The following is a 72,089-nucleotide window of genomic DNA, read 5'->3' as shown; positions in this document are numbered from 1 at the left end:
CCACTGGACAAGGATGGCACCGATTCCCACGTTGCTGGCATCTGTACGAATTTCCGTATCGGCGGCATCATCGAAGTGAGCTAAAACTGGTGCAGCTTGAAGGCGGCTACACAGCGTGTCAAATGTCTCCTACTGCTCTTTCCCCCAGAGAAATAGAACGTCATCTTTTGTAAGCCGCGTGAGGGGTCCCGCAATTCTCCAGAAGCCTTCCACAAAGCGCCTGTAGTAGGCACTAAGTTCCAAGAAGCGTCACACGGCCTTCTTATCGGTAGGTTGAGGAAAAGAATCGACGGCAGTCGTCTTCTCGGGGTCCGGTCGAACGCCGGCCGCACTTACAACATGGCCGAGAAATTTAGGCTCCTGGAAGCCCAGGTGACACTTCTCAGGCTTGATTGTTAACTCTGCAGAGCGGATGGCCTCTAGAACACGTCTCAGCCGTGACAGATGTTCTTGAAACGAGCTAGAGAAGACAACGACGTCGTCGAGATATACCAGACACGTCTGCCACTTTAGCGCAGCGAGAACGGTATCCATCATGCGCTGGAACGTAGCCGGCGCAGAGCATTGGCCGAAAGGAAGCACCTTGAATTCGTAGAGGCCGTCCGGTTTCACGAATGCCGTCTTCTCACGGTCGGGTTCATCAACTTCAATTTGCCAATATCCAGATTTCAGGTCCAGGGAAGAGAAAAATTTGGCGTCGCGCAGGCGGTCTAGTGTGTCATCAATTCTTGGGAGTGGATACACGTCGCGCTTTGTCACGCTGTTCAATCTGTGTTAATCGACACAGAAATGGAGCGTTTTGTACTTTTTCCGGACGAGCACGACGGGTGAGGCCCATGCACTTTTAGACGGCTGAATAATGTCATCATTCAGCATCTCCTTCACTTGTTTTTGAATTGCTTCACGCTCCGTCGGGGACACCTTGTATGGATGCTGATGAACAGGCCGGGCGGATTCGTCCGTTATGATGCGGTGTTTCGCCACGCGAGTCTGGCGAACCTTAGACGTCGTGGCGAAGCAATCAGAAAAATCGCGCACGAGACTCATCAAAGCATTCTTTTGAGTGGCTGAGAGGTTTGGGTTAATTTCGCCCGGTAGCATGACGTCAGCTGTCACTGAATCCGGTGGCGCCGTTCCCAGTGTAGCTAGATACGTGACGTCGGCGGCATCTTCGATGAACGCGACAGTGGTGTTCTTCGCGAGATGTTGACGCCCATTACAGAAATTAGTGAGCAAAACCAATGTGCACCCATTTTTTAGTTCGACAAGTCCCCTCGCTATGCAGATACCCTTATCCAGGAGTAACCTCATGTTTCCTTCGGCTATTCCTTCACAGTCATGGAATGCGTCATTCTTTACCTTGACGAGCACGCTTGCGCGAGCGGGAAGCGTCACACTGTCGTCAGCGATGCGTAAAGCCATGTCGCGTCGGTCTTCGATGCCACCTCCGATGGCTTGTTTTGTGGAGAAGCTGATCGTGAATTTCTCCAAGTCATTAACGGCGCCGTTTTCTTTAAAGAAGTCTATACCAAGAATTAAACTTTTTGAGCAATCGGGGAGCACGATGAAGGTGCCGATGTACTTGAATCCATGGATTGGGATTCGCGCCGTGCACCTAACCACAGGGATGATCAAATGACCTCCGGCAGTACGGATCTGCAAGCCAGCCTAAGGCGTGAGCACCTTCTTCAGCTCTGTGGCCAACGTCTGGCTCATAACGGAATGGTCCGCACCAGTGTCGGCCAACGCAGTAATGTCGCACCCGTCGATTTCTACAAATATGTCGCATGTCACATGTTCAGTGGCGCAGCTCCCGGTACGCGTTTGGCCAGCCGAATCTTGCAGTTGTCGTCGTCGTCGTCGTCGCAATGGAGGATCTTGATTCATGTCGACGCCAGCGGCCTCACCACCCGGGGATGCTGACCACAGTTTCCCCGTGTTCCAGGGCTGCGCGATGAACGGTCGGTGGAATTCGGGGCAAAGCGTGTGCTCAGGGATCGGCGTTGCATAGGAGATGGCGAATGGGACTCAGAGCGTCGTGGCGTGAAGGCTTCATGGCGTGCGGCGAGGTAGTTTTTAATCTCCGGCGGGCGCTCACCATTTCTTGGACGCGGCGCATTCGGTGCGAATCCTCGCAAACCGGCACGACGGTAGGGACGTGCGCGGAAGACATGTCCTTCTTTTCCGCAGTGGAATCAAAGTGGCCTGTGGTCGCGAATGCGCCAGAGGTCACTTTTGCGTGGGGGCATTTCCCGCGGGTACGGCAGGTTGCTACGAGGCCTGGGGTTGAATAGCGGCTTGGGCGCAATGCTGGCGACTGTCGGGGGTGCGCCGTAATAGGGTTGCCGTACAGCGGCTGCGTACGAACATCGCTGTTCTTCAGGCAGCGGTTCCTACGCCGGCTCAGGAATCCGCACCGCTTGCTTCACTTCTTCCCTTATGATCTCGGCGATGGACACTGTCGGAGGTGAAGCTTTGTTTGCACGGAGCGCCTGTAGCTCTTCTCACACGATTTTTCTCACCAGTTCGCGAAGGTAGTCGAAGTTGTTCCCCAGCCCTGTCATGCAGTTTGCGCTGGAGATGGTAGCCTCAGCTAGGTAGTACTGCCGTGACCTTAGCTGAAGTGCCCGTTCTGTTGCGGTGGCCTCCGCAATAAACTCGGAGGTAATGCGCGGAGGGTTCCTCACGAGCCCGTCGAAAATCTCCTGCTTCACACCACGCATTAGGTGCCGCACCTTCTTGTCGTCCGCCATGGATGAGTCTGCGCGTCGAAACAAGCGCGCCATGTCTTCTGCGTACATGGCGACGGACTCGTTGGGATGTTGCATCCTCGCGTGAAGCGCAGCCTCAGCTTTCTCTTTGCGGTCGACGCTAACGTAGGTCTTAAGTAGCCGCTGACGGAACTCCGGCCATGTAGACATGTCGGCTTCGTTGTTCTCGAACCACGTTCTGGCCGCTTCCTCCAGGGAGTAATAAACGTTGTACAGCTTGCGCTGTTCATTCCAGCCGTTAAACTTGGCGGTACGCTCAAACTGTTCCAGCCAGTCCTCCGCATCTTCATAGGCTTCCCCGTAGAAAGGCTTAAAGGCTTCGGTGTTCGAGGTTGCTGGAAGATGTACTGAAGAATCGCCTCATTGGGAGGCGTGAGTGTTGCGCTGGCATCCCGTCTAGTCATCTTGGCATCCCGTCTAGTCAATCTTCTGAATCTCATGTTTAGCAAACGAAAAGCACACAACAAGAACGCACTTCAGCCCTTTCCGTCAAAACTTTTGTGAGATTAAGTAACGGCTGCAGTGATAATGCATGGCGTCAAATTACGCACTTACCCTGTGTCACCGCCTACGATTGGCACTAAAGAATAAAAGCGCCCCTTGTGGGGCGTTTGAGAGGCCCATGCTATAAAGACGACCGACCCGAGCCGATCCACGCACGCGCAATGCCAAGCGATCTCCAACCCAGCCACTATCAGCAGATGTCACCAGCATGCTCGGAAGACGCGCGCTCGCTTGCCCTAGACAAGCCTGATGCGCACTGTACACATACAGTGCAAGGAGGCTCAAAGTTGCATACTATGTGATCCAGTAGCGTCGATGAGGAACACAACACTCGGGTGGAATGGTTGATTTGATTCACGAATCCATTTGGTTCAATCAAGTTTTTATAAGGATAACTGCTATCGTTCGGGGTATCAATAATAAAATCGCCACATATTACTGCTGGCCAATTGCGGGAAGATATTTACTCTAGACCAGGCTCTAGCCTATTTAGGAAACTACCAAAGTGGGAGCATGCAGGGCGCTAGATGACGCCAACAATTAGCTTGAATTCAAGCTGATTGAACAGAAAATTGTGAGAATCGCTGGCCTGGGTATTAATTTAGGCTATTCTTGAAAATTAGTCCTATTGTTTACATACACAGCAACACCTCCTTCTCGAAAACGAACTGAACGTGGCAGAGACACAATCGTGTAATTTGATATGTTAATGAACTCCTAATGCTTTAACCACATTTCGCTCAGTGAGATTACATTATATGGAAAGGAGTGTAGCAGAAGGGAATCGATATTTTTGGTTATGCTTCGCATATTGCAATGGAGTAGTTTCAAATTCAAAGTACCTTTGTATGACGCAGTCACCTCTTTGACCGAGAACATCTTGTTAAAACAATTTTGTACAATTCGCCTAAACAATAAAATTCAGATCATCACCGGAGGTCACGTGCACAATCGGAGAGTTATCCGCCTTCCTTACTAAGATTAGACCGTTCTGCAGCTTTGACAACTTCCGCGGTTTTGCTTTCCGTCGCTATGTGGTCTTACCAAGCAGAATCTTGAGCTCAGGACATAGATGTTCGTTTCCGTAATCTGGCGAGTCTTCTTAAAAATAAAGTTAGTAGTTTAAAGCACCTATTTCTATGACATTTCCAACATCTTTTCGCGTGTTTTGCGTCAGAGGAGTGTGACGACAATGTTTGACTTACTCTTATCCTTTGTAGGCACACGATGTACAGCGTCGATATCGGAGGCTGATATCGCAATCCCAAGTTTGTCTCCCAGCGTCTGTACCGTGGTCTCAAGACACTCCTTTGCAGTTACAGGCAATCCTTTTATTTCCAGATTTTTTGTGTGGCTATACAGTTTAGGTTGCGCCGTGTTCTTTTTCAACAAGATGACTTCTTGTTTCAGAATAGCGTTTTTAGTTTTAGTAGTTGATAGTTGAGTGTCCTAAGGTCTGAGCAAAAGGTATCCAACTTTGCTTTGAATTCATCAAAGAATTGGCTTATGTGAGCAGCAGATTTCTGCACTTCTCATGCAATCAATGGCGTCCAGCTTGACTGACATTTCCAGAACTATCTTAGCCAATTCTTTTATGGTAGCTGGTGCCTTATCCGCAATTTTGCACAAACCCTCGAAAATAGCAGCGAGCGACTACACACCTGCAAAACACGTGCAGGCGACTAGAAAGAGCCTTTGATGCGTGCAATCTTTTGTCGCCCGCTGCTCTGTTCCAATGTGATCCGTACGCAGCCTTTTAAAGCCGTAGTCCCAACTCGTGTTCAGGCAGCATGGTAGCCATCAGCCTTGCGTCGACGATATCCGCCGACCCGGGGAAATCACCGCCGTGAAGCGATGGTTGCCACTCCGAGAAGCTGCTGCGTTCAGCGCACAGGCTCTTCATTGCTGTTCGTCCATTCGATGATGAGACAGCATGGCTCCCCCAGGAAAATATGATCGCTGTGATCCGGGACAGTTAGGCAAGCTGAGGCGGTATCCCTGAAAAACAGTAGCAAGCGCTGAGAAGCAGACTTCAGTGCGTGCAATCCTGAGTCACCCACGGCTCTGTTGAGGGAACTTCAATTGTGACTCCGCTAATGTATTATACCTTCTAGAGTGCACTGATTGCAGGCTACAATATGTCGGCCAAACTAACGCCCTTCCATATACGGATCAATAGGAACCGCTCTCATGCAAAACGTTTCCCTTTTTTGCCCCTGTCAAGACATGTATACAGTCCCGGGAAATAATTTGAACACCTTGAAGCAACAATATTAGAATCCGTTTTCAAAAACAACCATGACTGCGAGGTTAGAGAATCTTATCTTATTTATAAGTTTGGGTCAGCGACGGTAGGTAATAATGAAAGTTACGGAAAACTAACATGCTTATCCATCGAATATAATTGGCGACTTCATAATTTTTACAGCATTGTTCATTATTCTACCCTTGAGTTTCCCATCAGAATTCGCAGAAACGCTTCAAATACAGCAGCTTTATTACCAGAATACGGCTCAACAATGCAAATTTGTTCTTGGAAACGAGGCGGCCTACCTCCCACCTCTTAGAAACCTTTAACCCTTTGTTATCTATGCACCCTACTTATTTCCTGTTCAGTTGCTAGCCCACTGTGCAGTGCTCTTTAGTGCACTATATCTATTGTTTCCATCCGCGGGGGGCACACCCAAAATACAATCTTCGTTCATGCCCGTACGAATCCACGCGAACCAGTCCCCCCATCCACTGAACAAGTTATTGTATACACATCCCATCTTTTTGAAACAGCGATTTTCCAGTCTTTCGCACTTTCTGAACTTGCAGTCCACGCCACGTACGTTGCCTTGTGGTGGTGCAACGCTGCCTTGTTAATACGACTCCTTTCTGTCTCTCTCCTTTTTGTTTTTTATATTGTTGTAGCATGGGCACAGCCCTACTGCATGCATACTCTCCGTTTCCGAAACATCTTGCGCTCCTTCTGGCAGCTTTCTTCAAAGCTATAAATAAAGGTGTCCCGAATGTTTGTGACAGCAACATCTTGTAACTGTACTCTGATGAAGGCAAGTCCCTTTGCCGCTACATGAGAAAACATTCTTTGATATCGTACTTGCTATGTATCCGACTTTTTACATATACAATTTCTGCGCGCTTTGTTAGTTTTACCTTTCTCTAGATTTATATATCTATATCTATATATAGAAATATTGCTTTGGAGAAGGTAGCACACTGTACATCTCTGGCACACTGTTTTATAGATAGAGATTGAGTTGGAGAGAAAGGGTTGAGGTTGTTTAGAGCGGGGCTGGCAGGAGGAAATCAGAGTGGGTTGAAAGGAGCGCAATAGTGAGCGAGAAACGGAGGGGTGGTTATTGTGACTGGACTCCGCAAGCGAGAACGATGGAAGAGTACGAGAGGGCCGGGGAATGGTTTAAGCTGGGCTGCTGTGGTGCCGGGGGACCTCAAGGGACGCTTCCGGGAATTCTGGGTCCAAGGGGGGGGGGGCGTCATGTGGGTGCGATTGCAAGGTTACTGGACTGCGTGTTAAAGAGAAAACTCGTAAACAACAAGAGCTCGTATGGTCAAAGGAATTCCGGGAGTGCAGGTCAGTGTTCGTAGAACAATAGATAAGGTATTCACCGGTACGGTCCATGGGGAGCTTTGCGATAGATTCAAGGGCTTCTTTTCTGTTTTCGTTTTTCTTTTGTACTTTTTGCGTGTGTGCATAAAGCAGATAGACGAAATGCTTAAGGTCGAAAGAGGCGAGTGCGCGTGCTATGTCGAAATCGCCAATGAGCAAGACAGGAGGGAAAAAAACAAAAGGAATAGTATTCAAGTAGGAGCTCTCCGGATAGGCAGGCAGGGTTGTTGTAAATCGATATGGCCACTTTTTGTAAGACAATTATTATGAGTTCTATTCAGATACCCGCAAGGTTTCTAAGCTGCCTTTCGCAGCATTGATTCGAGCCTTCTCAAGGGAATTGAATTTATGGATTAAGTACGATCTTATATATTTCCTGGCTCTTGGAGACCTAAAGCTTGATTGCAAAATATATAGAGCTTGAGATCATCGAAATTGTGGATCGGCTGGTTGGAGTGTTGCGCGAATGCTATGGAGGCACTATTATGATTGTCGGCCCGATGTCCATTTAGTCGTAAGTTGATACATTGGCTCGTTTCTCGAATGTACAACTTTTGACAGAATGAGCATTCTAGCATATACACAATGTTAGATTCACAATTACACGTGAATCTTGAATTAATCTTGTGGATGTATTGGCTACCAGTGCTATTAACAATGCAATTCGTCTGCAGATGTTTGCAGGTCTCGCACCTAGGGTGGAGGCAAGGGCTGATGACTGGTTACCTGGGAAGCGCCAATTTTGGTGCGCACTAAAACATCTTTTGGGTTCATATTTCTTTGTAAGATAACTCTTGGGGCTTCCGGGAACGTTTTGTTACGTCGGTCGTTACCGGCTAGAATGAGGCATTATTTTCGCAGGATGTCGTTTATATTAGGAAGTGCGTTTGAGAATTTGGGAATTAAGTCTGGTGGTCAGGTGCTTTCGTTTCGACGTTGTTGGTTGAGAACTTCGTCCCGTTACAGCTTAGATGCTCTTTTGTAAGCCATATCCATCGAGCTGGCCGGGTGATTCCTGCTTGCCAGGGTGAACTTCGGTTCAACAAGGTGTTTTATATAGTATGCGTTATCACTGCATACTCTTCTAAGTCTGGTAGCCTGTACAAAGACACCATGTTTGCAGTATCCCCGGTGATGACTAGTGCAGTCGAGGTACTGCTGCATGTCCGGTGGTTTCCAATAAAGCGTGGTTTGCAGTTTACCATTGTCACGAACAACACTAGTCCGTAGGAAATTCACTTGTTTATCCCAGTAATGGCATGAGAATTCGATGGTCGGGTGCGAAGAATTAAGATGCAAAATGAAACTTTCTGGAGCTGTGCGGGCATGCTCTCAAATTATGAAGATGTCATCTATGTATCGAAGGTAATCCTTGGGTTTGTGGGGGAAAGACTTTAAGAGGGAAGCTTGAAGTTGTCCCATAAAAGTTTTGGCGTAGGTCGGTGCGGGAGCAGTGTCCATGAGGGTTCCAAAAACTTGAAAGTACTAAGATAAGTCGCACTCAAAATAGTTGAGATTTAGAACTAATTTTAGTAAAGTAATGTATACGTCTAATGCACGTTGGTACCGGTTTTCTGCTAAGGCCTTTAATGTAGCTTCGTCTTTCTTTGGTGCTGGGAATGATCGTATAGAGGGTGGAGACGTCGAGCATGACCAGAAGGGCGTCATAGGGTATTTGCCCAGCATTGGTTATTGTTTTTATTTTGCGAAGGAAGCGTGGTGTGTCCTGAACAAATGAAGGAAGAGAAGTCAGAATGTCTGCCAAATGGTTATCTAGAATCTCAGACAATGCTTCCGTAGGGGTGTTGTTAGAAACTATAGGTCTGCCCGCAATGTCAGCTGCGAACAATGCTTCTGTGGGGATTTAGAAATTTTGAGGATGAGGTAGAAACATCCTGATTGCTTGTTCGCCGGTCTCTTGACGTCTAGTTCTGTTGTAATGCTATTTCTCTGGCCAGTAAATCTGTGAAAATGCGAAGGATCGTTTCGCTGTATTCATTGCTTGTATCATGATTTAAAGGCCAGTAGTGGCCGTGGTTTTTAGGCTGCCTATATGTCTCATCTTTATATTTTTCTACTGGTACAATGACAATGCCACCCAATTTCTAATGAGGTTTAATGTTATGTTTGTTGTGGCTGCTATGTTATTCAGAGTGACTCCTTTTGAGGTGATCAAGTTTCTGCATTTATTTGATTTCTTCTTTGTATAAATTATTCTTAAGATACTGATTTTTTATACAAATCTAGTTCTGGAGATTCTTCGGTATCTGGTGTCCAAGTTCGTGGTTCGTGGTCGGAGTTCGTGGTCTTTGATGTCACTGTTGTCTTGCTTATCGAAAAAAAATTCCTTTAATTCTCATTCTGCGGGAAAATTCACCAAGATTCTTGTATAACTCCTATTCCTTCACGTGGTTGTGGCAGGGCAGAAAGTAGGGCCTCGTTCTAGGATACTTTTTTTTCATTGCCGATATTGTTTGTGAAATATCTACAACGTTACGGTTGCACTTGACGTGGGAGGCGGATGCTACATTCTGTTCGGGAATAGGTGTCATGTTCTGTTACTCGTACTGGGGGAGCCAGATTATATGTTTCTTATGTAGCGAGAGGGAGAAGACCTTGAATCTACCAAAAAGCTCCCCATGGACGTACCTGCGGATAGCGCTTCTATTCTTCTACGAACCCTGGCCTCCCCTCCCGACATTTTTCTGACCATACGGGCTGTTGTTTACGAGTTTTTCTCTTATATTTAGTTCACTAACCTTGCAATTGCACCCGCAAGACACCCCCTTGGCCCCAAACTTCCCGGAGGCCTCCTTTAAGGTCGCCCGGCACCAACGCAGACCACAATTCCCCCCTGTTTACCCCGGCCCTCTCTCAGTCTCCCCTCTTTCTCGCTTGCAGGGTAGGTCGCAATAACCACACTTCCGTTTCTCTCCGTCTAGTTCTCTCCGTTCAAACGACCGTTGACCCACTCTGCTTTCCTTCTTCCAGCCTCGCTTTAAAATACCTTCAGCTTCTCTCTCCAACTCAATCTCTATCTATAAAACAGTGTGCCAGAGATGAACCCTCATGCCTTGAAAAAGACAAGTCCCCTTGTAAAAACGTTGGCACCGATCTGAGGCCGGTACCTTCTCCAAATTAATATTTCTATCTGGTGACCATCTTCAAAGCCCCCTTTTCACTCTCTCTCTCTCTCTATAAATATATATATGTATATATATACATATATATATATATACATGTGTATATATATATATATATATATATATATATATTTATATATATATATATATATATATATATATAGCGAATCAGAATAGGAAATGAGGGGCTCGTTGAAAATAACACAGAAATAAGGGTTGGCAGTCGAGAAAACCTCGGAAAGCAAAGGGGAGGATGTGGTAGATCATTGAAACAGATTAAGAATTTGGAAAGAAAGAAAGAAAGTGAAGAAATTTTCTTCACTTTCTTTCTTTCTTTCCAAATTCTTAATCTGTTTCAATGATCTACCACATCCTCCCCTTTGCTTTCCGAGGTTTTCTCGACTGCCAACCCTTATTTCTATATATATATATATATATATATATATATATATACATATATATATATATATATATATATATATATATATATATATATATATACATTGTAACAAGAAGAGTTAACGCTGCACAACAATATTAGATACGGAAGCGCCATTTGCCCTATCGGGTATGCCCCGAGGATTATCGTCAAGACGACGAAGGCCCAACTTGGACGTTCATGATCACGAGCTCATACCGGCTGGAGCTGCGCTCGGCCCGTTGCCTTATGCGACGCCTTGAATAAAGCCCCACGATCAACAACCGTCGTGACTGCTTTTCCCTTTACAAGTGGTAGATGTTCTGGGTACATTGGCTGCGGAACAATGTACGGCTGGGCGTAAGCGGGGTCGTAGTACGGAGCGTGTTGGAAGATGTTCGGAGGCGGCATGCGACGGCGGCAGGAGCGAGCTACATGTCCAGCAATTCCGCATACAAAGCATATAGGGCGATTGTCCTGCGTACGCCACGTGCGCGTAAGAGGGCTACCCACAGCCGTTGGAAGACGGCTCACCGGCACGACATTCGGAATCAGATTGATCTTAAACGGACGCAGTGGCACGCCAGGCTGGGCTGGTGGAGCAGGCGGGTGCACCACTGCAGGGTTGACCGAAGGAGCAGGCCGCAGAGGTGACCTCCCTGCAGCTTCGACGTACGTTATTGGGCCGGTGTCCGGGCCTGGTAGTGGGCAGTTGGTAGTGCCTCAGCGACCTCTTCTGGTATCACGTGCCTCAGTGCAGGAGCTGGAGGGGACGACGGTTCCGCGGTGTACGGCAGGAGGGACACCTGGCGAGCCACCTCTTTTCGAATAAAATCTTTTATCCGGGTGAACAGCGTCGGGTCGTTTGTGTAGGTCGCAGCCAAACTCGACAGGGGCTCGGCCTGAGCGCAAGCTTGCCGAGTTAGGGCCCGTTGCGTTCCAAGCTCGTCGAAGCTCTGACAGAAACGTACGACGTCGGCTATCGTTTGGGGATCCTTGGACAGCAGCATCTGGAACGCGTCACCATCCACTCCTTTAAGGACGTGCCTGGCCTTGTCCCATCCGTCATCGACGGGTCGACCCGCTTGCACAAGTCACCCACGTCCTCGATGTAACTGGTGAATGTATCGCCGGCTTGTTGGCAGCGTACACGCAACTGCTGCTCGGCATGGAGCTTTCGTACAGCTGTGCGGCCGAGTGCTGCCACAAAGCGGGTGCGGAAGGCAGACCACATAGTAATGTCTGACTCATTATTCGCGTACCACCGCCGGGCGAGCTTATCAAGGACGTAAAACACTTTATGCAGCTTAGTCGGATCATCCCATTTGTTGTAGGCACTCACACGCTCATAGGACGACAGCCAGTCTTCGACATCAGTGTCCTCCTCGCCAGTGAACATGGTAGGGTGCCGCTGTCGCATGGCGCAAGAGCAGATCCCGGGTGCCGCCGATGGCGCAGGGTGCTGGCTGGTCCCTCGGTGATTCGTCTCTGGCAGTGTCCGGTTGCGAAGCTCCAGTGTGAAAACGGGACCCTTCACCTCCACCACATGCTTTTTCGCCGTCCGACATTTTCTTCCGCCGCAGATGTCTTCCCCTACCCCTGACCCTTTTGACAATTCACAATGGCGCGAGTGCAATGATGATTATAAACCAGTCGACGACTTCGTGCGCCCTTTTACACGGCCAAACCGTCGGCTTTGTAGAGCCGGTTGATCCCTGTCTTGTTACGGAGCTTCCTGATGATGCGACCCATCTCCAAGTCGACGAGCTGAGCACTACTACGCCATGCACACGGGACGAAACATGTACCGAGATTTTCTGCCGCTCAATTGACGAAAGTTTCGACGCCACCCAACGAGCCCAGCTTACTGCACTTCTGAGCCAGTTTTCTTCGTCTTTCAATGGTGGGCAAAGTTCTCTTGGCCGCACGTCCGTTGTGAGCCACAGCATCGATGCTGGCTCGCATTCCCCGCTTCGACAACGACCGTATCGTGCGACACCGGCAGAGCGACGCACCACTGAAGACCACGTGAATGACATGGTTCAGCGTGACATTATTCGTCCCTCCATGAGTCCCTGGGCGTCACCCGTGGTTCTTACGAAAAAGAAGGATGGGTCCATTCGGTTTTGCGTAGACTACCGCCGTTTGAACACCATACCCCGCAAGGACGTGTATCGCCTCCCCCGAATCGACGACACCCTCGACTGTTTGCAAGGAGCAGAATACTTCTCGCTAGACCTTCGATCCGGGTGCTGGCAGGTCCCGATGGCGAAAGCAGATCGAAAGAAAACTGCTTTTGTTACCCCTGACGGTCTTTATGAATTTAATGTGTTACCGTTCGGGCTTTGCAACGCTCCTGCCACCTTCGAGCGAATGATGGACAGTATTTTGAGCGGACTAAAGTGGAAGACGTGTCTTTGGTATCTTGACGACGTCATTGTTTTCTCTTCGGACTTTAAAACTCACCTCGCCCGGTTTTGAAGTTTTTCTCCACACTCAAAATTTGCACCTGTTTCAATGACGATAATTGACGTACCACGTTCTCCCATTTGCTTTCTTGGCTTTTTTGTTTCTTTACTGTCTGTATCGTTATGTGGTCTGGCAACTCTGGGCAGACTGGTCGGTATAAAAAGGAGCACGCGCCAATAAACACCAGTCTTGCCGTGTCACCGACTCGTGGTCTGTCGTCAATCGAAACATGATGTGAGAAGTGGCTCGCCATCCATAAGCGAAGCGTGCGCAGTGTGCTCGTCATCCAGTTTCGCCATGACAAAGACAAGATGGAAACGCTTCCACCCCGCCCACCGACTCGTCCTCTCGGATAACGCGGCCGAAAATTGGACGACGTTCAAGCAGCCCATCCAACTCTAATTTAAGGCGATGGTCAAGGACAGTCAAGACGAGTTCGGAAAAAGCTGCTGTATTTCTTCACGTGGCGGGCCAGGAGGTTTGTACGACGCATTCCAGCTCGCCCCGGCGGAACAAGAGAACTACGACATCATCATTCGAAAATTCGAAGAGAACTGCACGCCTCAGCGGGATGAAACGTACGAAAGGTATGTGTTCCACTCCCGCCTGCAGCATCAAGATGAAATATTTGAAAAATTCCTGGGAGACGTGCAGATAGCGGCGCAGACGTGCAACTTTGGAGACCGAAGAGATTGAATGGTGCGTGCCCAAGTCGTTTGTGGGACGAAAGTCAAGCTCAGATCCCGCCTTCTAAGGGGAAAATATTTGAGCATCTTCAAAGCGATTGACTTTTGCAAAGCAGCTGAGATTGCTGCCAATCAAAACCAAGTTTAGGACAACGAACAAACAGCGAAGGCCTGCGTCATAAAGAAAGGCGCTCAAAACGAAGCTCAGAAAACGTGCCCCCAGTGATGCAGCTATTACAACAAGTGTCACCCACCCAGGAAGTGTCCAGCATGAAAAAAGGCATGCGCCATCTGGGTAACCAGAACCATTTTGCCATTTTCTGCAGAGCGAAAAAGGTGAATGAAATATACATTGAAGCACGCGAAGAATGCGATGACTGTGCGAATCGCTTCCAAATCCTGGCTGTGCAAATCAGTGCGGTGGCCAGCACTGCGGGCCGTGACTGGACAATTATTGCAGCAGTGGGCACAGAAGCTCTGACATTTAGGGTAGACACTGGTGCGCAAGCAAAACTGCTGCCTCGCTCTCTTTTCGCACTGTAAAAGTATCTGCGAAAGTTCGTCCAAGCAAGACAACGCTCACAAGCTACGAAGGAAACGTCATTAGGCATTTCGGCACCGTATCATTGCAACTACGTCTGGGCATCAAGGAGCAGCAGGTAGCCTTCATTATAGTCAAGAAGGACAAGCAAGCGTTATTCGGACATTCCAACTGCGACTGTTTTGGCCTGGTCAGACGTGCCCACGCTATTTCAAACCAGTCAAGTCTGGGAGAGCAGGTGACGGCAGAATTTCCGGAGTTGTTAAATGGGCTCGGCTGCGTGAATCATCCTTACAGGATCACCATGAAAGACTGAGCCACGCCGGTAGCAGTGCGAGCATGACGTGTGCCACACGTGAGACTGGCCCCTTTGCGCAAGGAACTGGAGCGTATGGAGCCCTAGGGAATTATAGTGAAGATGGACGAACCAGCAGAGTGGGCGAGTCCACTAGTCATTGTTGAAAAGAAAGGAGGAGGAATAAGAATTTGCCTGGATCCGCGGCACACAAACGAAAACATGAAACGAGAACGATACGAGCTTCCGAGAAGGGAAGACATGGAGGCAGAGCTAGCTGGGGCCAAGTGGTTCAGCAAGTTGACGCATATCGGGTGTTTTATCAAATACCGTTGGACGACCGATCATCAAGAATTTGCAGGTTCAGTACCCTGTACGGATGATATAGATTTCTGAGACTACCGTTTGGCTTGAGTTCCGCTTCCGAAGTATTTCAGAGAGAAATAGGTGAAGCATTGGACAGGACCCCTGGCGTGCGAGTATACATAGACGATGTGCTGGTGTGGGGAAGGACAAAAGCAGAGCATGACGAGCGCTTAAGGGCAGCACTAACAGCGTTACGTACAGCTGGTTTCGCGCTTAACGCGGACAAGCGTATATTTGGCTCGCAAGAAATCAAATTTCTTGGAGCCGTAATCTCAAGCGAAGGAATCAAGCCGGACGAGCAACTCGTGCATTGTATCGCCAACATGCCAACCCCAACGTCAAAGCAGGAAGTGAAGAGAATGCTAGGACCAGTAAAATATTTCGAAAAGTACATTCCTTCCTTGTCTAAAAAAAAATGCCGCACTGCGCAGTTTAATGCGGGAAGTGCATGTTTCGAGTGGAACAACATTCACGAGAAAGAATGGGAAGGTATTCGCACTTGGCTAACGTCAGCAACCGACCTGGCCGACCAAACAAAACCAAATCAAGATTAGCACTGATGCTTCGAGGAATGCGCTAGGAGTCGCACTGATGCAGCTTCATGATAAGGGCAGTGGCCTGTAGCCTATGTGTAGCGTGTGCTTACGGAAACCGAAAGCAGATACGCGCACATAGAAAAAGAGGTGCCTAAAATCACGTTCTGGAGCAAAACGTTCGGTGAGTTTATTATTGGTTCCAAGACTGGAGTAGAAACTGATCATCAGCCTCTGTTGGCGATAGCAAAAAAAGAACTCGGTGAAATTCCTTCTCGGCTGCAGCGATTTTTGTATCTTGTGATGTGTTTTGAAATTACCTTGCAGTTAGTTCCTGGAAAGCAACTGCTACTTGCCGATGCTGTATCCCGGAATTCATCTCAAGACAATACACAGCCAAACAAGGATGAGAACGTTAGCGTGCATGCTGCTCCAATCCTGGCAAGCCTCGTAAAAGAAAAAAAATGAAACGAAAGCTGCAGACAGCGACGCAACAAGACGAAGTGGAAAGCCATAACAAACATTGAAAAGGGCGAAATAGCGGATCAACTCACCGCAGTGAAATCCGAGTTTGAATACTAATGCAGCGGTGCCAGGTCGTTGTTCCAAGGCAACTTCGCAAGGAAACGTTGGAACGCTTGCATGAGGGCCATCTCGGGCTTAACATTTCGAAAGTGAGAACATGGGTGATAATGTACTGGCTTGGCATGCAGAGAGAGATTGAAGAGTTAAGTTGGAAGTGCAGCAGGTGGTCCCAATTAGCTTTTCTTCAACCTTCTGAGAATGTCATCACCAGCCCTCCTCCAGACTTTCCTTGAGAAACAGTTGGAATAGATATCTGTGAATTCTCAGGGGTCTCCACCTGGTTGCGTACAATGCATATTCAAACTATACAGAAGTAGAGCTCCTATCACAGACGTCGAGTGAGAGCGCCATGTAAAATGATATTTACAAGGCATGGCACTCAGCTGGAAGTACACACCCATGGGGGTCCGCAATTAACCCCCAATGCATTTCGCAACATTATGCGGCAATGCGACTTCTCACATGTGATTTCCAGTCCCAGGTTCCCACGAAGGAATGGTCTGGCAGAAAAACGAATACAGATCGTCAAACGTCTCCTGAGGAAAACTAAGCATGCCAGGGAGCCGCTCTGTGTGGCTCTGCTGAATTATCATCGGTCTCCTCTGAAGGAGGGCCAACGCCTGGCTGAACTGCTCATGGGGAGCTGGCTACGAGGAGGCCTACCGGACTTCGCTGTTGAACCTTTGGCAGAAGAAAAGAAGGATGTACATAAGCTCAAGGACACGCCTCTCTTCCAGTCTTGGCCAAGAAGACACCGTGCGCATTCTAGATGACTTCGGGTGGACGACCAAAGCCACCATTCAGGACCAAGCCGGTTCGCGTTCTTACTTACTCAGGACTGAAGATGGACACAGCCTCAGAAGAAACAGGCAGCACATCCTCAAAGCAAAGGAAACCTTCAAGCTGCGAGACATGAACGAGGAATATGAAGCCAATGCGCGGGAGGTTGCTCCGGCAGGGCATTCGCAGTCAGCACAAGAGCGTCTTCCGCCAAGCAACGTCCACCAGCCAGACTCGGCCAGAACAAGTGAGGCCGACCATGCCGAGGTGAAGGCACCTGACGACAACGCTCTGATCATCGACCGAGTGTGATGCAATCCCAAACACCCGAGCAAGATGACAACCAGGCAAACCACGAAGCAAAAACTGGGACTAGCAACGACGTGGGACACCGGATTCCGAAATCTACTAGCATCAAGTGCAGGATAACGAAGCTTTCATAAACAAATAACTTTCAACAAATTTTGCAGATTCTTTTGTCCTTATTTTATTCTCATTTCTTCTTGCAATTTCTACAGCCATTTACCGTAAGGAGGGATGATATATGATTTTGTGCTCTGGCGAATCTGGCCAGACCGGTGGGTAAAAAGGAGCACGCGATAATAAACAGCAGTCTTGCCGTATCACCCACTCGTGGTCTGTCGTCAATCAAAATATTGCCTACCCGTATAGATGCAATATTTCAACCAGCCCTTGACTTCTGTTCCTGATTCGCTACATGCAAAGCGCTGGCCACGGTTGTGGTGCTCCTGGTGCCATAGAGAGCTGAAAAGGGTTCAGCGCTGGTCGACCGCACTTTACGGGTCGTAGACGCTAGAGTCACGCCTGGGGCTTCAAACGAAGGTTTTCTTCACCACGGAGTGTCGGAGTTTGGCTGGCTACCAAGCGCCGGAAACAATTGCCTCAACATAAATGCCCGAAAAAAGGTTCAAACTCAGCTATCTCATGTGAACTCAGTCTCTAAATTTAAAGTCTTATTTTTTTGGTGTGGGTGGTAGCAATGGTGAATTAGGTGTTATGGCAAGTAAAAGAAATAGCTAAGTTCTGGCTGAGGGTGGTGGTTCAAAGCCATACACACGCTATCGCAGGGATGTTTCGACAGTTTGGCAATATAAATCAGTTATGTATGCGCATTTTTGGCACAGTTTGAGCCGAAAGCCAAATATAAACAAATAAGTAACACTACCCGGTGGGCGCCGACGGCCAGCACGGGTAGCGCTGTGAAACGCGTCTCCGGAACGTCGGCGTAGGGATTGTCGGAGTTGTCCGCAGTTGTCTGCTTTATTAGGGCTCGCTCTCACTGCTGTTTCTTTCGGCTCAGTTGAATTTTGATAGTTGCCCGCAGCAGATTTTGCTCGTACTGGACTTCGCATTATAATATATGATATAAACTCGCATACACTGGCTGAAGGCATGAGTAGAGTAAAGATTTGATCCTTCTCCACAAAAAACTTTGCCGGCGCCGCCCCAATAATTGATAAGCCGCTCTGGTGTGGAGCTCGAAGAAAAGGAGAAAGGAGTCGCCTTGTGTATTTAGCAACCTTTTGGACAAATGAAACAGCTGATAACCTGAAACCCCAAAAATACAAGATGAAAACGTAATAGAGGACCTAAAACCTCTCGCCTGTGGCAAAAGGCATTATGATTCTCAGTAAATGTATAAACGGAGTTGGTAAGCGTTTTTGCAATATTGTCGAATGCTCAAAATTATGGCAGCACATCACTTGACATTGCCATGGCTTGAAAGTATGCTGACAGGCACTATGGGCTGCAAAAAACCAAGGATGAGTTCCAAATATTCTAAGGTGTGGAAGAAGAAGAGACGTGTCAGCCTCTTTCGTCGGCTCGTATAATATTGATTCGATGCCATTTTTCAAGATGTACTCCTGCTGTGACGGTACTGTAAGCATCGCATATGCAAACCATGGCAGGCGTGCGGTCAGTATCCGCGCTGCATACCCTGCTTCATAGTGATTCATCAGCAGCAGGACATGATCCCCAGCCCGTAATTTCTGCCGCGTCCCTGATACATGGTCTTCCAGTGCAACCGGATGCCTCCGTTCCTACCAGCCGAATTTCCGAGTCAAGTGGGCCACCATTACTTCCTGGTCAACTAAGCTCAGTTATGGCCTCTATATATTCGAATCAGACGTCACCAGATCCAAAACCGCAGCTACAAGAAGAATCACGCGCCGCTTTCCCACCAGTCGAGGAATTCATCTCGGAACCATCTCGGAAACCATCTCGGAATCTGAGGAATCTGACAAATATTGCCCCCTCCCGCAAAAGCGCCGCCATAATTCTTCACAATGTCAGCAAGTCGCCAACAAAAACTTTGCTTCATATCCTCCAAAATGTGGTGCCGTTGTTATTATAAAGCAAACAGACCCTTAAAAACTCATAACCCGTTTCAACGCATGCTTGAAACGGGTTATGAGTTTTTACCGCGAAAAACGCATTGGAGTCTGTCGCTCCTGATTTGGGTACTTTAAGTACGACCACATTACAGATTGAACTTACTAGCCATTGATACACGAAATACTGTTTTCACGGAGCGTCTGCTAGAGATTGCTAACATTGCAAAAATGCAAGTGCACGCATATGAGCCGCACCCCAGAAATTGCGGGATGGGTGTAATTGGAGGTGTGGTCACGGACCTTTGAGACTCGGAAATCGCAGACGCTTTGCGTAAGAGGGTGGCTATATGCTGGATCCGAAGTTTGGGACAAAAATTACAAAGCGTGCTGACTGTTGTCGCTACTGAAACTACACCGGAACACGTCATTAGAGGCTGCACACGGTACCGTGCCTTCGAATACAATGAAACTCCAAGATAGTGCACGAAATGTCAACGTTTCGGCCACGTGGCTGCGGCATGTACACTTTCCTTGCGCTGCGCCAGATTTGCAGATAACCATGATCGTTCTGCTTGCGGTGTTAACTATCCTCGCTGTGCCAACTGCACTAAGCAGCACCACTCGTCATCCCTCAACTGCCCAGCACGCCGTAAAGAGAATGCTATCGCACGTGTCAGGTCGAATAAGAAAACTGATTATACGTCAGCCGAGGCGATTGTGGAACAGCACTGATGCACAACCGAAAGATACCCCCAAGAGGAACATGAAAAGGCCCGAAGGGTACACGTCCGTCGACGTAGACAAGGATTTCGCAACTTTACCTCTACGCGAGTGCGGGGAGTTGGTGGAACTCCACATGGAACCAACAGCCCCCAACCTCCTCTCGAAGCCGCCGCTAGAGCTGCCCCGCCAGATATAACTGTGCATATATCACCAGTTGTCCACTCGGTTGCATCCTCAGCTGAAGCTCTAACATCGTCTACAGCAAAACAAACTGCTCCCCACTCCAAGAGAGACTCGTAATGCCGGTCTTGTAAAATCTCCACATCGTGCATGCGTTAGGTCAGTCAGAAACCTCCAATCAACAAGGCTTGGGCAAAGTGAGGTCCTTAATTCTCTTTATGGCACAGACCTTGCGTTCATTCCTGGCCTTTTCCTCACCAGAATCTGAACCCCTCATCACCCTCATAGACTCTGCGGCTCGCTTCCTCACTCAGTGGGTGTGCGGGTGATGTCTCCAGCCAGTACTCCTACAATGCAACAAATGCAACTCCTACAATGCAAGAATGCAGCAACGCAATGTATATTTATTCACTCTCTCCTCCACCGCATTTCAGTGGCCCCACTAACCGACTGGGACGCCCTCGAGAAAGCACCCGTTTGCTAGGTAGTGACAGCACATTTACACGACACATCCCACACATTGAGTGGGAACGGAATCCCGAAAACGGAGGAATCGAAGGTTTGATCATTATATGATGTATATTTATTCACTCTCCCCTCCACCACACTGCAGTGGCCCCACTAACCGACTTCGGTGCCCGCGAGAAAGCATCCCTTTTCTGGACAGTGCACACGGAAGACAAAAAAGAATGAACGTAACGGATGACCCACCTACCACAGACTTACACCAAGAACACACACTCCCACAGCATCTCCTAGCCGCCGATACCCACCCTGACCACATGTGGGAAGCGCTAAGCGGCTTGCTAATTCGATGGCCTTTCAACAAGCATAATCACTCACTCAAACGGTGCATTGCCAAATAACCGCAGGAGGCTCTCGCTACACCAAACATCTACACACACCAAAACTGGCCCACGTTTTGCGGCCAAAAGAATGGCTCTCTGATATACAAGAAAGCATGGAACATATTTCGCACCTGTTGGGCAATACGCCATCCAAAACCTCTACTACTCAACCTATCACCCATCTCATTCACAAGCACTCTCAACAGCCCAGACCAGCTGGTTCTTTCGTAAAAAAGTAGCGTTTTCGCACCACTCTGACTTTGTCATCTGATTCCCAACCTTATTAACGAGGGTCTCCAAACCGTTACATTGATGAGCCATAAACACGCCAGAAACTTTTACATGCACACGCAATAATGACACGAAATTTGGCGCGGTGCACGATAAACTTACACACAAGCTACTTCAGAACCTGGATGACGAGAAATTGTATTCCCTCCTTAACTGCTACAACCGGCAATTGAACAAAACATTCCCTGCGCTGTGGCCACGCTATTACCAAAGCCGAACAATTCATTACATTTCGACAACCAACCGTCCATATCCATAACATTGTAGGTACGCATCCTCTACGTGCGCCGGCGTCAATTGGTCATGTGGACTTTTGTTCCTTTTTTACTACGAAGCAGTATAAGCCTCACCCCACCAGTTTTCGTTGGGGTGTCACCGATTTACTTGGCGCCGCTCCGGGGCTCTTTCTTCCCACCGCTGACACCTCTTTCGCTACTATTTTTCCCCTCGCGTCCATTGATGCCCCTTTGGCAAATTTTCAATTCGGCAGCTGACGTAGGTAGTGCGGTTATCAGATGGTTCAGAAAAATACACAGAAGCATGAATGGGTTTAAAAAATGTTCTGATGATTACTATATTCACCAATAAAGTATGTCCGCAGCGTGAGCTGCAGTCGTGTCTGTCACAGCGCGTTTCTGCTGCGTCTCAGGAAGTGTTCGCGTGATCAGCGAAAATATCACTCTTCCATCGTCTAGTTCATGGTCCTCCCAGGTGGTCCTGGAAAAGAAAAATATTGGGTAAAGGCGCATTTGCGTTCAGTACCGTGGCCTCATTAAGATCACGCCCAGATACATCTACCCACTGTCCCGTATTCATTATGCACTGAACTTCCAACAAGGAGCCGAATGCCCTCGCCAGTCTTGATCTACGGACTGGCTATGTGGAGATGCCCATTCATGAGGCTTGCCAAGACAAAAGAGCCTTCTCAACACCCAATAGCTTGTACCGAATCATGTCATGCCATTCGGCCTCTGCAATGCTCCAGCCACGTTTGAATGAATTATGACACTGTTCTACACTGCCTGAAATGGAAGGCCGGCCTCTGCTATCTTGAAGACTTTGTTGTGTCATTTTCCAGTCTCACGCAGCACTATCAGGGCCTTGACGAAGTTCTTACCCGCAGGACTAACGCTGAAGGTTTACAAAATGCCCAGAGGTAACGCTTTGCGAGGAGCGCAATTAAAGCGTTAGGTCCTGTTGTCTGTAAGTATGGCGGACGCTGAGATCCAGAGATTTCTGTTGTATCTAACTTTCCTCCCACCTTACAACAAAAAGACCAGCGCATTCTTATGGGCCTAGCGTCCTTTTTCTTACATTTTGTAAAAACTTCGCTGGCGATGCTCACCTCTTCATGAGTTTCTCCCACCCGGCTCACCCTTTACTTGGACCTACGAGTGCGAACCGGCATTTCCACAAATACAATTCGGTCTCACGTCAGGGCTGGACTTATGCTATTTTACCAAATTGGGGCCCAATGTTCTTGATATGGACGATAGCTAGGCATGGTGTCATTTTCGTCCTTCTGCAACACGATGAATACGTTCGTGAGCGCGTTCTGCCATGCGCTGGATTTTCTCCCGTACCTGCAGAAAAGAACTATTCGATCACGGAACACTAGTGCCTCGCTGTTGTTTCAGCGGTTCACAAGTTCCGTTCATTTCTTTACGGCAGGCAGATAAAAGCAGCTACAAATCATCACTCACTGTGCTGCTTGTCTTCGCTGATAAACCTCTCAGGGCGTCTTGGCCGTCAGATTATCAGCTTACAAGAGTATGACATCGCTCGGCACTACACACCAGGGAAGAAACATCTTGACGCCGAAGCAAGTTCGCCCGGCCCATTGGTACCATCGTCCTGTAAGGATTGAAGCTATTTTGAAGACATCAATTTTTTTCAATGTGAGAATATGCAACCGATCTTTCGGGAAGTGATGTATTGGTGAACACAGCGTTTTCAGTCCCGTTTGGTCCAAAATGTCTGCTGTGGCCAGTTCTCGCTCTAGGTTGGAAGCCCTAAATATACTGTTTCACACGGAACCTTTGCTGATGCACGCTACATCTACACCGTCCCGTGGCGGAAGGACGACTTTTGTGTAGCTGATGGGTACACCTGGGCACTGCGGACGCAGAGATGTGATTATGGGGTAGCGTCTTGAAGTTGTGGTTTAGTCGTGTAGTGAAGTGTCCGCTCCCCTGATCAGTCGAGGATGCGTCATGCACCCGTGGGTAGACCTGGTGAGGTGCGGCTATGGCTGCAGCCGTAACGTTGCAGCCAGCTTGCGGTACCTTGTAGTCTTCTCGTGAGATCGATACACCAGTCACGGTGGTTATAAGCGTCGGAACTGCGCCGATAACTTGATGCCAGGTGAAATTATCACCCGTCACACAAGCCACCACTACCGATGTGGCTGTCGCACTGCCGGGGAACCCTGCAGCTGCGTGCAGCCATGCTGACTCCGGCATGCCGAAGTTGGAATCGGCACGGCCTCGCTCAAGCACAGCGAAGTGGCGTTGTGCAAGTAACCTTGTGCTGCGGGTAAAAAAGGTTTCATGCGGTCCAAATATTTCTGACTCGCCTTCCTGACTTCCTTGTCACGTTACAAAGGTGATTCCGCGGTTCACGTGGTCGGGTTGCGGTAGTATTTGTCGAACCAGGAACAAGCAGTCGCAGTGTGAGGTGCTACTGTTCCTCGTAGCATCCCAGCCACTCTACTTTTCAGGGTGCCAAGTTAAAACTGTTGACGTCCGTACAACTGCAAAAGCAGGCACGCATTCAATCTGAATGCAATCCAGCTTCAAAAAATAGTTTTTTTTTCTGTGACTTTGGAATGATACGACCATCCATTTGTTTATTTGGAAAGACGCAACGTTAAGCATACCTAATTATTCATTGGGTGACATTTGTAAAAAGAGAAACGATTGCTTTACCAACGAATACAAAAACTGTAACCTCTGTGTGTACTATTCGTGGTGAACTTTCTTCTTTTCACTGTGAAATATTGTGCATCTCACGCCAAATAAATTACAACTTTGCAATGGGCTAACTTGTCATTGCAGTGGAGGACTTCGTCTGGAGGTATACCACCGGACTGGAGTTATATTTGACTGCATTACTGGCATTGAAGTCGGAGGGACGAGAGTGACTTTCTACGAGAAGAAAATGAATACGACGAGTTTTGTTAGAGAAGACTCAAACTACACTCTTCAGGTCCCAGGATACTTCTCGCTGGCGCTACGTTTCGAATTGCCTCTACATATAATAGTAAGTATATTTGTGTGTCCTTTCGTTTCGCACTTGTCCTTATACCTTTAGACCACAAGATTCGTAATCAGGCCTACGTGAACAGAAGGCAATTCGAGCAGGAGACTTGAAAAGGACACAACGTCGAAGATGCCCCAAGCGCATTGCAGTTTAACAAAGTTCTGTTATATGCATCTGAGAAAACCACGTTACGTCATTAAGATATCCTGGAGACGTCAGCAATCGACATTGCAGATGTCCAGGAGACGTACCATTGGTGTAGAAATTACATATATTCAACGTTGCTACAACTGCAAAAAACCAATCTAAATCACACGAAGGATAACGTAAAATAGACTTTTTATGGTTTTATATGCTGTTTACAGGGCGCTATCTTAGTGGTACATCTCATACATATTTTAGTGGTACGCATGCAAGACGTATATAGATGTCTGTTCTACATACGTTTTTTGTCTTTGGCACAAACATTATTTTATTATATTCTACGTTAGTATGATATTGTTGATATGAACCTGTATGCTTGAAATTTACATTCTTTGTACATTATTTGGGAGTTTGGCCAGCCCCCTTTCCAAGGTTGCGTACGTCTTGTGGGCATTTAAACTTCAAATACAGGTCTTGCTAGCTATTCTATTCAGCACTAATTGCTGTTACTTGGCACCTGGTTTCTAGATTAATGTGTTTCCATTTTTGAAGTGGTGCATACTGCATAAAGTCTCATATGTGAAGTGCCAAGCTGACCACACACTCTTGCAGAAGCACACGCAGCACAGCTCTAAACAAGAAATGTCACATCGAAAACAAGTGGCAGTAAGTAACAGCGAACCAGTCCCGATCAGCAAAAGCGCCCTTGACAATAAAGCAACCAGAGTAGCGTCATGGAATTGTACCAAACCGCACGGCTGTACAGTCTTTCTGCAAATAAACTATCAGAGAAGCAATTCAAAAATTAAACTAATTAAAATGACTGTCTTGCCAACCTTGGTGTAAGTGCAGCTTTAAAAGATTAAAAAATAACGATATAAAACACATAAAACACAAAACCGTTTATATTGACTTCCAAATTATGTAATATGCTTTCGCCACACAACAACTTTAATTTTCATTCCTATGTGCCCTGGCCCACAGGCTATGCATTGTACCAATGCAAGAATAGTAAAAATATTCCTGACTATAAATAAGTCACACACAGCAGAAAGGTTGACATAAAGTAGGGAAAAAAGCAAACATGTAAACCCAGGGTACAAGCACCAGATAGTTATGGAACTTAGAATATCTCACGTTAAGTGAAATGGGTGGAAAACAACGCAACATAAGTGTGGAAACAAAAAAAATGATTGAATGATCGTTACAAAACAAAGCAAATTTACGAAGCTACATAGTTCACATTAAGTGAAAAGTTTGGGGAACAATAAAACGAAAGCACCTTGGAAACACAGAGGTGGCGTTGAGTCGTGGTTGGGAGTGCCATACTAATTTAAGCTACTTTAAACAAACTAACATCTACTGAATTAGTTATGAACACTAGAAAAGGTGCGTATACAGAAATGAATGTACAGTGGTTACAAGAGCAGTAGAAATTTACGTGATGAAATGATTCACACTTGAAATGATTCACTGTCCTGCCATTCACTGATGAAATGGCATGACAACTATCAAACAACAAAAAACCATTAGAAACAAGTTATTGAATTCTGGTATAAAAACCATACAAATTTACACTATTTCAATATTTCACACAAAGTGATAAAATTTGGGAACAAACAAAAAAACAGGGAACACGGAAATGATTGAATAATAGTTACAAGACAGATTTACACGACTGCGTGATTCACACCAAATCATACGCTCAAAGAACAATAACACAAAAAAAAGGCATGGAAGCACGGAAATGATTCTATGGTGGTTCAATGATGCATGCCTCCATCATCAGTTATGGTAGGGATTCCTGAACAGTTTGCGTTCTTCGTTGTGGTGCCACAAACTGCCAAAATAGTTGCAGACAGGATTGGTTGGAAAGTGAGTAAAAATTTCGTGGTGCGAAGGCCGAAAGAAATTTAATACTTCTTCTAGCAATAAAAGCTAAGAAGCCGCAGGTTGTCGACAAAGCTGATATTTGCGCAGGATGTGACTGACAATAAAAATCTGTGCCCTATACATTGTCTGGTGAAAGAATTTGATGGCTGTAACAACACGAAGTTATCTAGTTACAAACAATGCAGGATGCCACTCGCAGGTCGATAAAAGCGTGCTTATTTTTTTTTCCAAACCAGGGGAACTCCTGCGCCAAGTTGACCATCAGCAGTAGCTAGAGCAGTGCCTTCTGCATACTGTTGCAGTAGCACCTCCCTGGCAAGCCAGGTCTTCAATATAGGCATGGGTACAGGAAAATCTGTGTTGTTAATACAGCTTTTAAGACTGGTATGATACAGAATGGTGGCCTACCATTGTCCCTGAAAAAGACAGTGTATCAGAGCTGTATCGTACCGGTACTCACCTACGGGGCAGAAACTTACAGGCTCAATAAAAGGGTTTAACTTTAATTAAGGACGACTTAGCAGAAAATAGAACGCTAGATGGTGGGTGTGGACACTAAGAAAGCGGAGTGGATATGATTTAATGTCAGTATTGGCACTACTAGGGCAACCTTAAAACTAACTATGATTGATAATGTTAGGTACCACTATTTATAGAGAACTATATTTTGTGAATGGGACTCTGAAGACATTCTAGCCCAGCTACAGGTCCCATCTGAACTTGCAAAATATCTGTATGTGTCTATCCTAAGCGCTTGGTTGAATGAAATGACAATATATACACGGATGAAGTCATGTCCACAAAATGTGGCAGAAGGAAACATGCACAAACCCGGCTAGCGTCACTGCCATCGCCGTATACAACCTGCAGTAGAATGGCGAGATGGGCTAGTAGCTATATATGCATAACTAAACCTTCAAAAAGCACATCACTGAAAAACTCTTCCTGTTGTCCTGTTCGCTTGTCCTTTTAGGCCTATATTTTTCGTTGAAGTATCCGTTGTACAGCAGGAAGGATCAAAGTAGTGCAAGACATTTTTAATGCACAATCGCAGTTAAACATAGTCTTCGCTTAATTTAAATTCCATATCAAATTTCCAGAGGTCACTGTATACGAATTGCCGAGGTTAGAATTTGATAGTAGTGAGTTGTTTAGGCAGGCTTTCATTAAACTAGGTGCATTTTGCTTATGTTCTTTCAGTGGCCTTCTCGTTTACACAACGGCCTTGTGGCGGTGGTGGCGGCAGCATTGCCTAAAAATCGGGTGGGAATGAAACCAAAATAATAGATCCCCCACTGACTTTGGCTACTACTGCACCTACAATACCCTGATCCCAAGCAAGCTGAATATTTTTGCAATTCAACTTTGTATCAATGAACAGTTAATGAGGCCACATGAGAACACCCACCGCACAATTCCTGCAATGCAACGCAGGGTGGGGCATGAGACGGCATTGGCTTGCACTAGGAGCTACATGGGGAAAACATGTTAAGACATCGTTGCCGCAGCAATGAAGAACATGCAAAACATAAGGACTTGGGTGGCATTTAGGCAACAAACATGACTGGCAGACGGAATAATCTGGACGAAAACAAGAATACACCCAATCTGCAATTGATACTGGCTCAATTTTACGGCATACAGCAGGCTTTATTTGTTTCACAGGTGGGATGACTTGACTGTATAGCATGCTATTCGGGGTAGGTCCTCCCCAAGTCAAAATGGGCAGTCAGTCTTCTTGTGACTTTGGTGTTCCATTTGCCGTTCTGTGCTTTACATGTGCGAAAACAATGTTGCTATATTCAGCAGAGCGGTGTGCTAAAATAGAAATGTCACCACTGCATTCTTTTAAGCTGCCTATGCTTAAAATGATGAAGGACTGAAAGTGAGTCATCATCATCACCAGCCAATCTATGCCCACTGCAGGGCAAAGGCGTCTCCCACAGATCGTCAGTTATCCCTGTCCTGCGCTAACTGCAATCAATTTATTCCCGCAAACTTCTTGATCTCATCTGCCCATCTAACTTAATGTCTGCCGCCCCCTGCCACTCTTGCCTCATCTAGCTATCCCCTCTGGTTCCCTTAATGACCAACGGTTATCTTGCCTTCGCATTACGTGCCCTGCCCACGGCCATTTCTTCTTCCTAATTTCTACTAATATGTCCTTAACACGCGTTCGTTTCCTTGTCCACCCCGTCCTCTTCTTGTCGCCGAATGTTATACCTATCCTCTTCCTTTGCATTGTGCGCTTAGTGGTTCGGCGCTTCCGCTCCACCGCGGTCTGAGTACCATCGCACAAATTTTGTCATTCTACCGTTTCTCCGCAAAAATCGCAGATATATGTACACACAGGATCGAAGAATGGAAATGCCTGCCACTCGTGTTCATTACATCAGTGCTGCACAACAATCAGGGTTTCCCCGTTCTGGTGAACAATCTCTGGTTCTGTTTTTTTTGTACCGACTGTACAAAAGGCGCCTTCTATGCTGCGAACACAAACAAATCCCGAAGACACTTCTAAGGCGTTGTGCCTTTACGCGCGACTGGGAAACGAGGCCGCACTTAAGAATACGGACAAAACATCCACACAGCTAGGCCAATGTGGCAAATCAGCATTGCGGAGCCAGTAGGAGCAACGGGTGTAGCTGGCAGTGCGCGAGATGATGTTTACGTCAGGTGGTGTTGCTATTCCTATCGGATGTGTCCCGGTTTATGTCTTTCTGGTCTGAATAAAACTCAGTTACAGTTAGCGCTTTGTCCTATCTTCTCTTCTTGTTATGTCCTCGTCTACGTGCGCTGTTAATCCATCGAAGATCGCGTCACCAGCAACTGTGTTTGTTGATCCACGCTTCACAATAGTTTCAAATTCGGCTGGTTGGTTTGAGAGAAGGCGGAAGCCAACGGAGCGGACGGAGCGGAGAGTAGAGGGTTTTTGAATAACGTACGCAACCGTACGCAAACAGTTAGCGAACGCCATTTCTTTGCGTCGTTCTCACTGCGCATGCTCCGTACTTTAAGCCGCTTCTGCGTTTAGCGGACAGAAGACATGCGGACACCATTTCTAGCGAAATAGCTTGCGTACGCAAGGCCGCTTGCGTTTGCAACATGGCGGCAAGTAGCGCGACAAGCATCCACGGTTCTAATTTTCTGCCGACACTAATTTGCTTCCGATGGACAAAGTTATTTGCTCTTATGTTTTTAAATACGTCGACTGCTTAGCACATCTCCCTCGTGCAGCTCTGTATTGTCATGACATCGCTGACTGCCCAAACGAAGCCTTGTAGCTAGGCCAGTGAACGAAGCGGTTTGTGAGTGCGTGTGTGTTGTGGATTATCTTTCTCGAGCGACGTACGACTCAACATTGCACCGGGTATGTACAGTGTGCGTGGCTAAACGCTTTCTTGGCTTCCGCGCCAGAGTTAAGTGACTGGCTGCTGGACCCCGCAAACCGCGCGCGAAGTCAGTGCCGAATTTGCGACGCAAAGGAGGAGGCAACCGATCGCCGTTCAATTGTGGTTCGGACTTGCAACACACGTTTCGACCTTGTAAACGTTCGAAACGCAACTCTGAATTGTTTTGGAGTTGAATAAAATGTATGCGTCAAACCCGGGCATTCGGTTCAGGGCGTTCTGTGAGATTGCACGAAAAACGTTCTGGGGGACTTCGACGCTTTCTTTATGGAAAGTACTCAGGTAAGAGAATATTCATGTCGTGCTGTGGCCATGTTGGATTCAACACGAACTGGAAAGCGTTTGTTTCCACTTGTTTAAATAGTGGTAAAATTTCGAAGCACTCCGTCACTCCGCCAGCAGATCAGCCGGCGAGTCGTTTCGCAAAACATTCGAGAGATGGCTCCGTAAGCATTAGCGTGACGCTACGCAAAACTGATGAGACGCTCTACTAAAACTCCCCTCGCGGTGTTTACGTAGCAGGTCGCAAAAGTTTAGCGTTTAGCGTACGCAAAGGCAACAAACGCTGTACTAAAACTCTCTACTAAAGAAGGAAAGATCATGGGGATATAATGTAGAAGAAGTGACAACTGCGCTAGTTGGTAATGCATATGGGACATCATGAAGGTAGCGCACTTAAAGACGGACACTAGCAAAAGAATCGAAAAACCACAGTGCTGACTCACAACTGATTTTTATTAGAACAGACACACACTTAAATACTACAACCTAAACCCATGTGACCAGACATGATACATACGTCACAATTCAGCGTATCATTTCGGAAACATGACAGGCATGAAACAGACTGTGTGGATGAAGGCGCGTGTTATACTTACATTACAGAGCCAATTAGAAATTCAAACTCACTCCCATGTAAATGCATCGACTGCACATTAAAGCACCACACCACCTTTTTTCTTATAATATATGCCTCAATAATCTCGCGTGTTAACTTTTCTCTGTGCACAGATAATATAACCTTTTCCTGGAACGCAGGCTCGCACTTGCACTTGGATACGTGTTGAGCAACGTGCGAGTAGGTGTCTCCTCCTCAAGACCTTTGGTGTTCCAGCAATCTGACATTGATACATCGACTTGTCTGACCAATATACACATAACCACAAGGAAACGGTATAAGGTAGACAACACACTTTTTGCATGGAACACACTTTTGCATGTTTTTAAATCGCTCTGTAATGTAAATATAACGCGCCCCTTCATCCACACAGTCAGTTTCATGCCTGTCATGTTTCCGAAATGATACGCTGAATTGTGACGTATATATGATGTCTGGTCACATGGGTTTAGGTTGTAGTATTTAAGTGTGTGTCTGTTCTAATAAAAATCAGTTGTGAGTCAGCACTGTGGTTTGTCGATTCTTTCGCTAGTGTCCGTGTTTAAGTGCGCTACCTTCAAGATGTCCCATATGGGGATATAAAGTGAAGTCTATGCTAGAGGGGAAGATATCGTTGTCGACGTATGCCTTCGTGTAACCACGTTTCCAGTAGCACGACAATGTCGGCTTCTACATCTTCGATAAAACTGTGTAGTCTGTCGGTGTTAGGCAGTACGCTTCGTATATTAGTGAAGGCAACGATTATTTTTAGCGTTCATGATCGGCTTCGTCGAGGGTTAGCGGTACAGTGGTGATCTCGCGAATGGTGAACACGGGAGCTCGTGGCCGCCGGTACTATCAGAGCAGCCTGCCGTGGGATGCGTGAAGCCGAACGCATGCGCTGTGCGTTTCGAGCGAGGCTATACTTCCAGCGCGCGCATCGTGTCATCTGAGCATCTGAACGTCATCTGCTACCTTCATCGTGCTTGACGCGGTGGAGCAATCGGCCGCTGTAAAGATAAGTGGAACCATGAAACCGCTAGAAAACTGTTTCTGAGTGAGCGGTGATGGGTTCATTACATCCAATGCAATGGGTTTGACACAGCAGCGTAACTCACCCACTTGTTTCAAACAGACTCAATCAAAAGATCGCGCAGATTTTACCAGCACCTTATTTTTGCACGTGCTTACAAAAAGTCTTGAATGCACATAGAAGCACGCAATTCAAGGCTTCGAAGGTGGTCACGCAAAGGTGGCGCAGGCGCTACGACCTTTGTTCAATATTTGGGAGAAAACTATCACCCTTCACATTTATATATTTGCGCGTTTTCATGCAAAAATCTATTAATCGCGGATTGAAACAAGGTACCATTAGCAGATGAGACGCAACATAGCAGACCACGAGCAGACGCTCCGATGACGCTATGCGCACAGTGTAAGCAAAATAACTCTCGGCACGCACAGAGCATGCGTGATGGTTCGCGCTGGGCACGGTAGGCTGCTCTGACAGTACCAGGGGCCACGCACTCCCGTGTTCACCCTCAGCGAGATCACCAAGATACAATGGACAGAGGGGCGTCATTCGGTGGTTTTGCTGTTGACACCTGATGATTTACCAGCTATGGCACGCACAGTCACGTTTTGCTGATTTCTGCAATATTTTGCAAGCCTGGTAGTACATGTAGCACTTTTTGTCCACATGAAGTCGGTCGAGACTGAATTTAAATGCACATTTTGGGGGGCCGATGAACTGCAACAGCTTTGACCGCGCTTTGCGGGTGGCAGGTGCGAAGTCCTTCCTAATGGCGAAGTCTGTGTTTTTAAGCACGCGACCGCAGCTCAAAATGCGTTCCTTCATAAACTAGCTCACTATAAAACAATTGGCTAGCTTAGCAATGATAGGTCAAGTTTTGTTTTCCGAAAAGGTAGCGATTCGGTGGGCGCGTTTCATCGCACCTGGTTAAAGAGTAAGTTTAAGCTTGCGAGCACAAAACGTGAATATCTTTTGCTCCGTCTGTTCCCATGTTTCCTGTATGTTGTTTTTTATTCCAAGGAAGATAAGGTTGTTGAGTCATAGGCGGTTGCTGGCGTCAATAGTTGCGGCCTTGAGCACAGAAATTTCGCGGCTTATCTGGGATTAATCGTTATTATTGCTAAGGTTGCTGGTTTGGGGCTTTGGTTTTTCGAGGTTTTTGAGTCGGTTGCTAACTGAAGAAATTTGTTTTTCCTGGGCAGCTTTGGCAGCTTCGACAGTTTTAAGGCCCTCTATCTCTGATCGAATAGTTTGTAAATAGTCCTTGACGCGCTTGATAAAATCTAAGACTGCGGATATTTCACAGATTTTGGTAGGGCCAGGATTCAGTTGCACGTCGCAAGACAGCCGTAGAATTAATTGAGATCGATGACCAAAAGCAATCGCGTCAGCGAACATGTCTAATATACTGCGCAATTTAAAGTCGTTGAGGCCCGACACAGCAATAAGGAAGCGATTACTGCTTTTATACGATTTACAATTGTTCAGGTCACTAACCTTCAAAGTCAGAAGCGGGTTGAAGATGGCGTGGCTTGCGGTCTTGTGCCCCAATCTGATGGCATCGGCAGAGCAAATTTGTAGCGGCGACACCAGGCATGTGACCGGTGATGCCATCAATGGGATTGGCTGCCAGCCGTAGGGGGCCACTGGGCGGGTTTTGGCGGAGCAGCGGGATCCGGAGCGTCGAGGGGCGGGCCAGTTTCCTTGGCTAAGTTCTTGGGCACAGGAGGATAGGATGCTGCATGCTTGTCTTGAAGGAACGAACACACACAGGTGGCGGTGAAGCACACCAGCATCTGCAAAGTTAGAAGCGAGTAGAACATGGTGGGCTTGCGGTGTTGTGCTCCCGTTATTTCGATAATATTTCAGTTACAAGCTGATATGTTTACGATACATGCCAGCCAAAATTACATATTGAACATCAGGGCGGTGTATGCTTGACTACCAGCCATGCCTAAAAAATCTGCGCACCAAAGGGAAACGGAGGAATATGCGTAGTCACGAAGTTTCAGGGAAACTGTACGACGAGGCAAGAAGCCGACGACCAGGGATTTGGAGCCGGCACGCTTGCCGACATGCAACTGCCACTGCTCTCTTTTTTGCACATTTTTGCTGCCATCTCGTCAACGAACCAGTGGGATGCTGTCGGCTATGAGGCGTTGTTTGCGCAACCGCCTGTGTTATTGTCCGTATCGATAATCGCGTGGAGCACGCCGATATGCTTCGGTTCCTTCGCGTTTCCAGTCAGCACGTTCGACAATTTACCGAAGATAACGGTCCTGCAGCGATGAGCGGCCAATCACATGCGAGCGGATTGAAACATGTGATACGGTGGAAGGCTACATAAACGCGCAGCACAACGCCTTCGCGCGATTTGGAGCGGGCACGCTTGTTGACACCGCTCTTGTTGGTGCAGTTTAGTTTTTACTATTCTGTTTGATTCCGAACAAAAATGAGTGCGCTGCCGGCTGTGCTACCTTGCTGTGTACTGCTGCTGCATAACGACTCCATACAAAAATCGTCTGAAAATCGATTTCGCCTGTTTTCAAGTCAGTTGTTATATTTCTGCTGTTGCTACTCGCTGGGGATGTGGAACTGAACGGCGCTCCACGTGGTATTGAGTAAGTGAATTAACCGTATCACCATGATGCTACCCAACTACATTTTCTGATAGGCTTGCAAAGTTGTCAGGCTGCGATAATGCAAAAGTTGGACACTATCGATACAAGGTTCACAAAGCATGAAGCTATGATAGCAGATGTGAATAAAACCCTAGTGTCACACAGGGCTGCGTTCGGGACGTGAGTAAACTGGTGTCAGAGCAGGAAAATGTCCTCAGGAGTCTTCCGGGTCAAGTTAATGAGCTGCAGGAGACGTCGGCATATATGGAAGACGGAAGCCGGAGACGAAACCTTGTTTTCTATGGTGTAGATGACCCCGTCCGTATTGAAATGTGGGACCACTCCGAAAACCTAATACAAAAGATATGGAAGGACAATTTCGGAATTCAGCTCAAGTCAGTGAAAAGCGCACACCGCATTGGTCGATTCACAGGAAAGACTTAACGGCAAATTGTTGTAAATTGTTTTTCCTACAAAGAAAAAGAAGACGTTCAGTAAATGCCATGAACTTTAAAGGAAATAATTACAGTGTCGATCAGAATTACTCGCCTGACACTAAGAGCGTAAGCACACACCTCTCGGAACATACCAAGGCTAAACGGGAAGACAAAAATAACAAACTAAAGCTCAGTTTTGCAAGGCTATTATAAACGATGAGGCTTTTAGGGGAGAAACAGAAAAAAGGAAGAAATGGTCACTGTCATGAAGCGTTGACGCAGTGCCCAAAATAAGACACAACCATCTCGGTAGCGTTGTGTTAGTTCTGAATTGGCAAAGCGTGAGCGATAAATTCGATGAACTTGCAACCTTGATAGAATCTGTAAATGCGGATATAGTATTCGGCACAGAATCTTGGTTCAATCCTTCAATCAGAGATAGTGAAGTTTTTTCAGAGAAATTCATTGCGTATCACAAAGACAGAAAAGCCTTGGTGGGGGCGTTTTTGTGCATGTGCGTCCGATTTCAGCTCCTTCGCTCTTCTTAATAATCATGATGCTCTGAAAGCAGGCTGGTGTAAAGTTACCTTACCTAATTTGTTTACCGTCGGAGCAGTGTATGGACCACCAAACTCTCATATAGCGACACTGCAAGAATTAGGCGAAGTTATCGCGGAACATACACACCAGGTTATGTTGCTTGCCGGTGACTTCAACTTGATTGACTTCGACTGGAGCGATAACATGTGCGCAGTGAAACGTGTGCCCTAGATAACAAGAAAATGAAGAGCTTTGTAGATGCTTATGGGCTCTTACAGCATGTTTGTGAGCGAACACGTGAAAGCAGCATTATAGACTTGTTTTGCAGCTCGCCATACTTGGTTTGTTCGGTCACTATCATCCCGGGTATAACTGACTATCAGGCCGTAGTCGCAACCATACAAACAAAACTTCCTCACGAAAAAAAGTACCACGGGAACAGAAGAGTGTTCTTCTTGATCGATGTGATTACTCCAGTATAAGTGAAAAACTTTGCAGTTACGTACCGGTTTTCGAGTGCCTGGCGGATGATGCGGATGGCGGATCATCAACTTTGGTGATTTTTCAAAATAAATTATTAGAACTCAAAGAAGAACATGAATGAAATGTACATTCTTCCCATTTAAAAAAATCGCCGAAAACCTTGGGCGACATCTCACCTTTTGCCGCTCATCTAAAGAAGAAAGCGCTTATTTGCTAAATTGAAACAAACTCAACCGACTTGTCATTACCAAACATTTTGCCATACTACGCCAGAATATGAAGGAGGTGTAAAGGGAGCCAGAGACAAACTTAAGGATAGATCAAGAGGCAACAGTAATGTTTCTTGGATATTAATAAAGGGTGCGGGTCTGACACTCTGGGTATAAACGATATCGTATTAATAACCAAAATATTGTTTATGACACAGGAAAGGCGAACTGCTCAAACAAGTATTTTATCTATCGTTTCCCCAAATACAGGATATCACTTCTTCATCCTACCTCAGTAACGTATCCCCAATGAACGCGATTGAGATTAGCGTAAGTGGCATTGAAAAGATAAATAGCAAATAGATCAAACAAAACTTATTGGCCCCGACGGTATTTCTAGGCGTATTTTGTGACGCCGTGCTGAACCGATCTGGCTGTATCGGCACCTAATTTATGAACACTCTTGTTTGACAGGTGTTTTACCTGAGGAGTGGAAGATTGCTTATGACATTCCAATCGATAGACGGGGATACAAAAAGGACATTGAAAAGTGCACGCCAGTTTCTTTACTTCAATAGTGTGCGAGGTAACAGAACATATCCTCGTTCCCGGAATAATGAAACACTTTGTTTAAAGCAACATCCTAACAAATACCCAGCGCGGGTTCGGCAAGGGGTTCTCGTGCACCACGCAACTTGTTTGAACCATCATCTTGTTGGAACCATCATCACGCAACCATCATCTGGCAGCTGACATTGGTTCAGGGGGACAAACAGAGTATATTTTCTTAAATTTTCGCAAAGTACTCGTTACAGTAACGCATTCATTTCTTGTTAACAAACAAATTACAAAACATACATCGCGTTGTGCTTAGGTGGACAGAAAAGTTTTGTGTTAGCGTCGACCAGGTGTAATTTTAAATGGCAAAAGATCTGAGTACGTTGATGGGACGTCGAGAGTCCCGCAGGGCTATATGTATATTAGGTCAACTTTTGTTTTAAGTTTATATTAACGATAGCTCAGTAGGAATTCAATCACCTGTCAGACTGTTTGCAGGCGATTTTGTCGTGTACAAAAAAGTAAAAAGTGAGAGTACCTTTACCCAACTGCAAATTTCCTTGGGATTTGTTCTTTCCTTTGGAAAAATTCCTTTGGAATTTTCTTCAGGATTTGTGCCCTACGTGTAAGATGAATTTGAATAATAGAAAGCGTGTTCACGGTTCTGTTGCAGGTAAACGTAAGCCAATGCAGACTGAGTACCTCCTAAACAATGAGCCTGTAAAAAAAGCTGCTACATATAAACATCTAGGTGTAGTGTTTTCTTCCGATCGTTCATGCAATGCACACGTGGCGGGACAGCTGGAAGGCGCTGAATTTCATGCAACGCAACTTACAAACTTCAGAGCAAATCCTAAAGAAGGCGGCTGACTTTTCATGTGTTAGACCTATAATAGCGTATGCCTGTGTCGTATGTAACCCCTCCCAAATCGCACTGACTGGTTAACTCTGCAAACTTCAAAACCGAGCAGCTAGGTTCGTCTTGGGTTGGTACAAGGGGAGAGATATTAGCACTGAGATGAAAAACAATCTTGGGAGGTGCTTTCCTCGCGACGACCAAGATTGCGGTTGAGTTCTTTCTTCAGATATTTCATTATAAAACAGAAATCAAAAAAGAAAAATGCTTCAAAGAACCTCATTACCGTTTACATAGAGCTGATCATGTTTTCACAATAACGGAATTGCGTACCAGGACGGAACTACTCGTAATTCATTGTTTTGTAAGAACCATTACAGAGCTTGTAGCGCAAGTGCGCTGTAAAAATGAAGATTTGGTTATGTCCTTGCTGTAACCCCCTGGTATAGCGCCTTCAGACAAAAGAATGAAGAACAAAGTAAAGGGTCTGGGAGAGAGTGCGTGGCGGCGCAGTCGTTATTGTGACCAATTCATTAACTGTTTGCAACTCGTTGAAACCCCCGAAAATTCAGCTCTTCATCGCACTTTCCATTTTTTGGTTCCTTCCCACCTAAGTGAAATCCGCATATATGGGTCCCTGGTCGGAAGGGATTATATGGAGGAATTAGGAAGCAGATTCTTTATCACAGTCATCTCTTGACAGCTTTCCGATAGAAGTCAGTTCATTTCAATGTATACAGGCCCGAGCACGGATACGTAGATATCAACCTCTGGCGAGGTGGCATGAGGGTATCATCACCTCCTTTGAGGATTACGCCCATTTGTAATATGCGTGGAACTCCCGATGTCGCGAATCTCGCCAATGCTAGGTTACTTAAACTAGCTGACGTTGTAGAGCTAAACAGCTCAACTTTTATATGCACCGCGCTGCTCTGAATTCCTGCGGCCATGGTGTTTTTTGTGATGAACGTTAAACCAGAGAGCATTTTGTTTACTTTGCTGCAGTTTATCATTGATGAGAAGAAAATACCTTGCGGAGCCAGTTCTCCGAATTGGACTTACTCTTTCAACGCCGGTTTTATTTTCATCTGGTGCCATATTGCTTGTGTTTACTCCGAAATTTGGTTACAGCTGCCCGAATTTACGCCTCAGAGACAAGGAGCCTGGCCTGTTAGCTGCTCGTGTTGAGTTCATTGGAGCTCTACACACTCGATCGAAGATCCTTTTCTTCCCACTTCTCACATAGTACGCACTTTTCTTGAACAAATTCCAATTTTCGTTGTGGGATTACCCTAATCAATTTTTTTCTCGAAATCTTAGTTTCCTAAACGGGCCCAGTAGCCCCAATAAGGCTCCCGATCCTGGCCGATACCCAAAGTGGGTATGCGCCACAAAGGAACAGCAACAAGAAGTTGTTGATGTCGTAAGGCGCGCGTTACGAGTTAGGTCGACCTTCTGGTTACATAAGCTCTCGCGTCCAAGATTTCTCCTAGCTGAGAAACAGCGTGTGCTAGGTGGCATCGCCGTATACTGTAGCAATAACATAGGCACACTCACGAAATTCCCCGTTAAAGTCAGTGAAGATAACCACCCCAGTTGAAAAACACAAGAAAAAAATACGACAGAATGATCCTGTCAGAGAATGGGACATTCTGTAGTCTGCAGTAAATCCTGTCCTGTAGTCTGTAGTAAGTCCTGTCGTGTAGTCTGTAGTAAATCCTGCCCTGTCATCATCATCATCATCAACCTATCTACGTCCACTGCAAGGCAAAGGCCTCTCCCATTATTCTCCAATTAGCTCGGTCCTGTGCCAACTGTGAGCAATTTATCCCCGCAAACTTCTTGATCTCTTCTGCCCATCTAACTTTCTGCCACCCCCTGCAACGCTTTCCATCTCTAGGGATCCACTCTGTTACCCTTAATGACCACCGGTTATCTTGCCTTCACATTACATGTCCTGCCCAAGTCCCTTTCTTCTTCTTAATTTATACTAATATGTCTTTACACCAGTTTGCTTCCTTACCCACTCCGCTCTCTTCTTGGCTCTTAATGTTACACCTATCATTTTCCGCTCCATTGCCCGCTGAGTCGTTCTCAATTTAAGTTGAACCCTTTTAGTGAGCCTCCAAGTTTCTGCCCCGTAGGTGAGTACCGGTAAGATGCAGCTGTCATACACTTTCTTCTTCAGCGACAATGGGAGGCTGCTATTCATTATCTGATAATGTTTGCCATGTGCACCCCACCCCATTCTGATCCTTCTAATTATCTTTGCCTCATGGTTGGGATCTGGGGTCACAGCTTGGCCTAAGTAGATATGTTCGCTTAGCAATTCCACTACCTCGCCACCTATCTCAAACTACTGTGCTGTCCCGAGGTTATTGATCATTACTTTAGTTTTTTGCATATTAATTTTTAGGCCCACGGTTCTACTCCGTTCGCCCAGTGCGGAAAGCATGCTTTGCAATTCGTCCCCCGAGGTACTTAGCAAGGCAACGTCATCAGCAAATCTGAGGTTACTGAGGTATTCTCCATTAACCCTTACTCCCACCTGTTCCCAATCCAACGTTCTGAATACTTCTTGTAAGCATGCTGTGAATAACATTGGAGAGATTGTGTCTCCTTGCCTGACACCCTTCCTTATAGGTATTTTACTCCTCTGCCTATGGAGGATGATAGTATCTGTAGACCCATTGTAGATATCCTCTAGTATTCTTCCTGTCCTGTATACTGCAGTATATCCTGTTCTGTAGTCTGTAGTAAAACCTGTCGAGTCTGTTTTCGTAATAAATCCTCTCATGTTTGGAATTTCAACTGGGTTTGCATAAGCAATTTACTTCCCGTGATGTTTTGTTTCTATTAAGCACCTGAAACATGCAGGATATGCATAACAACTTCAATAAAAATATGACTAACAAACATAAGCATTTGGGGGCATTCTTGCCTTTCTGGTACAAGCTTAAAATTGTTTTCAGTGTATAACTGATTTCAGAAAGCTGTACCAAAAGGCAATGTGAGCCATGCAACAAGTGGTACATTCATGCATGCAATGCAAAAGTTTGGTCTTACGCAGACTGCACATGCCTGATGCATGTGCAGTCGCGGAAACTCATGCACACGCCCACTGTGACTCTCGTGAATACGGCAGCCGCTGGAACGTAATGCTAGAACACGCCGGAGACCACGCCGACTCCAGCGAATAGCGTGGCCGATGCTCGCGTTAGGCCTTTTTTCATTATTAGCCGTGAAATTATAAACCCGCGCAGCTGTTAACCAGAAATACAGAAGGGAAACCTAAGTAGCGCTACAAAATTTAGCCAGACTCATTTGGGCACTTTTCAGCTGATTTGGCAGTGCTTCTGAAGCAGGGCCAAATCGCGTCCCATCATCGCGTTCCGTCAATGACGCTCAATCTGTTCAAGAAAGCAAATTTATTCTACCGGATAGAAAAATCTACTAATCGAGCATGGACAATAACCGTTCAAAAATTCGTTTCGTGTCTTAGTGAGGGCCATTAAAACACAAGTAAAGAAATATTTTTTGAACCTGTTTTATTTAAACAGCAAAACGTGAGAGAACGTGAGAGAATTAAAATGGAGAGTCAATCTTTTTTGAACAGGAAAACGTGAGAGAACGTGAGACAATTAAATAGGAAAGTCAATCTTTAGCTCGAATGCTTGCCTTGGTGAACCTTGATCCGTTGACGATGCATTCGCACAGCAAGGCGTGGATGGGTATCCTGTCGCGAAAAGCGCACGTCTCTGTTGTGCTGCACTATCTCGAATAGTACGCACGCATAATATCTGCCGAAGTCAGGCAGGGGTCATTGCAAGTTCAGTCGATTGTCTAAGCACATCGCACGTATTCCAAATCACACTGCCGGCAATATTCGTCGTATTCACTCGCATCGAATGCCAATAATTGCAAGCATTACGATTAGTTGGCGCTAGGGGAGTCCTCACTTCGAGATGCTTCAAATCCGGACCACTGATCTTGCAACAGAGTAGTTTGCTGGGCAAGTTGGTATGGCGTCATTCTGGGCAACAGCGCGAAAAAAGACGTGGACGAAAGAAACGGACAGGACGAGCGCTGACTCACAACTGGTTTATTCACGCGATCTGTGCGGAAAATAAACGTTTACAACAGAAGATAGGAAGAGAGAAAAACGCAAATACACCCGAATCCAACACACTCGCCTGGTCCCCTCTCTCTCACATCGTCAGCACTCAACACCTTAAATGAAACCCGTGACGAATAAGCAGTGGGCGGCACCGGACTGATAACAAGCATACAAAACAACGGAACATCACGAACCACAGCACGTGCTAGCCAAGTACGCATATTCTTTGTCGCTCAGCGCAATCGACGTTTGGCTAACACAATTGGCTAGCAATCACCTGATGTGAAAAGCTTCAACCTCTTTTCTACTCTTTGCCGCACGATGAAATAATGGAAAGTGTTTGTTTATGCATCCTTGAAAAGAATAATGAACTGGCCTTCAGGAACTCCTGCGGCCTACCTATTCCACGTCTTTTTTTGCGCTGTTGCCCAGAATGACACTGATCTTGCTTTTACCATAGCTTCCGGAGCTTCAAATGTTGCTGCAGACACTTCGCGGATACGTAAGATGCACACTTTTACAAAAAAAAATCGCGCCCATCCACCCCGCGAATGTGGTTGGAAAGCAAAGCTGTAAACGGCACCCTAACGATTACCCGTGCGGCGTCACTTAAATTCACTCACATCGCTCTACAAATAGTAAAACGAGAGAGAAGTGAAATGCATTTAACCACACGATTTATTACTTCAAAGAGATATTCTTCGTAAGGTTAAATCAATGCACGATGCATGAACGGTGTTTGGTTGAGTTGTTTCGTATAGCACAAGAGTGGAAACTTTTTATATAACATTAAAGTAAGCTCCAACCCGGTGTTAGACGATCTGAATTCTCCGTCTCTGCGCCGCGGACGGAGGCTCCGAGATTTGCGGCAGAGAAGGAGGATGAGCAGGAAGAAATACTTCTGTTCAGATTTCTGAACGGCCCAGAGTGCAGCCCTGGGGAGTGATTCCTTCTTCTGTGTAGCCCATATGCAGTCCGCACGGCCTGTGTTCTGTCCACCCGCTGAAACTGGGTACGTAGACAGGACCTCGACAGCAGCATCTCCCATTGCTCTTGTTGGGTAGTTGACGGAAAGAGAAGAAGGTGCTCAGGGCTAACGTCGCACACTCCGATTACGGGGCGGAGTGCTCCTACTTCTGAGCAAAATTTACATTCAGTGTCGTAGCGATTCGGATGCATTACGTGAAGACGCGTAGCCTGTGGGAAGGAGCCCGGATTGTATGAGCCGTTGTTGTTCTCTGGAAAGGTTAGGGTAATGCGAAGGTACGATCTGTCTCAGAAGGCGATAATGCTGGGTTAACTCCCTGAACATGAAAAGCGGGTGACTGTCCTCGTGCAGCTCCATAGCACGGGAGGTGAAAGTGCAGGCTTGTTGGGTGGGCGTATTTGCTGCCCTCCGTTGAAGCGTGAGGGGGTGTCAAGATGAGCTGAATGGAACCGTTTGGGGAGTGGTTTTTTTAGCACGCGCAGGTCAGGACATCCAATCCGACTGGTAATTCCAGTAGGCTTGCTGGGAATCGGTGACTACCCTCCCAATCAATCGTTGAGTGAGAGTCAAGGTGATGGCTGCGTCTTCTGCTGCCGTCATTCCTCGGGTCCTAAGCGAGGTACACGCAAGGAGGTTGGTTCTGGAGGTAGCCACGGTGATGGCGTATTGCTGCACTCGATGTTTGGAGGCGTATTTGTAAATACCTGCATGATCCCCACCGAGGTTGGTGTTTAGCGCTTGAGCCCATTCTTTTTGGTGACCCTCGTCATGTGAGAGGTTCATATTTCCAAGCAAAGGGAGCATCTTTAGTTTTAGTCACCAAGAGTCTGGGTGTACGTCAAGCAGAGTGACATTCTTGGCTGCCCAGCCAATCAGGTGAAGCATGCGGTTACCCACCGCAGTTCTGAGACGGACCTTCTCGTTAGAAAGATGGCCTTCTATCAGCTCTTCCACCGTGCTTTGGAGCCCCGTGCTAAGCAACCTCTGTGCGGACGCGCTCATGAGAAGATCAATTCCTGCTCGACCGCCTTTCTAATCATTATATAAAGGACCTCTGTGTCTTCCTTTTCCAGAAGAAGAGTGAGGGTTGACGTAAGTGACTCTCGAGAGGACAAAAGCTTCAATTATTCGAGAGGTACCGGATTCCTTTAGGCCTCGCTTCTTGGTGGCAACTCGCCTCATCATGTGTATGATTTAATGCTGTTTTTGAGGCGCTGCAAGGAGACGTAACTCTTGGTGCTAGCCTCGAGATGTAGACTGAGGATCTTGATGCTGGGGCTTGGAGTGACGGCCTGGCCATCAAGGAGTATTTGAACGTATTCTTTGATTTGGTGTGAGGGCGGACAACAAAGAGCTGTGATTTTTTACGTGAACACTGGAGGCCACAGGCTTTAGCACATTGGCGTACTTGAAGTGAGATATCATGCACTGGTGTGAGCTTCCTTTAATTTTTGTAACTCTTATCACAAGAGCAAGGTGCGCACAGGGCCGCTAGACGGGCGTGAGTAGTCGCATTGCGCTTTCATGTGGCATTCAGCGAGAACGCATGGGGTAAACCCGCAGATGTGCTTTGTGAGTACACCAGCCGTCTTGCCCGTCTTTGCGTGGGCTCGTAGCTAAATCGGTAAGACAACGGGCTCTCACTTTGTTGGTCTTTTAGTTCCAGGTTCGATTCCTGGCGGTGCAAGTAAATTATTTTGTTTGTTTGCTGGAGTTTGCTGGTGACACAAACAGTCGCGAAGGTACCCTTGGGGGGTACAGGTCAAAAGCTTTGCTTTAAAAATTTACGCGTAACTTCAACTAGGCGAAGCACCGAAGTGAAATATGAAGAGGCGCTCGGCCACGCAGCCACCGCCAAAATTTGACGGGAGGACGAAAAGCAGGAGGGAAGGGTAAGGAGGGAACCGGTGGATCACGAGGACTTGTTTCGCGACCCCTCCTAACCCTTCTCATTTCTTTGTATTGTGGTCGCCCCACCCCGCGAGTGCTGTCCCGCGACATGCCTTCAGTGGTAACGATGCTTCTGCGAACTTCTTCCGAAGGCCGGGCTAGAGCGAAGCCGCGCGTTTTCTTTCTTTCTACATTTTTTTAAACATCTTGGTAATGCAACGAGTTTACTGGTGCCGTTTCTTTTTCTTTTCACACAGGTAGCGGAAACTGGTTACCTGGTTTTAAAATCCTATTTTTACTATTTAGGCTTGATTCGACACATGGATCGCCCTAAAATAAACAAATTGCTCGCTAAAAAATAAAACAACAGCACGCAGACTCAAACAATGGGACACCCACAAATACATGTCAGAATGTGCACTGCAATTATTACACCACGTCTTCAAAAAGCACGTCTTGCTTGTCATTTATGCGTCCGTTTTGCCGACGGGCTACCCTTATTGCCTCATTCTTTTATCAAAGATTGCCCACAGTACAATATACGCAATTGCAATTCACTTAAAGATGCCAAGGAATTTGCGAAGTTTTTTTTTATATCCAATTCTTTGGTTATGGGACTATGCTTAGATGTTCCAAAGTTATAGTGATTTGTGCTGTTGCGTTGTTATTTGCAAATTTGTAGCGAAGTTATTTTGAAACGCGGCCGAAATGCTAATGGCAGCAATGCAACAAACTTTCATTACAACAGACGCTTGCAATGCAATTGAACGAGATGAGCGTACTCGCACGCAGCATTGTTTCCGTGCAGCGCAGGCTAAAAAAGTGGGAATTCGCGGCGCCGCACGGGCCGCAAACACAAATTTTTGGAGCATCTCCGTCGATCGCGGCGCTGGAATTCAACCAGTGCTCCCCTTAACCGGCGCGCGGCATTCCCGTGTCGAGCCAAGCAGCGGAACCATACTATCCCATACTATCCTGTTCGTGCTATCCTGTTCGCCCTGGCTGAAGCCCTGTCCCGAAAGGCAATGTCGCCGTGTTATCTGATGGTCTCCAGCAACCTCCCCGCGTTTCTGTCGTTCAGCGCGGCGTTTTCCAGTGTTTTCCGTTGTCTCCAGTGTATTCCATCGCTCTCCTAACGCTGGAAAATGCGGTCCCCGCGTTGCTGTGGTGCACCTCGGCGTTTTCCAGTGTATTCCGTTCTTTCCGGCGTATTCCATCGCTCTTATTATGCTGAAAAATGCCGGGTTTCCCGACAGGGTAACCAAGAGATTTTGTACCAATACTTAATGGTCTGTCATGTGACACTTTTGCAGTGAACCAAAAATTCCCTTTTACGCTATGAAAATCTGCAGAGACTACAAAATGGTCTGTCGCATGGCAGATAATAATAGTAATTACGGAATGCTGCATGTAGTGGCTGAAGGACAGTCTGTGGCGCAACGGAACTTTGTGTATTGCCTACAGGGTGTTGCACAGCAGACATTTCTGTATTATAACATAAATGCCTCATTCGAGAGACATTTTATTGTTCTACTACAATGGTTTTTGTAGTGGAAAACAGGATGTCTGTCGCATGATAGATATGTGTGTTGTACTACATAAATATCTGTCGTACGACAGACATTCTGTCGTCGTACTACAGAGATTCCTGTCTCACAACAGACCATCCTGCTTTCCCAACAGAAATTCCTGTTGTGCGACAGAAATGCCTGTCATATGACAGGTTTTCTGTAGTTCTACTACAGAAATTCCTGTCGCACAACAGACTATCCTGTAGTGTCCCACAACAGACCATCCTGTAGTTCCAATATAAATCCCTGTCGTGCGACAGAAATTTTTGTTGTGTGACCAAAATTCCTTTTGTGTTTTTCGACTTGGACCTCTGTCTTTTTCCAGTCATTGCATCTCAATTTTCAAGGTGGTGGAATTTTTTTGAGCTGCATGCGGTACATATTTTTAATTCTGCCAGTTCATTGTTGAAAAGTACTCTTTTTTTAATACGGAGGTTTTAACATTTTTTTTCTTTATTTACCCTGCGGTAATATGAAAATGCCACTTCCATCAATTGTGCATGTTTTAAAGTGCACAGCGTTACACGATTCACCCATTCTCCCTATACCTTCCGAGTTATTTCCACTAATTTGTTTTTTGGGTTTTTCGTTTCAGGCTTAAATTTTATATGCATATGATGCCTATTTTGATTTCACTGCTAAATTTCTTCAATGTTCTTACGGTTCTTCCTTTCGTAGTATTTATTTTATCAATATTCAGTTCGACCAAATAAATATCCTTATGGTAATCAACAATAACATGTTTGACTTCGGCAATTTATGCCTATAAAAAGAAGTGCCCAACTGACTGACTCAGTGATTGAGCGACTGGCTGGCTTACTCATCAACGCCCTGTCAAAATTGGCAGATCCAAATACTGGACAATTCGAGAGTACACTTCTGTCATAGCGTAGAGCTCGATCAGTAAGTCTGAATTATCGGAAATCGCAGTCCTGATCGAGGAAAAAGGCGAAATTGTGTTTTCATAAATTCTTGATTATACCGCTGATCCGTTCACATACCAAAGTTCTGTTTGCTGATATGTCTAGTGTTTAGGAATATTTAAAAAGTGTTATGGAAGTTTGTTTTAACCAACACCGTCAAGGTGATTTCTCACTCCGCAACTAAATTGGTGTTCTTGTAGATTGTTGAAAAATCTTTAACTGATCATTTATCTAATTAGTTTTTGCTAACATATGTTTCTCATACAAATGCAGAAAATTCAATCCTAGAGATTTGGCCTGGCGCAACCGATAAATTGGGCAAATTTGGTTTTACAAACGACACGAGTGACGAGCGGAAAAGGCCTAACCGGTGATGTCCACGCCTAGCCAAAATGAAGGTTAAAATGTGTTGAGATCTCTTGAGCACATTGTGATGGTAGTGTTGGAGCTCGATATTGGTGAAAGTGTAAAAGCTACACCACCGCGAGACTGGAAGGCCGGGGAAATAATTTTTTGATAATATATTTTTCTTTTGTTCATCATTAGAGATATTGTACTGTTTTTTGTGGCCCAGGTATTTAGGCATCGTTCCACGACATTTTTCCATGACACCGACTTACTAGACGTAATCAAGAATTCGGGAAAATGGTCAGTTTTACACATACTCAATAACCACACAGCCCGTATATGTTTAATTTATTTTTGCCTTCAAATTGTGCCCATCGAGTAGGCCAAAGATCCATTACAATATTTAGTTTTAAAACGCGGGTAAAAAAGTAAGCGAGAATTCTTTATTATACGTTCCACTGGACGTGGAATTCACATGAATTCTCCTGCGTTGGCATAGCGCTTGCCATCTGTTGGCACTTCAGAAAACCTCGAGCCTCACGTAAGAGCCCGTGACGTTTATCATATTACTTTGACCGATAGACATCGTTCCTATTTGCGTAGCTAACACTTTGCACGGGTAGGAATACATCCCTCACCCGGTCCGCCTAAATCGTCTGTTCCCACCGCCGCCTACGGCTGAATGCAAGCTCTGTTTACAACCCCGTAATCCTCATACCTTATTAGAGTGCAAGGAAAGCCAAAATCTTTTCTTTTATCCCAATCGCGCCCCTAAGCCGTAGAAGAACGTGGTGACTGGCAGTGATCTGGATGTCCAGACGCGTTTCTCCCCCTGGGCGAAGGCTGCCCGCTCACCTCATGGCTCACTGGACTGTTTATCACTGGAATGGTTTCCACTCACTCACTCACTCGCTGGAGCACACCATCTCGGTGCGATTTGGTGCGCGAGATTTGCCGTCAAACACAATGACCAGACGTTAAAATTACAATGAGACGCTCCTGGTTGGTGCCTATGTATTGACAGCAAGCATTAGTTCCAAATTGGGTGAAAAAGCCATTTGTGACAACTAACAAATAATAGAACATATGTTGTACCTATTATTGTCACCAGTAGCCAGTAGCCCACAGGGGCAATATCGGGTACTACGATTAGTAAAACATATTTGAAAACACGCCACCCAATGAAGACTTTGCTGTATTTCTGCTTTTTTTGCATATCTGACGTTCTTTAGGTGTGTTTTTTAGTGTTTATTTTTTGGTGGAGATGTTTATATAATGTACAGTAGACTCGCGATAAATAAAGCTCTGGTAATTCGTATTTTCAGTTATTTCAAACTAAATTCAAATTTTTCGTTGACCCGCTATCTTTTCAATGTATTTAAAAGCCGCTTTAGTCAAACTCTATCACTCGGTCCATTTGTACTTTTTGCGTCTCCAAATTAGAAAATATCTTCGGCTTTCTGTCAGCTGTTTCAAAATTTGCGTGCTTGTAAAATCATAAGTCGAAAAATGAAAAATATGAGCCTCAATCCTTCAAGCAAAAGGGTGGTCCTAGTAAACAAACATTTGAAACGAAGCCCAAGTAAGGTATACTGTGACGTTTTTCGAATTTCTAGCCTTATTGACAATTTTCAGGATGCAAATTAAAAACCACAACAAAGAACAGGCCTCAAAAACGTCTAAACATTATTGACTGCCTATGGTTGTCGAAGCGATCAAAACCACGCGGGCCAGTGTCGAAAAAAGAAAAAGAAACAGGCACAATCACGCACTTGCGTGTCGCGTGTGAACAAAAAAAAAAAGACAAAAAATGACACAGCGGTTATGAAGATAGCGCGGGCGGAATTCTGCTTGTTCACCTTACACATCTGCTTTCTCTTTATTTTGCGCAGTTATTGTTTAAAACGCCTCAAAATTAAAAAAAGTAATTAAAATCGGTGGCTAATCGTAATGTGTCCTCTCACCATGCCCACAGTCACATAAGTCATGGCTTCTGATATTCAAACTGCGGATAATTCAAACAAAATCTCGGGGCTCTTAGAGCTTCAATTATCGCCAGTGACTATTTTTATTTAGGCAGGATGGAGTAAAAATGTTCTCAAAATTTTGTTCCCCCTAGGTACGCCCAACTATGTATAAATATTTGGCTTACGCCGTTTACGCATGGTTTCGAAATCTATTGGTTTAAACTGGTTGCTCATTTTTGCTATTTCATTAAATTTATTTACGATGTTTTTCCAAGATTATCAAGTTAATTATTGTTTTTTGAAGGACTGGCTGACGAGTGTATTTGTGACTTTGTCGGTTCCTTGTGGTCTAATTATCTTGTACGTTTTTTTTTTTGTTTTTAAATTTTCCCCAACTAGTCATATTTACGCTTTTATACCAAACATGTGCCACTACAGCCATTTCTTCATTTCGGGGAAATGTCGTACGTCACTTCAGTTGCACCTGTTTGCTATTGTGTTATCCTTTTTCCGTGAAGCTTTGGCGTTATTCTGGGCTTTTCTATTTTAGACGCGGAGCGTCTTATGCTCGGGGGTATGTCCCGCGGCGTCGGTGGTGGTCCGCGTCCGCACGCCACCTTTTCTTGGCCAATCCCGCAAGTTTTATACTCGGGGGTATGTCCCGCGGTGTCGGCGGTGGTCCGGCGTCCGCACACCACCGTTTCATGGCCAATCCCCCACGTGGGTACGGGCTATAGAAGAGGAACAACAAGAACAACAACAACTCCGGTTGTGCTTGCGCTTGACTCCGTGATTCTTCAGATGAAGTAGGATGGAAGTAAAAGCCCCGTCAGTGAGTGTGCTGACGCAAATAATTGAGAGCATCAGCGCAAACACTAACAGCAATTACACCCAACTACAATCCACGGAACGTGTATCGATCTTGTCTTTACCAACTGCAACGGCGACAACTACATACAGCCGCTGCTACGAGGTCCACTGACTGTGCACTTCAGCGACCATAAGGCCTTCATACTCAAAGTAAGAAGACGTGCAAACCTGAATAAAGCCTTTAGATACCACTTCAATCTCGTCTCACTAGCGTATAAACGTATACATTAGGGAAAATTACACCCATCTCCCCGAAGGGAACCATGAGTAGGATATATGGGCATTATGGGGTTTCACTTTTATTTCATTTTTCATTTTTCACTTTATTTAGATTTCATACATGAAAGCCAAAAAACTGCTTGGACCCGTAGCCAGAGGTTAGTATAGGGTCCAATCTGTGAGTACAAGGCACTAAAACAAAATAAAAGAACAAGATAAAAGTGGTAAACCAGGAGTATAGGGCATTCAAACAAAATCTAAGCACAAAATAAATGTAGTTCCCTACATTTCCACCAAATTTGGCCAACAAACATAATTGAAATGCAAACGGAAACCCCATGACGCTCCGCATCCTACTCATGCTTCCGTTCGGGGAGATTGGTGTAATTTTTTGTCCTGGATTTTTGAAGCACAGGTAAATTGTAGATATTTCACATTTTTAATTATCCTTTTTTAAAAGCGATACTTTTTCTGTATTAGATGCAAAGCATCTCTTGCTCGGGGCTATGTCCGGCGTCAATCCATTGCCCGCACCTCTCCCCTACACTATAAAAAAAGAAATAGCGGCGCCCGGTTTCCATCCCACGACTCTCTGGCCGCAACGGGAGGTACGCGGAGCTCTTCCCACTGCCCTATAAAACCGAGTCAGGAGCAAGTGCTACGAACGCGCCTTATGTCCTTGACTCATTCAAACTACGTCAAGAAGCTACTGATACAACGAAGGCACGCGAAGCTAACGTCAACGGAAACGACCAACTGAAAACTTTAGAGGAGGATGTTAGCGTCTCTTGCTCAGGGGGGTATCCCGCATCCGTTCCCCGTCCGCGGCGCCTCTGATGATGATTGTGGCAGGATGCCCCTAGGGACTGGCCAACCAAAGAATCCCTCACGAGATAGTTTTGAGTTTAACCACCGTCGTCATCTTGCCGCAGGGGACCGCTGAATACGAAGAAGGAGAAGACAAAGGTGCGAAGAGGAGGGCGTGTACGTTGCTCTCGCCCCATCCGCAGCGCTTCTGATGATGATTTTAGCAGGATGCCCCTAGGGATCAGCCAACCAAAGAATCTATCGCGACATAGCTTCGCGTTAAACCACCGTCGTCATCTTCGCGCAGGGGAACCGCTAGAGAAGAAGAAGGAGAAGAAGACAAAGCTGCGAAAACGAAGCCGTGTACGTTGCTCTCAGCCGGTGCACCAACGTCAACAACGTTTACTTCACCAACGCTGACGGAGACTACCGATTCTACCGATAGCGCGCGCGCTGCACCTCCTCTCCACCCCTCCACGCAAGCTTCGCGAGAAGCGCGCATGCCCGTCTCCTCTGTCATCTCCTCCTCTCCACTCCATCTGCTCTCTGTAATAAACCCGGTCTGCGGGCCGCTTCTTCAGCTGCTGCTTCGGTTGAGACACGCTGCCCCGTCCGATGAGCTGAATGGACGCCAACAATTCTGCTTGAATCACCCCATAGTTCCCTTCGGGGAGATGGTGTAATTTTTTAAAGGCACGCATTCTTGTTCAATTCGTCCGACTGTCATGTCATTGTGTGCGCAGGAGTTGGTAGCCTGTATCGCCTTGATTGGAAGCCGTATGAGTGCTCGTGGAATTCGTCATTTTTTAGCTGGTCTCCTATGGTAATTGCACATATTTAAAATATTTTGGGGAGTTCTGTCTAGTAATTATTTCTTTGGGTATTTTCTGCTAAGAGCCGTGTTAGTAACATATTGTTGTAGATGCATTGCACGGATACAATCTTGTGCAGTTTGAAAACTGGATCCATGTGGGGCATCATATGTTGTATTTACATTCGAGCGCATGGTTTTTTTGTGAATGAACAATACTTTGTTTATTTTAGATTTAGTGGAATATCCCGAAATCAGGTGGCAGGAACATAGGCGTGACAAAAAAAGGTAATAATAGATCAGCAACATAATTCTCCTAGAAAAAACGGAACTAAGACCTGTACAAAACCAGCCACGGAAGACGATTGTTCGCGACTGAGTTAACGTGGTAGTTTTAGAAAACGTTCGTTCAAAAATTAATCCTACGCTTTCCCTGGTAGGGATAATTTTAATCTGGGAGCTATGAATAATTTATCATGGATAGTATTTATGTGATATCCCGGTTTAAAAAGGACAGCTCTTGTTTTCGTTAGGTCATTGGCTAAAGAAGTACCAAAGCACCAGCTTCTAAGTGCAGTTTCCGTGAAAACTAATTGGAGCATGGTAGCGTGAATTGACAAGAAATATTTGTTTGAGAAACTGCTTGGCTGCATTGGTGTGCGTTCAAAGAAGTTATCACTACTAGAAAAAGCTTCCTGTGCACCAGTAATGGCTGTCATAAAGCCACTAAGACCAATATTTTGTGATGTTGGCAAATATTTGTTCCAATTACTTATGGTGGCCCCTTTACATTGAGAACGATGCCTTCGCTAAATAATAAATAAAAGCATTTGCTAGCGTAATAAATAAACTGATATCACCGCTGTATATAACAAATTATGCTAAATGGAACATCTTGACTACGTCGTTCATGTGCAGGTTAATGGGCAGGTGACCAAAAAGTCTACATTGTGGGACATCAAATTTTAACGGTACAGTGTAGGGTGTCATTATTAATACCAAAATATGGCGTTCACTGCTGCAAGTAGCATGTGATTATGTCTAAGATTATTCCCTGGAAACCCTAAAGGTTGCAATTCTTATTAAGCTGTCAGAATTAATGCAATTAAAAGCCCCTGAAATTTCTCTAAAGATGTTAAGTGTGAGTAATTTGTCCTACCACACCTGAAATTAGGTATTTTAAGTTAAGTATGCTATTCTGCAGACACAACTTTTCAATAACTGAATTTGCTTGCCGTTTCGTTTCAGGCACGTCACAAATTGTTTTGATACTTTCGTTCTTAATATTTTTGACGTGTTTTTAGAAACCCAGAGATATTGGAAGGGGGTTCATAGTTTCAAGATTTATTCGGCTGTCTGCCTTGGAAAATGACTCATACTTTGGCTACATGCATGGCCATGGGAATATGGCCTTCGGGGAAATTTGGCTCTACACCTGGACAGGAACGGACGAGAAGATATGAAGAACGTGTTTAACTGCTAAAATGGGCGAGTGATCACAACGAGTACGTTCGCTATTGCGCAGAGAAAGGAAAGTCGAGACAATTTCTTGGGCGTCGTTTGGCATTTAAATGCTCTTTCGCTCTTCCGTAGATTAGGTAATCTAAGCTGCACGAACAATTGTTAGGTACAAAATTTTTCAAGTGCAAATTTGTTAGGTATAAAATAGTGATTCAAGGAATTTCCGGTTCATCTGTGGACAAACGCACTCCGTCCAGCGTTTCTTTCATCGTGGCTTCCTTTTGTTGATGGGTATTTTCGAGCAAAAAATGCAAATTATGTCATTATTTATTGCTCCGTTTTATTGTTTCAGGGTAGCATATATTATAACAGAGGTATTTTCTCATGTTTCAAGCATTTATTACACAATTACAGATTACAGATTACAGATTACAGTTTACAGATTACAAACAATTACAGATTATGCAAATCATTTAGGTTTCTTGGATTCCGTCTGTGCAGTTTCTTAACTTCATTTTTGTATATGTATTTTTTCAATTCTTGATTTTTATTTCAATTGAACGAATAGTTCTAATGATACCAAGGAACAAATAAATCATATCCCAAATTTATGTGTTCTTAGTTAGATTCTGGTGGTTGTTAGGGTATTCTGTTATTCGGCCTTTAGACTTCTTTTTCCAGGCATTTTTCGTTGGTATTCGTTTTTTTAGGTGAAATAAACTTATATTTATCACAATGCCTTTCTATAAAAATATTTTTTACATTTTGGTTTCGTTACATTACAATATCTGTACCCACATGCGCTAATTTAGAATTTAAACGTTCCTCTGGTATTTCTGAATTTTGAGGTCCAACGAGGGTGCTGGCCGTTTTGTTTCTTTTGTGTATTGTGCCTTCCTTCTACCTTTTTGAACGTGCTTTACAACTTTAGTTTTTGTGTTTTAAAGTACATAAAGGGTTAGCTTTTTATTTCTATACCTCAGTTATGTAAAGTTTTTCCTCATTTTTGCTATAAATTTCGTCAGACAATATTTCTTCACTTATGCTATTCCGTTTCAAATCGGCTACTAGGGCTATTGCAGCATTATTATGGTTTTGTCCTTTCCACTAGTCTGTTAGTTGTATTTTCAATCTCCTTTTCTCGGCTTTGCTAGATTAGTTTTGGTCTTTTGAGATGGAGGCATAAGGTGAATAATTTTTTTTCGTCTATTTATCGGTGCAATGGTATGAGCGTTTCGTATTTTATTGCTTTCCAACCAATTTCCCCTCTGTACCCATTACAGGAGTACCTCCGCTTCTTTGGCCATTGCTGAAAAAATACAGGGTGTTACGTTTTCGGCGCGTTTTTGCTATTTTGCTTTTCATATTCTCAAATTTGTTTGTTGATTTCCTGTTTACCCTGTTATAGAAGGAGATTACAAGTTGCATGTTTTAACTTTTGCTAGTGTATTAACTTTTGCTAGTGTATCCATCCTAACCGACATATCGCCATTCCTCTTTCCCACCCCCGCTTGTCCACACTGCGGGGACTACCAAGACACATCCCACGCCATCTGGCACTGCCCCACCCTGCTTCCTGTTCTTCTGCCTTTGCCGCCCCGACTCCTGGCTCTCTGCCATCGAGGGCTCGGACGTCCAGACCCAGTGCGCTCTGGTCGACAGGGCTCGGGCCAATTGAGCTGCGCTTCGGTGGCTCAACCGTCGGTACTCAGCCGGGCCAGGAATAAAACGTGTTTCTCCCTCTATCTCTCAGCTGTTTGCGCGCCTTCCACATGCGCTAGGAGTTATTTAAATTTAAGGAAGCTCACACCAACGCATGACACCTCATTGCTCCGTCTCTGCCGCCAATTCTGTCGCCCTTGCGAACGCGGCAAAGATGGAAGAGTAGTGAAATCGTCTAACTCCAGGTTTCACTTCCTTTATTTAGATAAAAGAAGAGTTTCCACTCATGTGCTTCACCAATATAAGTTCTCCAACCACCGTAATGAATCATGCAATAAGTTAACCTAGCCAAAGAATATTTCTGTGACGTAAAAAGGGTGTCCTTAAGTGCCTTTCACTTGTCCCTGGTTTCACTCCTTGTAGATCCACGGGTATGATATGAAGTCATGTCGCATGGGTAATCGTTGTGGGCGTCGTTTAGAGATTCGCTTTCCAACCACCTACACAGGATATATGGGCGGGAATTTTTTATATTAGGTTGTCAGATTCTGTGAAATTGTTATTTTTTGATATTTTTATTTTTAATGTCCGTTGGACCAGCTATATATGACTATTACACGGTTGATAGTGTTTATCCTACCATTTACGAATTTTTGTGGACATGCAAGGCTGTACTTGGTTTCCTCATTTTCGGTATTTTGTTTTTCGCAATTCGAACGTTCTGTTTCAAGTGTTTTACCTTTGTCTTCGTCTTTTGTAGTAGACGTATAACGTGTATACATCACAGCATTCGGGCTTTAAATTTTTGACGAATTTTTAAGAAATTTGCTGTCTTCATATTGCTCCCTTTGTTTGTATTTGTTGAAATTCGGGTTTTGCGTGGTCCCTGCTGTGGTAAAACTTGGCAAAGAGGGTTATGGCTTTAAACAGGCCCCCACTGAAAAGCTCATTTTCTGTCCGCGAATCCCGTAAAAGAGAAACATAATGGTCACTCTGATGATGGAGTAACAGTGGTCCGTTTCAGAACTGATACATTTAGTTTCGGTTCTTTCAGAGTGGTCAAACCTGCTAATTTCTGAGACTGTACCTAAATGTTTTGTTGAAATGTGAGAAGAAATACTCTTTTATTCGTAGCAGTTGAATAGGTTGATCACAAAGAGATATTAAAGATCTAGGCTTGTGTAAAGCTATGTAAACGTGACTCTGATAAATTCCAAAGCAGTACGCCACGGACGAGGAATGTTCTTTCCGGTGCACTAAACTCTTATTGCTTTTAAATGTGGAAGTTTGAGTTCCTAAATATCCCCTTTTATGTGAGAGAGTACGTATTGATACGGCTACTATGCACTGAAATATCATTTCAATTACTCACGAAATAATTTTGGAAACTGTTCTTGCAGGCTATAATTGGAGAAAACAACGTACTTAATCGTTCGCAACAGCCGGGATGTGAGTACCTTTTCTGATGAATGAATTGGGCAACGGTGGGAGTTTATGCATTGTCCTATTGGTGCTAAATGCGTTGGTTAACTGAACTTGTTTGCAGGATTTATCCTGGCATAGAAAATTTACTCCAAACGTACACAGGGTGTTTGACACAATTTTCCCCGTGAAAATCCGCTCGGCGATATAAAGAATAAATAGAATAAATTCGCTGGTGGCCAGCCCCCGACAGGGACTCCACGTAAGCAGATGCTCGTGATTAAACATGCCGAAATTAGCCGTCCAAACAAACATGGTCACGTATGCAGTCACGCGTAAGTATTCTGGAGGATTTGGGCTTCTCAAAGGAAATACAATGTGTCGTTCTGTAGCTGGAAACTCTTGTCCGGCCAAAATAAACAATGCTTGAACACAGTCTATCAGCCAACGGGAACATTAAACACTACTATCCCTTGTGGGATTTATTATTAAGGTCCGCATTATGCATTCATTTATCGCAATCCATTCCAACACTCATGATAATTGTATACTTGTGCTAATTTGAAGTAAATTGTGAGTGCTTTACCGAGAGAACAAGGTTACTTTTATTTTGAATAGACTATTAATTGGCCTGTATTGAAGTTTAAAAAAAGAAGTGTCCATGGGTATTTCGAAAATGCGAAATAAGGGCACATACTAAAAATGGTTTCGTCCTCTTGCAACAAGAACAAAAGGCAAAATTGACGGACGTGCTCTGCTCAAAAAAAGCGCGTTAAGAGAGTGAAAACGATAATACTGTCAAAGAACAATTTAAGAAGATGATGAGGGCAGCTACGGCTATGTTCTCTTTGGGCTGAACGTTAGAAGACGACGAAGGGCTTCCAGCTACCGGTCCCTGCACTCTCTCGCTGACCATTGGTCAGCGTTTTAATTTCAGTCAATACATTGCATTTCCGTGCTTCTTCCTCGTAGCGTTTTGGTGGAGGTGGCGGGCTTTTGCCATGTACCACGGGGCTCCGTAGCGGTCGTCAACTTCCGCCGTCAAGTATGCGTAAGAGCAGCGACCCTGCTCTAGGCGCTGGAATTCTCCCCATCGTCGTGTCTCACCCTCGAGAACCTGGAATATTTTCCGGCAACGATGAAGTCGACACTAATCAGTAGATCCGTAAGTTCGAGCGGGTAAGCCGACTTAACAGGTGGGATCCCAGAGCGCTGTTGGCCAATGCTCCGTTTTTCCTGAAAGGCACAGGACTGACATGGTACGACGCCAAAGTAGAGATATTTACCAGCCCCGACGTCTTCAAATACAACCTACGCTGCCCGTAGCTTCTCTCCTCCTGACTCTTCACCGTCAGCTTGCCGCAACGAACCTCGCGTCTCGTGTCCAGAGTTCAACCGAATCCTGCAGTACATATATTTACGACGTACTTGCCTGCGCGTCGAAGTTGACTGGCAGTGCCTGAGGAAGAACAGGTTGGGCACATCTTAAAAGGCATTGCAGACGAAGTGTTCAATTTAGTAGTTTTCAAGAACAGCTCAAACGTGGATGGCATAATTGAAGAGTGCCGACGCTTGGAGCAAGCCAAAAGCCGCCGTACTGCCAAAAACGTCGTCTGAATTCCGAATACGGCCGCTACTTTGTCCTGCGAACATGTGTGCTTCGCCCGCGCGACGTCGCACCACCTGCCCCACCTGAGACGCTCACCAGAATAATCTGTCGAGAAATTGAGGCCATGTCATCAGCCCCGCTTACTACACCAAGCGGTGAAAGCCAATCCATTTCTGATATTCAAGCTGTCGCCCGCCAAGCAGACATCCTGGGCCTTTGCCTGGTTTTTGCCATCACTCTTCAGGATATCCACCCGGTTCGGCAAAGCCCCGCACCCATCTATCATACCGCACGTGGTTGTTTCCGCAATCCGGCTGCCTGGTGGACCCCTGACGTCCGTCCGATTTGGTTTTGTTGCCATCGTATAGGACACGTCTCCCGTAACTGCTGCAATCACCATTAACACGGTTTCAGCACTTCGTACTACACTTCTCACATGGGATGTAATGGGATGTAAATGAGAAGTAATAGGGTTTAGCGAAGTTAGGAGGGCAGGCGAAGCATTTACGGTGCTGAAAAATGGACACGTCCTGTGTTACCGGGGTATAGAGGACAGAAGAGAACTGGGAGTGGGATTTCTAGTCAATAAAAGCATATCTGGCAACATAGACGAATACTACAGCATTAACGAAAGGGTAGCAGCTCTTGTAATTAGGCTCAATAAGAGGTACAAGCTCAAGGTGGTGCAGGGCTACGCGCCCACATCCAGCCACGACGACCAAGCAGTGGAACGCTTCTATGAAGATGTGGAATCGGCAATGGCTAAAGTAAAAACACCGTATACCGTTGTTATGGGGGACTTCAATACTAAAGTAGGCAAGAATCAGGCTGGAGACAAGGCAGTTGGGAACAATGGACTGGGCTGTAGATATAGCAGGGGGGACCTACTAGTTCAGTTTGCAGAACGGAATAACCTACGCATAATGAATACTTTCTTCTGTAAACGAGAGAGTCGGAAGTGGACCTGGAGGAACCCCAATGGGGAGCAGAAAAATGAAATAGACTTCATTATATGCGATAACCCTTGCGTCGTGCAGGATGTGGAAGTGCTCGCAAGGGTAAGGTGTAGTGACCACCGTAAGGTGAGATCTCGAATTAGGGTAGATTTGAGGAGGCACCGCAACAAGCTAGTACGAAAGAAGCCGATAAATCAGCTAACAGTGTATCATGTGTGGGTGGCAGGAAGACGACACATGAAGTGGCTCAGCCAAAGCAGACCGCGCGCAGCTTTATTGGGCTTGCTTATATAGCCGCATGCGCAGCCAGAGAAGGGAGAGGGTGTGACAGCGGGGCTCGTTATCGGCTTGCGCGCCGCGACAGCCAAGTACGATACATCTCTTTTTCTTTGCATGAACAAAAAAAAACACAATCAGTAAACAACCACCATTCACAAGTAAAGTCAAGAGATTAGACGGAAACTTTCGTCATAACGCAACCTCTTCGGTTCACTGTGTTGACGGGTTGACCTGCAGGTACCGGTTGACGGCCGCCCTTCCGTCGTGGTTCCCGGGGTTCCGGCCGTCTCCCGCGTTTCATTTTGTAACTCGGGTACTCCAGGATCCTTGGCTTGCAGGCTCCGAGTGGCGAGACCAGATTGATTAGAACCTGGTACTTGAGCGTCCTGCCTCACGACTTGCGCGTTGTTACCCTCGGCGTCGTGGCTCTTCCCGTCGTCAGGCATGGCGCGGAATTCTTCCTGGGTTCGAAGCAGGTGCTGTCTGTTCCGCCTCAGCAGCCGTCCACCCTCCGTTTCGACGATGTGGGATCGAGGAGCAACTTCGTGGAGTACTCTCGCCTTGCGTGACCAGTCGTCGTCCCGTATGCGCACTGTCTCTCCTCGCTGCAGTAGTGGCAGTGGCTTGCCTTTGTCCTGATGCTTGTGCTTTACTACGGCGCTTCCGAGTTCCGCTCGGTATTCCGGAACGTTGGTGCGCAGTTGCCGTCCCTGTAATAGTTGTGCGGGTGAGTGGCCATCTTCTAATGCAGATACGCGATACGACAGCAGACCTAGCCAAAAATCATCACGCGACTCTGTAGTCTTTTTTAAGATTCGCTTGACTACCTGCACCCCCTTTTCCGGTAGTCCATTAGACCGAGGGAATCGCGGGCTCGAAGTTATGTGCTCGAAGTCATACCGTTTTCCGAAGTCGGCAAATTCTTTTGACACAAATTGAGGCCCATTGTCTGTGCATACTTGTCCAGGGATCCCATAGCGTGCGAAGATAGCGGACGTTTTCTCTACTACCTCTCGTGTTGTCGTGGTAGCTAGCTTTTCCACCTCAGGAAAGTTGGAGTGCGCGTCGTACACTGTCAAGTATGCGTCACCAGCAAAGGAAAAGATATCGATGCCTACTCTGTACCACGGCATACTGGGTGTTGGCCGAAGAATAAGTGGCTCGGACTGCTGCTTGTACGCATATTTCTGGCATGTTCTGCATGAACGAGTCATCGATTCTATGCTGCCGTCAAGACCAGGCCAGAAAACTAATCCACGCGCTCTTGCCTTGCATTTGTTCATTCCGAGATGACGGGCGTGTATTTTCTTTAGAATTTCAGCTCTCATGGACAAAGGTATGACAACTTTGCATCCTTTAAGTAATATTCCTTCGATGACTGATAGCTCGGCAGCAAACGGGCGTAATTCCCCTTCAACAGGTCGACATTCGGAAAGCTGCTGCATCACCAAACTTAGGTAAGGATCCGCCACAGTTTCAGCTTGAAGACGTCGCTTCGTTGGTGTGCTTACTATTCTGGAGACGACCTGAACTGCGTGCACTTCGACGTCTTCGGTTGTTGCCGGCTCCGAAGCGTAGGCAGGCGCGCGAGAGAGCATGTCAGCCAGGAGCAGGTCCTTGCCAGGAACGAACTGCAAATCATAATTGTACTTGAGCAAGCGCACAACGAAACGCTGTAGCCTTGGTGGCATCTCGCCGATATTTTTTTTTGCAATGGCAAGCAACGGCCTGTGGTCGGTCTCGATAAGAATCTTGCGGCCGTATGTAAACTGGTGGAATTTTTCGCCCGCGAACACGATGCCGAGCGTTTCTTTTTCGATTTGGGAATATCGCGTTTCGCTATCAGATAGCGTCCGCGATGCATACATGACTGGGCGCCAGTCGTTGCCGTGCTTTTGCAATAAAGAGGCACCTATTCCGATTGCAGAGGCGTCCGCTGCCAGCTTTGTCTCTTTTTTTTCGTCAAAGAAAGCCAACAGCGGAGGAGACGTTAACGCCTCGCATACGGCTTCCCACTCGCGCGCGTGAGCTGCAGTCCACTCGAAAATGATATCGTCCTTTACGAGGCTCCGCAACAATAACGTGTTGTCGCTTAGTCGGGGCATGTACTTGCGGAAGTAATTTACGACTCCCATCATTCTCCGTACTGCATTTTTGTCTTCCGGAGCGGGCATAGCTCGGATGCTTTTGATCAAGTCGGGGCTGGGGAGCACACCTTGTGCGTTGATCACGTCACCCAAAAATGTTATTTCGCTCACACCGAAGACACATTTTTCTGGGTTAAAGGTCAGCCCTGCCTTCTCTGCCCTTTCTAGAGCGGCCCGCAAACGTTCGTCGTGTTGAGCTTTGTCAGCTCCCCACACCAGGACGTCATCTACGTACACGCGTACTCCAGGTACACCTTCAAAAATTTCGGACAGCGTTTTCTGAAATACCTCGCTGGCTGATGAAATTCCGAACGGCAACCTTAAAAAGCGATATCGCCCGAACGGTGTTGCAAACGTGCAGATCCGCGATGTAGCTTCATTAAGTGGTATCTGATGAAATCCGGAGTTTGCATCTAGACGCGAAAAGACTTGGGCCCCTGACAACTCACTTTCGATGTCCTCGCGGATGGGCATAGGGTAATGCTCACGTAATATATTTTTGTTCACTTCTCGTGGGTCCATGCCTACTCTGAGCGACCCGTTCTTCTTGCGTACAACAACCAGTCGACTCACCCATTCAGTTGGTTCTTCTACTTTCACGATGATGGCTGCTTTCTCCATGCGGGCGAGTTCGTCACGTAATGGTTCCTTCAGAGCCAGTGGCACTCTCCTTGCTGGTTGCACGACTGGAACAGCGTCTGGCCGAAGAGCCATCTTGTATTTTCTTCTTACGCACCCAGTGCCTCGAAAAAGGTGCGCGAATTCTGTCTCGGGCGCCTCTGCTCCGCTTCGTCCGATAGTATCGACGGTTGCCGGGATATGGCCGATTTCACGGCAAGTGCTCAGGCCAACAATTGCTTGGCGCCCTTTCTTAACGATGAAGAAATTGGTTTCTTTCCTTGCGCCGTTTATCTCCAGTGCTGTGGTCGCCACGCCAAGGTGTTTGATTACGGACCCATTGTAGGCGGTGAGCACTGCGTTGCTCTTCTGCAATGCCGCTGTTGTTGACATGCGTTTGAAGACGCTGAGCGGAATAAGGTTCGCCTGAGAACCCGTATCTACTTTCAGTTCAATTTCGCAGCCGTACACCTTACCGCGTACTGTCCAATCTTTTCCTGCGTTGTTGTTGATGCCACAGATGCTAACGTCAAGCACGTCGAAATGATCGTCCGCGTCGTTCTGAATATCGTTAACCTGCTTGTTCTTGCAGCAGGACGCAAAGTGATTCATCCTGTTGCATGCATAGCACACTTTCCCGTAGGCTGGACACTGCCGTGGCGGATGGCTCTTACTACATTGCGTGCAACGATTTCTTTGCTTTTTGCTGCGTTCATTCCGCCGGGCAAGGTCAACCTGTACGCGCTCACTAGCCCATGCAGTATTTTGTTGCTCCGCTACTTCTGCTGCTTTGCACATATCTTCTGCTTTCTGTAGTCAGGTTCTTGTCCCGCAACATTTTTTCTCTGTTGTTCTTGTTCTTGGTCCCGAAAACAATTTGGTCCCTTATCATAGACTCTTCAAGGTCCCCAAAATTGCAAAGCTTGGCTTGCGTCCTTAACTCTCGGGAAAATCGTTCGAAAGGCTCTGCCTCATCTTGGACCCGCACGCGGAACAGATGTCGCTCGTAAACCTCGTTCCCTTGCTCGAGACAGTACTCATCAAATTTGCGCACCAGCGTGGGGAAGTCGTCCTTTCGCTCACCTTCATGGAAGGTAAAGTTGTTGAAGATTTCCAGTGCCTCTTCGCCAGCTGTGCTGAGAAGGATCGCTGCCTTGACCGCTTCTGTCGTGGGTTTCTCCGCCGAAGTCGCCGCCAGGAACAGGTCGAGTCGTTGCTTGAAGAGCTCCCAGTTGCGTCTGATGTTTCCAGACGATTGCAGTGGTCCCGGTGGCTTTATGGCGTCCATTCCTTGATGCTTGTTGCGTTGGCGGTTCTGACACTTCTGACACCATGTATCATGTGTGGGTGGCAGGAAGACGACACATGAAGTGGCTCAGCCAAAGCAGACCGCGCGCAGCTTTATTGGGCTTGCTTATATAGCCGCATGCGCAGCCAGAGAAGGGAGAGGGTGTGACAGTGGGGCTCGTTATCGGCTTGCGCGCCGCGACAGCCAAGTACGATACAAACAGTAAGACGTAAAGCAGAAGAATTCAGGATCGCGCGGCAGAACCGATGTTCAGCTCTTAACGATGAAGCCAAGCTTACGACAAAGGAAGCCAGCGACAACCTTACACACATTATCACGGAGTGTGCAGTAGAGGACGGGGGCACTATGGCTACACAGGATACTGGTAAACTTTAACAGGAGACGAAAGATGTAATTAGGAAACGGCAAAACTTGACATTTTCTATCGCAGCTGACAGAATAGAACTAGCGGAGCTTTCGAAGTTAATCAATAGGCGTAAGACAGCTCACATACGGAAGTATAATCTGGAGAGGTTCGATTACGCTGTAAAGAACGGAGGTAGCCTGAAAGCACTGAAGAGACGTCTTGGCGCAGGGGAAAATCAGATGCATGCACCTAAAGATAAGCAAGGCAATGTCATCACAAATAGGGATAAAATAGTCACAGTGGCCGACGATTTTTATAGGGACCTGTACAGTAGCCGGGACATCAAGGATAATGCCGAACGAGACAGTAGTTCAGAGGAGATAGACATCCCACCAGTAACGACCGAAGAAGTAAGGAAGGCTTTGAAAGAAATTAAAGAGGGCAAAGCACCTGGTGACGATCAGATAACAGCAGATCTCTTGAAGGATGGCGGAGAAATTGTACTTGAAAAACTGGCATACCTGTATACGCAATGCCTAATGACCACAAGTGTACCGGAATCTTGGAAGAACGCGAACATCATCCTAATCCATAAGAAAGGCGACATGAAGCACTTGAAAAATTACAGGCTGATCAGCTTACTGTCAGTCATCTACAAAGTACTTACCAAGGTAATCGCCAACAGAATTTTTGCAACCGTAGATTTCGGTCAACCTAAACAACAAGCAGGGTTCCGTAAAGGTTATTCAACAATGTACCATATTCACACGATCAATCAGGTGATTAAGAAGTGTGCCGAGTATACTGAACCCCTATATATAGCCTTCATAGATTATGAGAAAGCATTTGACTCGGTCGAAACCCTAGCAGTTATTCAGACATTACGGAACCAGGGGGTAGATGACCATTATGTAAGAATACTAGAAAATATCTACAATGGGTCCACAGCTACCATCATCCTCCATAAGGAGAGCAGTAAAATACCTATAAGGAAGGGTGTCACACAAGGAGACACAATCTCTCTAATGTTATTCACAGCATGTTTACAAGAAGTATTCAGAACGTTGGATTGGGAACAGGTGGGAGTAAGTGTTAATGAAGAATACCTCACTAACCTCAGATTTGCTGATGACGTTGCCTTGCTAAGTAACTCGGGAGACGAATTGCAAAGCATGCTTTCCGCACTGGACGAACAGAGTAGAACCGTGGGCCTGAATATTAATATGCAGAAAACTAAAGTAATGATCAATAACCTCGGGACAGCACAGCGGTTTGAGATAGGTGGCGAGGCAGTGGAAGTGGTAAGAGAATATATCTACTTAGGCCAAGTTGTGACCCCAGATCGCAACCACGAGGCAGAGATAATTAGAAGGACCACAATGGGGTGGGGTGCATATGGCAGACATTCTCAGATAATGAATAGCAGCCTACCATTGTCGCTGAAAAAGAAAGTGTATGACAGCTGCATCTTACCGGTACTCACCTACGGGGCAGAAACTTGGAGGCTCACTAAGAGGGTTCACCTTAAATTGAGAACGACTCAGCGGGCAATGGAACGTAAAATGATAGGTGTAACATTGTGGGACAAGAAGAGAGCGGAGTGGGTCAGGAAACAAACTGGTGTTAAAGACGTATTAGTAAAAATTAAGAAGAAGAAATGGACGTGGGGAGGGCATGTAATGCGAAGGCAAGATAACCGCTGGTCATTAAGGGCAACAGAGTGGATCCCTAGAAAAGGCAAGCATTGCAGGGGGCGGCAGAGAGTTAGATGGGCAGATGAGATCAAGAAGTTTGCGGGGATAAATTGGTCACAGTTGGCACAGGACCGAGGTAATTGGAGAAGAATGGGAGACGCCTTTGCCCTGCAGTGGGCGTAGATATGCTAATTATGATGATGATGACTACACTTCCGGGCGACCAGAGAATGCTTTCCGACGAATTTAAGCCGATCGTGATAACAACACCTCTGACACCCCTCCTTCGTTCTCCAGACTTGGCAGTTCGTCCTCGCCTCACCGTCGCCAGTAACCGGCCCCCGAAGCTCGCCGTCCGACGTCACCATCCGGCCCCGGCCACCTCTTTCCGGAAAACTAGATCTGCTGGACTCTTTCAGCCCCTTCCTATTCCTCCCGTCCCCTTTGCCCGCGTCGGTCTACACCTCCTGGGGCCTTTTCCTGCATCCACTTCTGGCAATAAGTGGGTTGCCGTTGTAACAGATTATGCGACAAGCTATGCCGTAGCACGAGCCCTACACACAATTAATAACTGATGGTTAACCACATCAAACGCCTTACTGAGGTCAAAATAAAACCTCCAACTGGCCATTTTCACAAACTGCAGCCCAAGGCTGTGTCATAAAGCTTGCAAGATTTCTGACCGTCGATCGACGCGAGAAATAGCCGTGCTGATTTTGTATCACAACGTTCTTGACGCAGGCAGCAAGAACTTTGTGCAGAGCTGACTCAAAGAGTTTTGAGGCGACACAAAAGAGTGAGATCGGGCGATAGTTAGAAACGGCTGACTTATCACCAGACTTAAATATTGGAAAAATTCGAGCGATCTTCCATGCACGAGGAAATTTCCCGAAAAGTAAGCAGTTATTTTAAATGGAAGTTAAGACAGGCACGAAACTGTTGCCGTAAGCCTTCATGAGGGCTGCGGGAATTCCATCTGCACCACAGGAAAATGATGGTTTCATCCGTTGAACGCTATCATTGACAATTCTTTCATTGAACACAACTGTATAAAAATATAGATATTAAACGATAGGCGTTCGTCGTTGCCATTTGGCAGTTGAAATACAGAATGAAAGTACTGAGCAAAACTGGTGCAACATCCTCAACCTCTTCACCATCGGAATTAAGCAGGCTAACGTATTTTTTAGGCGCCTTAGAACGGCCGCGTACATACCTCCAGAATTCAGCCGGTTTCTGAGACGCAGCAGCCTCTAACGATTCAATATATAGAGCTGGTGGTCACGCAGGTAGGGGAGTTTACGAAGTGAGCGATACCGACTAAACTCCGCTTTCCACTTGTCAGGCCCAGAACGCTTGGCCTTTTTGTGGTCGCTGTCCTTAAGTTTAAGCGAACTTCGAAGTTCTTTAGAAAACCACAGGGGAAATTTGGAAGGAACAGGCTTATAACAAGGGATATAGTTTTCTATGCCACTTCTGACGATTTTGGTAAAACGTCGAACCTGTTTGTCAACATCATTAACATCAAAAACACTATACCATTCAGCAGATGAATAAAAGTGATACAGCCCAGCATAATCTCCACGCTTGAAAGCATATCGGGGGCTGCACAATTTCAAAACCGCCAGAGCGATGCTGGGTCACGACCGAGACAGAGACAATAAGACGGGGGTGAAACTTGTCGGGATGCACAAGGGACATTTTGGAGGCACACTTGTACGTTTTTGAAGTTTGAGAAGAACACATCTAAAACATTACCACAAGAGTTTTCTATGCGGCAAAACTGTTGCATGGAGGTGAACGATTGAAAATCTAATAGCATGCTGCATTTCTGCGCTGCATAATGGTTTTTGTGCTCCAAGGAAAGACAGTTCCAGTGAATACCTGGGGTGTTGAAGTCCCCAAGTATACTGAGCTTATGGTAGGAGTGTGCATTTGAGACATTTTCTATAGATGTGTGTTCGGTTAAATTGAGAAGGTAATACATCCGGGGATATATGGAATGCACCGATGAGTACCTTCTCGCCCCTCGTGAGGCCTACCTCGAAGTCAGCACGCCGCATGCACTGCACTGAGTCATCAACGGCAATGAGAACCCCGCCACCTTATTGTTTAGGTCCAGTTAATTTTCTGTCGCTTCGAAAGACTTGATTGTTAGAAGGGAAATAGTCGGAAGACGAGATATCATCGGAAAGCCAGGTTTCAGTAATGACATTAGCAGAAAATTTAGAGCATACAATATTTCTAATAAATTCAGAGGACTTAGTTCGTAGACCTCGAGTGTTTTGATAGTATATGTCGAGACTATCATACTTACTGATCATTTTCAGTTAATTCCCGGCTGTGCAGTCTACCAGGGTAGACCTTGCCTTGGAACACCTTGAATAGGCAGCCTTTTGGCCACATAGACGGGTCGCTCAGGCGCCTTAAACACTCCTCGTTAACAGTTACGCAAAAAGAAGAGTAGGAGTCGTACTTGGTCCTAAGGCGTTTTCACGAAAATGGCGTAACTTACACAGTTGACAAGTGGGCCAACAGTTGAGCAGATGTTCTGTTAGCCGACAGTTTTGAAACAAAGATGGCCCTGGAGCTTGGTGGTCGGTGTACCACAACCAACTGAGAAGCTTCCGCCGCACCCACGCGGGGAGGGCTCCTTTTCTTCTGCAAGTTCGTCGACGGGCCATTAAGCGCAGTGTCGGACCTTGGAGGGCAGAGGGTAGACCGAAGGGGATACCAAAGTGCTCAAGGCCGTAGCAGGTTGACTGCTGGAGCGTTCAGCGAACGGCGAAGCAGTGTTAGAGGACAGGAAGAGAGCACCTTCACCAGCTGCACCGGTGGCGGCTTCGGCGAACGACGACCTCGTGGGGATACCAGACTGCGGTGATGTCACCGGCGGCATAAAAGGATCAGCAGGCTTCGGGGAAGCAGGCGGACAAGGCGGGGGACGCGCGAGCTCCCCTCGCAGGCAGCGAACCTTCTCACGCAGGGAAGCGACGATTGCAGCCTGCTGGGCAAGCCCAGCCACATTGTCCCGTCGCAGAAGCCGGTTCTCCTCGCGCTGCTCGGTGACTACATCGCCGAGAAAGGAAAGGTTGGCGCAGGCTTCAGAGAGGAGATTTCTCAGGGCAGCGACCTCCTCGCATAGGTCTGCAGAAGAGACGAAGCTTGCTCCGACAGGGGACGCCACTCGTTCGGCCGGGATGTTCTCTGGCTGACCGTCTTCCCTGGTTTGCTCAGCGCGGTCGCTAGGCCTAGCGGGTGACGCCGCAGCCACACAGAGATTACACACGAACGGCTGCTCACCGGAGATCAGACACTGCTGTTCCTCGTACGGAAGAACAATGTACTTTCCGTGCGCACGGCGTTTACACACAGAACATCGAAAAAACTCCTGCCTGCCGAAGAAAGCGAGTCAGCAGTGGAGACACTTGTCCTTACTTAGCGCCATAATGTTAATAATAATATTATATATTAATAATATTATAAAAATAATAATAATAATAGTAGTAGTAATAATAATCAATCAATCAATCAATCATGTTTATTTACGTGCCCAGGAACACCCAGAGGCCTCAGTGCTGGCGCACGGATAGTTACATAAAAACAAAATACAAGAAACATATTGCAAGAAACAAACAAGCGACATCATCATCATCATCACCTCCAGCCTATCTACGCCCACTGCAGGGCAAAGGCCTCTCATATTATTCTCCAATTACCTCGGTCCTGTGCCAACTGTGACCAATTTATCCCCGCAAACTTCTTTGATCTCATCTGCCCATCTAATTTTCTGCCGCCCCCTGCAACGCTTGCCTTCTCAGGGATCGACTCTGTTACCCTTAATGACCAGCGGTTAACTTGCCTTCCCCTTAATGCCCTGCCCACGTCCATTTCCTCTTCTTATATTCAACTAATATGTTTTTAACACTAGTTTTCTCCCTGACCCACTCCGCTCTCTTCTTGTCCCTTAATGTTACACCTATCATTTTCCGCTCCCTTGCCCACTGAGTCGTTCTCAATTTAACTAGAACCCTCTTACTGAGCCTCCAAGTTTCTGCCCCGTAGGTGAGTACTGGTAAGATGCAGCTGTCATACACTTTCTTCTTCAGCGACAATGGTAGGCTGCTATTCATTATCTGAGAATGTCTGCCACATGCACCCCACCCCATTCTGATCCTTCTAATTATCTCTGCCTGATGGTTGGGATCTGGGGTCACACCTTGGCCTAAGTAGATATATTCGCTTACCACTTCTACGGCCTCGCCACCTATCTCAAACTGCTGTGCTGTACCGAGGTTATTGATCATTCTTTAGTTTTCGGCATATTAATTTTCAGGCCCACGGTTCTACTCTGTTCGCCCAGGGCGGAAAGCATGCTTTGCAATTCGTCCCCCGAGTTACTTAGCAAGCCAACGTCATCAGCAAAACTGAGGTTACTGGGGTATTCTCCATTAGCCCTTACTCCCGCCTGTTCCCAATCCAACGTTCTGAATACTTCTTGTAAGCATGCTGTGAATACCATTGGAGAGATTGTGTTGTAGAAAAAGCAGCGGGAACCTGCTATTTGAGTTTGCGGAACGGAATAACCTACGCATAAACAAGCGACAAGACACACACAAATTGAAGTAGCGAAAATTACAGAAATAAAGCACAGGCGGAGCCTGGGTACAGGTAAAAAAGAAAAAAAGAAGATGCCTTTGTGGTTCAGCCTATTGTAATGAATACACAACAAGCACAGAACAAAGTTTGAGAGTAAGACGACCAAAACAATGACAAGAGTACAGAAACAAGTGATAAGTCAAGCATGATAATAAACAGTTTCAAAATAGGTAACTATATTGGTTAAACAGAACCGCAAAGAAACCGAATTTCAACAATGAAAAAAAAACGAACGACAGAGATATCATAGATGTTTAACATACTGTATTCAACACCGCAGTACGGTAAATTGTAAGGGAACTTTGAAAGATGTCAAGGCGTTCAGAGAAGCGGTTGTAGCAGTTCTGTATTCTGCTCACAGAAGAATGATTGGAGTTGCGCGCAGCGGTCAAGAAGGGGCTATGCGACCTGGTGGGCCTTTGTGGAACATTAAACTCTAAACAGTTAAGCAGGTCCGCGCAAGAAAAGTCACCATGAACAATTTTGTGAAGAAATGTAAGGTATGCACGCATACGTCAGCAGGTCAATGAAGGGATGGAACGAATTATGGGTAAGTCAGAATCAGGATGAAAACTGTAATTGTGATGACGGTTGTGATGACGGTGCTTAAATATGGATACAAACGACTTCTGCACAAGTCCTGTTATTTCACTACTAGATTTGGAGATGCCTTTCCAGGCAACAGAAGCATATTCTAACTGGAGGATACATATTGCATCGTATAGCATTAGAAATGGATCTGGAAAAGAGAATTCCTTTGTAATCCGACACACATTTCCAAGACTTCGGAGCGCTCGCCGGGTGATGAGCCAAATATGAGAGAAAAAGAGAGGGTACTGTCGAAAAGAACCGCGAGGTTCCTAATCTCCTCAACCCTTTGCAAAGGAGCTCCCCCTATACTGTAGGAAAAGAGTAGACGATGGGTTTTCCGGCTATACGTGACAACCTTTGTTTTAGCTGGGTTTAAAATTAGACAGTTTTTGCTGTACCAGACCGATACTTCCGACACGTCCCTCTGCAAGGCACAGCCGTCCTGAAAGCTGCTAATGTGCCTAAATAGTTTGACATCATCAGCATAGAGAAGACATGAACATTTTGTTAACACCGTTGACACATCATTGATAAAGATAGAAAACAATAGTGGACCCAGCACAGAACCCTGAGGTACACCACTCGTTGCAGTGTAACCACTAGACCTGTTGAAGTTTATATCTGCGTAAAAGGACCGGTCAAGGAGATCGTTGGAACACAAGGCAACAAGGCTTGCATCAACACTGGACGTAGCAAGCTTGCTAATTAATAACTGATGGTTAACCACATCAAACGCCTTACTGAGGTCAAAATAAATAACCTCCAACTGGCCATTTTCACAAACTGCAGCCGAAGGCTGTGTCATAAATCTTGCAAGATTTCTGACCGTCGATCGACCCGAGAAATAGCCGTGCTGATTTTGTATCACAACGTTCTTGACGCAGGCAGCAAGAACTTTGTGCAGAGCTGACTCAAAGAGTTTTGAGGCGACACAAAAGAGTGAGATCGGGCGATAGTTAGAAACGGCTGACTTATCACCAGACTTAAATATTGGAAAAATTCGAGCGATCTTCCATGCACGAGGAAATTTCCCGAAAAGTAAGCAGTTATTTTAAATGGAAGTTAGGACAGGCACGAAACTGTTGCCGTAAGCCTTCATGAGGGCTGCGGGAATTCCATCTGCACCACAGGAAAATGATGGTTTCATCCGTTGAACGCTATCATTGACAATTCTTTCATTGAACACAACTGTATAAAAATATAGATATTAAACGATAGGCGTTCGTCGTTGCCATCTGGCAGTTGAAAGACAGAATGAAAGTACTGAGCAAAACTGGTGGCAACATCCTCAACCTCTTCACCATCGGAATTAAGCAGGCTAACGTATTTTTTAGGCGCCTTAGAACGGCCGCGTACATACCTCCAGAATTCAGCCGGTT

This window comes from Haemaphysalis longicornis, unplaced genomic scaffold, assembly GCF_048455015.1.
Source record: "Haemaphysalis longicornis isolate Haplotype H1 unplaced genomic scaffold, Haemaphysalis longicornis Haplotype H1 scaffold_59, whole genome shotgun sequence".
Classification (NCBI taxonomy): Eukaryota; Metazoa; Arthropoda; class Arachnida; order Ixodida; family Ixodidae; genus Haemaphysalis; species Haemaphysalis longicornis.
The sequence above is the reverse complement of the archived record's forward strand: the minus strand, read 5'-3'. Positions refer to the sequence as shown.